The 64,611-nt window shown below is 31.5% G+C and overlaps 6 protein-coding genes across 8 annotated transcripts; 5 read left to right on the forward strand and 1 right to left on the reverse strand.

Annotated features, from left to right (window-relative positions):
* Nucleotides 1-4,654: 4,654 nt before the first annotated feature.
* On the forward strand, nucleotides 4,655-11,083 carry LOC139518814 (ninjurin-2-like). The gene is made up of 4 exons (XM_071310401.1): nucleotides 4,655-4,823; nucleotides 5,947-5,991; nucleotides 7,448-7,498; nucleotides 8,516-11,083. Exons 1-4 carry the CDS (start codon nucleotides 4,791-4,793, stop codon nucleotides 9,011-9,013), a joined length of 627 nt encoding a protein of 208 aa, XP_071166502.1. The 5' UTR covers nucleotides 4,655-4,790; the 3' UTR covers nucleotides 9,014-11,083.
* Nucleotides 11,084-13,085: 2,002 nt separating this feature from the next.
* Nucleotides 13,086-20,833, forward strand: LOC139518816 (ninjurin-2-like). Of its 2 annotated transcripts, XM_071310404.1 has the most exons (5): nucleotides 13,097-13,190; nucleotides 14,179-14,214; nucleotides 17,601-17,645; nucleotides 18,036-18,086; nucleotides 19,468-20,833. In XM_071310404.1, exons 2-5 carry the CDS (start codon nucleotides 14,212-14,214, stop codon nucleotides 19,963-19,965), a joined length of 597 nt encoding a protein of 198 aa, XP_071166505.1. In that variant the 5' UTR covers nucleotides 13,097-13,190; nucleotides 14,179-14,211; the 3' UTR covers nucleotides 19,966-20,833. The 2 variants fall into 2 exon arrangements, with proteins under 2 accessions (XP_071166506.1, XP_071166505.1); XM_071310405.1 differs by lacking the exon at nucleotides 17,601-17,645 and having other exon boundaries at nucleotides 13,086-13,190.
* Nucleotides 20,834-22,962: 2,129 nt separating this feature from the next.
* On the forward strand, nucleotides 22,963-29,000 carry LOC139518815 (ninjurin-2-like). Its single transcript, XM_071310402.1, has 5 exons — nucleotides 22,963-23,101; nucleotides 23,393-23,449; nucleotides 23,982-24,017; nucleotides 26,066-26,113; nucleotides 27,552-29,000. The coding sequence occupies exons 1-5, from the start codon at nucleotides 23,060-23,062 to the stop codon at nucleotides 28,026-28,028; spliced, it is 660 nt and encodes a 219-aa protein (XP_071166503.1). The 5' UTR covers nucleotides 22,963-23,059; the 3' UTR covers nucleotides 28,029-29,000.
* A 3,380-nt stretch (nucleotides 29,001-32,380) lies between these two features.
* LOC139518642 (uncharacterized) lies at nucleotides 32,381-33,340 on the forward strand. The gene has a single exon (XM_071310118.1). It carries the CDS (start codon nucleotides 32,381-32,383, stop codon nucleotides 33,338-33,340), a length of 960 nt encoding a protein of 319 aa, XP_071166219.1.
* Nucleotides 33,341-37,644: 4,304 nt separating this feature from the next.
* Nucleotides 37,645-49,458, reverse strand: LOC139518817 (transmembrane 6 superfamily member 1-like). 2 transcript variants are annotated; one of them, XM_071310407.1, is made up of 8 exons: nucleotides 49,173-49,458; nucleotides 46,614-46,815; nucleotides 44,007-44,089; nucleotides 43,135-43,226; nucleotides 42,351-42,467; nucleotides 41,989-42,081; nucleotides 41,002-41,127; nucleotides 37,645-39,091 (listed from the first exon to the last, which is right to left on the reverse strand). In XM_071310407.1, exons 1-8 carry the CDS (start codon nucleotides 49,369-49,371, stop codon nucleotides 38,849-38,851), a joined length of 1,155 nt encoding a protein of 384 aa, XP_071166508.1. In that variant the 5' UTR covers nucleotides 49,372-49,458; the 3' UTR covers nucleotides 37,645-38,848. The 2 variants fall into 2 exon arrangements, with proteins under 2 accessions (XP_071166508.1, XP_071166507.1); XM_071310406.1 differs by lacking the exon at nucleotides 46,614-46,815 and adding an exon at nucleotides 48,158-48,359 and having other exon boundaries at nucleotides 49,173-49,456.
* Nucleotides 49,459-49,760: 302 nt separating this feature from the next.
* On the forward strand, nucleotides 49,761-58,830 carry LOC139518818 (sugar transporter SWEET1-like). The gene is made up of 6 exons (XM_071310408.1): nucleotides 49,761-49,913; nucleotides 52,719-52,796; nucleotides 55,583-55,706; nucleotides 56,212-56,373; nucleotides 56,876-56,995; nucleotides 58,075-58,830. Exons 1-6 carry the CDS (start codon nucleotides 49,846-49,848, stop codon nucleotides 58,159-58,161), a joined length of 639 nt encoding a protein of 212 aa, XP_071166509.1. The 5' UTR covers nucleotides 49,761-49,845; the 3' UTR covers nucleotides 58,162-58,830.
* Nucleotides 58,831-64,611: the final 5,781 nt, after the last annotated feature.

Genomic DNA, 64,611 nt, shown 5'->3' on the forward strand with positions numbered 1-64,611 from the left:
AAACACAAAAATACTGAATTCCGAGGAAAATTCAAAAAGGAAAATCAAAAATCAAAAATGGATAACAACTGTCATATTCCTGACTTGGTACAGGCATTTTCTAATGTAGAAAATGGTGGATTGAACCGAGTTTTAAAGCTAGCTAAACCTCTCACTTGTATGACAGTCGCATATAATTCCATTATATTGACAACGATGTGTGAACAAAAGAAACAAAAACAATACTAGGTAAAAATGTCACAAATAGGGGTAAATAGTCTAATTCGGTATGTCACACTCATGAATAGGGAACGGGATTGTAGTTACGACATAAGGAACATATCCGATATCATCTGTGAAACTCATTCCATAACGGTCAACCAACTCGTGATGGCGTCCGTAAAATTTACAAAGTGATGATTTCAACTTCACCATTTGGAACTCTTGGTTTAAAATAAAATTCACAATTGGGAAGCTGAAATCATCTCTTTTGTCGTAAAGTTTTGTTTTCAACCGACCCTCATAGTCAATTTCTAGATATAAGTCATAATCAAATGGCAAAATCAAAGGCTCAAACACATCAAACGAATGGACAACAACTGTCAAATTCCGGACTTGGTACAGGCATTTTCTTATGGAGAAAATGGTGGATTGAACCTGGTTTTATAGCTAGCTAAACCTCTCACTTGTATGACAGTCGCATCAAATTCCATTACATTGTCAACGATGCGTGAACAAAACAAACATATTCAAAGAGTAAAAATTACAAAAATAGGGGTACAGCAGTCAACATTGTGTTATCATCTTAATCACTATAAAAACAACAAATGTAAAGAAGAAGCACAAAAAGGCATACATCAAATTTAACATCCTTATTTTGCTTATCTTATACGATTTTATTTATCTATGTAAATTCTACCCGTAAAGGATGGAAGGTTTTCAGTACTGGTGTAAAATTGCGCGTTTGAAATTCGCACAGGTAGACATAAAATAATTTTGTCGTTCAAAGTATGACGGCATACATAAATGCAGAATCACGTTAGGTAGAAAAAGTGAAATACCTTTCTAATGAATCATGAAAACCGAGTAAGTGTGTTCGAATAGTAACTTTTTACTAAAAGTACTTGACGACAGGCTTTAAAAAAATGCATATCTTAAAAAAAACTTAATTTTTTGTGCGTCATATCTAGGTTGTATAGTCTACAACCATTGAAAACTTTAAGTCTGCCCTTCCACAAAATATATTTTTTAACGTTTATGAATGTTCGAAAATACCACCTGAAAACCGAGCAGATAATAGTTTTGAGTTAACTGAATGCAAACAAGTACATTAATTAAAAGATGGACGAAAGATACCAAAAGGACAGTCAAACTCATAAATCGAAAATAAACTGACAACGCCATGGCTAAAAATGAAAAAGCAAACAGACAAACAATAGTACACATGACACAACAAAGAAAACTAAAGAATAAACAACACGAACCATGCTCATTACCTAGTAGATACAATTTGTCTTTTAAAATACACCTGACATATTATGATCGTTATGGTGCTATGTGGATAGATTTATCGGTTTTCAAGAGCTTAATTAATTAAAAAATTAACTGGCGTAATGGGGAGATATTTTGACGAAGTAGAATCCTGACTGAATAGTGGCACTTTAGTAAAAAGTTTGAAAGGCTAAATCAAATACGAAATTGAAAAGCATTAAAATAAATAAAAAATGATGGAAAATATAAAATACGAATAAGGCAATCAACTGTTGACTTCGGGATGCATAATGTTTTGACTGGTTTCTTACTCTCTAGTAGGACGGTAAGATAAACCTAAAGAATTATGTAGTTTGCCGTTTCTATTAATTTCTTCTGTGGACTGTTGTTAATATTTCCGTCGAAAATCTGGATTTAGAATATTTCTTTTGTCATCTGCTTGAAATTGGGGATAAGAATATTTATTTTAGAAAAAACCGTAGCCCAAACCTCCTTGAAATAAATGGTCGTTCCCTAACTGTGTTTGACACGTTTTTAAATATCAAATGACCTTTGAACACCATACACAAAAAAGGTCTATTACTTCAGACAAAAGAAAATTAAAAGCCTCATATTTATAGTATCATTATTTCCAATTCAGTTGATTCAAACTCAACGTATTTTTTAAGCTTTTATTCATTTGTGTAACTTAAATTCAATTGAAAATTTAATTTAAAGTACATTTTTTTCTCAAACATCACTTAACTAAACTTTAGATTTTTTATCATTTCAGTCACAAATCTAGAAGACCTGACTTGAAGTTGAAATCCAATAAAACGATTGTAGTATTTTATATACGGTATCAAATATTGTTTGAATAGGAATGAATTAATTAAATAACAACTCGCTGTACACTTTGGAAGACATGCCTAATGAAGATATGAACAACTTGGGATTTCCAAGTCTCAATTTGACTAAAAAGCCTGATAATATTATCTTGTTTTAGTGACACATTTTTTTAATTCTTGAGTTATCCCAGATATCAAATTTCGTTTTAAAGTTTTGTTTCAATGTCATTTCTAATTTAGAAATTTTATGCAAGGTTGGGTAAAATATAATACAGTAATAGCAAAAACTAACAATGTGCCTATTTGTTCTGTATATAATGTGAACGATACTTATGAAAACAATGATCTTAACCGACAATCCTAATTCAAACTTCCGACAGCTGTTAGAATTTTCCGGAAAATTTAGTTTATCAAGATCAAATATGAATGAAAACCTGAGAAAACAAGAGAGCGGGAAGTTTTTGGTAAAATACAAACATATCCATTAAATGACAAAAGATATTGAATATGAAGTTTTAGTACAAAAGTACATATCATACATTTTTTTTTATTTAAATGAGAAGACCTTCATCATGCACGCGTATCTGTTTACATTTTCAACAAATAAAATCGCTACAAAAAAAAATTTCAAAAAATAATAGAGCGATAATTAAGGAGTACATATAAGTTGTTTGATGCTATATCATTGACGACTACTATAAATAATATAAAACTGGTCTTCGAGTGAGATGGTAATGGAAGCGTGGAAATCTTAACTCTTGTAATTGGTGTGTGTTAGACAATACTAGTAGTAGATTTTTGTAATTGGTGTGTGTTAGACAGTACTAGTAGTAGATTATTGTAATTGGTGTGTTAGACAATACTAGTGTAGATTTTTGTAATTGGTGTGTGTTAGACAATACTAGTGTAGATTTTTGTAATTGGTGTGTGTTAGACAATACTAGTGTAGATTTTTGTAATTGGTGTGTGTTAGACAATACTAGTAGTAGATTTTTGTAATTGGTGTGTGTTAGACAATACTAGTAGTAGATTATTGTAATTGGTGTGTTAGACAATACTAGTGTAGATTTTTGTAATTGGTGTGTGTTAGACAATACTAGTGTAGATTTTTGTAATTGGTGTGTGTTAGACAATACTAGTAGTAGATTATTGTAATTGGTGTGTGTTAGACAATACTAGTAGTAGATTATTGTAATTGGTGTGTGTTAGACAATACTAGAAGTAGATTATTGTAATTGGTGTGTGTTAGACAATACTAGAAGTAGATTATTGTAATTGGTGTGTGTTAGACAATACTAGTAGTAGATTATCGATGTTCATATCTCAAACATTGATTATGAAGACAAATATAAAATTAACAAAATTAGAGACCAGGCATAGAACAATCAATTGAAATCGGGAAAAATATCCAAGGTCATTTAACACTCATGTCTGTCCTTGTGAAATCTCATAAAATTGTTGAGAAAAATGATCATTTAATTTATACTCAAAAGTATTGAATCCCCTGTCAACATTACTTTTTGCAAACATGCAAAGGAATTTAAACCAAGATAAGAATGAACAAGAACAGCCTACTGTCCAGTTAAAGTAAAATACCCACATTTAGTTCACGAAGGACTCATTATGTAAACAAAAACAGCTGTAAAAATCTCAAGAACTTCAGATACATGGAAGTAAATGACATCTTAGAATTAACATTTTTTCACAAAATCCAGCAAAATAAGGTAAATAAAGTCGACAGTAGTTTAAATCTTGTAAATTAATTGAAAAGACACTCAAGAAGCTATTCGAATGTAAGGTTCATGTCACGGTGATGCTCTCTTCAACTTTTTGAACGATGATGCTCAATTTGTAAATATGAACATTATAATATGTGATATGAATGCCTTTGAGGCAACTCTCTACCAAGGACCAAAGGATATGTAAGTTAGTAACTAAAGTTCAACGTAAGCAAACACATACTGCGTAGTCAGCTTTTACAGTATAAGGGAAGAATATACATCTACACAAATCATAGTAAGTTTACCGTTTTGGCATTCAAATCAGTCAGAAAGATTATAGTATTTTTAAAATTATAGTAGATTATAAATTTGTGCACTTTCGTCATCTATGCTCTTCAACTTCGTACTTTATTTTGTCATTTTTTTAACTCTTTTTTTATCGTCAATAATGAGTATATTGTAGACGAAACGCACGTTTGGCGAAAAAACAAAATATCAATCCTGGTATATCTTTGCTGAGTTTATTCAGAACAATCTTCTTCTCATTGAAAGCGAAAACGATTCAATAACAAAAACGTCATGCAATCATTTAACATAGTTTGTTTTACCATGTACTCAGGTATAAGCGCAACTACTATGGCCAGGACGCAATTGAATGAATTGTTAATTGGAAAATACGACTGAGAGGGAAGTGTATATAATTACATATATAAGAAAAAAATGTACAAAACCATTACTATTTCCGTTTAACTAACCATTGCAATCGCACGGTATGGCAACTTCAAGCAATGAAACTACTCCTTTGGTAGGCAAGTTTTAATTTTTAATCATTTTAGTTAATGAATATACCGGGGACATTATAAAGCGTACTGATATGAAAATTCGAGGCAAAATCTATAAAATTCAAGGATAATTGATTAAAATTGTAATATTGCTTAAGACTTAACGGCTTGTGGTTAAGTTTCATTATTTTATGATTGTTATCTCTTTCATCGATACTTACTGATGGTCCGTTTAAGTTACTAATATCCTTAAAATAACGGTTTGCGAGTATAATTTCCAATTAACATTTCCACAGTGTATTTTTGTGTAAATGATAACTTATGTACTCACAAAGTTCTCAAAAAGGTTGGTTTAATGATAAAAAAGGAATGTTTAAGCACAATTATTAATGTATTTTCTTGAGATAAAGGCATATGACATGTTATATTCATTATTTCAGCAAAACTGTTAAATTTAGAAAAGCGTTTTACTGTCTAAAAGCGAAATTGTTGTGTGCATGATCAAAGGAAAAACATAACAATTCGAAATAAGAAAAAAAAAAAACATTTTGGAACGCCGTTTTATTTTATATTATATTTTAATAAATGGCTATTTTGGAAAAGTTATATTGTTATATTGGTTTAATTAGAAGTCAGTATAACGATAGGATTGAGAATCGGTCGAAAACAAAGGTTACTGCCATTTGGGAATTTTATAACAATGGTACATTTTTTTGACAGTGAATTTTTGTTGTAATAAGACGAGACACGTTCTAATATTTGGTTTATGTAAAAGTTTTGACTGACACATTAGTTACTCTTTGTTGTTTTTAGCTGCTGGATCATAACTATTTAATAAACAAAACGTATTATGACCCTGTTTGGGTTGTGCGTTCGATTTTGTCAATTTAACAAATCTGCTAACCATTGTCACATAAATTGAAAGTTTAGCTAGTTGTTAAGCAAATTTACTTACCATATTCTTCGAAAATGTATGTCCAAAGTCATGAATATGACGGTTGTTTTCATCCTACAGTTGGTTGATAATATTTACTTTTGTCTGTTTATTAAGACTTTCTTTCTTTTAAATTCATATTGGAAGTCGGTATGCTTGTTCATTTGTTTTTGTATACATTTTAAAACAACCTTTTCATTTGTATCTTCTAGTCAAATGATAACAGCTCGACACATAATGACACAGAAATTGACATGGTGAGTGTTTCATGAAATACTTATTTATTAAAAAAAAATCAAATAGTAACCACTGATTATTTATCCAATTAAAAAAATGGATATTTAATAATTAAACTCATCATAGATAACAGGCTTAAAATTTTGTATTTGCGCCTGTCGCGTGTTTCGTCTACAAGAGACTCGTCAGTTTCTCGAATAATGTTTTTTTGTAAAATACGAAGTTGATGAGCATTGAGAACCAAATATTCCTAAAGGTTTTGTCAAACAGTTAGGTAATCTATTCCTGAGGTAGAAAAGCTTTAGTATTTTAAAAACAATCACAAAGTTTTGTGAACAGTTTATATTATGACCATATCAATGATAATTCATGTCAACACAGAAGTGACCGCACTCGTTCAACTAGTTTTGAAGAAAACAAAACTCCTAAAAAATATTCATTTCATCGATTCAAAAGTATTTGCAGTATTAACTTATATCTTTCAACGATTTAAAACTATCACCAAACACGTTTCGTCCAATAGATTAATTAGAAAATGTCCAATAGCCCCCATATATACAACACATTTAGATGTAGAATTAAATTTATTTTTTAGTAAACCGACCAAAACATATTCCCGATTGACACTGCAATTGCGTGTTTGAATCAGACTTTTAATTACACATATAAACTTGTATCGTAATTGACGGATAACCCCCTTAATACCAACTCATTTCACATTTTATTTCTGTCTTGATAATTGGTAAAATATGATATCACAAATACTAGAAAAGACGGAATACAACAAGATTCAAACGCAAAATTAACTCCAATGCAGAACCCGCTTACTTATCTATAATTTCCATATCGTGAATCAAATTAACTTAGTTACCTTACAAATATAATGGAAAAAGCGTGATATTTCACAACATAGCAGACTATTACAAAGAAGAGCGGGAAGAGATACTAATTGTATACAAAAAGTCAACGAAAAGGAGATAACACCAAGATGAATGTTATAAATTAAGTACACAAAAAGCGATCTCAATATACAAAAGGAAAAATAGACAACACCAAGATAAATCTCAGCACTATTCACAATACTCATCGGAGACGCTGACATTACAGCAATTAGATGGCGAAATCAAATCAGTTGAAAAGTATAACAAACAATTCAACAGAATAATACACCAAATGTTAAAGATAGCTATCCCATTACAAAACGGGAAGGGGAGAGTAATGGAAAATCAATAAGGGTCAGCATTTCTTCTTACTCTTTTTAAAATACGTCGATAAGTCCTGGCCGATGATTCGGCATCATACACAGCGTATCATAACATTTTTTTTACATTTTAAAGTCATAAAGTCAAACTAAACAGAATGCGAAAGTAAATGGCAAGTTGTTTTTTTTTTTAAATTATTTTCATTCTGTAAACAAAACAAAAAATGTCCCAAAAGTCTTATATTAGAAATATATTTTGTAACTGATAATTTCAGGACTCACCGCCTGACGGCGAAGATGTCGTTGAAGGCCGAAATACTCTCGGTGTAAGTATCGATTATTTTTGGTTGTAAGTATAAATTCTTTACTATAATGCATTTCGTTAATATTGGTCTTTTTTCTTCATTATAATGTGTTGTATGAGGGGCCTTGTGACCCAAACAATCTGTTTGAATAACGTAAATGATTATAATAACAACTCCCTTTATTTTTATATTATGAATGATATAGCCTAAACAAAAGTAATTACTAAAACTGGACTGATAAGTAAAGGTTGATACCACACATCGACAATTAAATGAAAACTAAAATCACAAAAATACTGAACTTAGAGGAAAATCAATTCGGAAAGTCCATAATCACATGGCAAAATCAAATAACAAAACGCATCAAAAACGAATTGTTATAGATAAGATGATGACCAATGTCACTACCTAGAAAATATATATTTTTTTATTTATTTATCAACAAATTGCAATTTCTGCTGTTAACAATATACATCACTAGTCCAACATTCCAGTGAAGTGTCCCTGTTTGTTAAACACTAGAATAATACCTAGAATATATACATCAAGACCATCATGCGTTCTTGGTGAAGTTGATACGGAATATTTATCAACAAGGTATTTGTTTCTTTCGATAAATTTTCAAAAGGACGAGACGTTTCATTGTTTAACATTGTATTCAATGTTTTATCAAACTAAGTACAAATGAAACAAGTAGATAACAAAATGGTTAAAATGCAAGTACATTAAAATTATATGTCATTTTTAGAAGAATAAAAAATATATAAATTGTGAGTTCAAAATAGTGATGCGAATCAACAGTTATCATCAACACAATTGATGTCAAAAAGATTCCAAGGCTCTGTGTCGAAGTCCGTACTTTGACCTATAATGGTTTACTTTTATAAATTGTGACTTGGATATAGAGTTGTCTCATTGGCACTCGTACCAGATCTCCTGATATCTATTAAAAATAGGATGTTTCGACTAAAGTTTTTGTCTAAATCTCATTAAATTGAAACTTTTCTATAGTAGTAACCATGTGCCCTTTGATTTCAGGCAGACGATACTGACAGTGGTTCTAATCCTGGTGTTACAAACAAATTCCAATCTCGACGTGAAGTTACAAAAGGGTTATACGATGTTGCTTTACTGATGGCAAATGTATCTCAGCTGAAATCAGTCTTAGACTCAAAGGATAGTAGATACTATACGGCCCTTGTTTGTCTGCTTAGTTTATCGATATCACTGCACCTGATCAGTGCCATTTTACTCTATGTTTTACTCATAATAGAGAAACAAACTAAGAACAAACAACAGCATGACAGTGAGGGGATAAACAAGAAAGAAGGCAATCCAACACAGCAATCACCTACCAGACAAACGTCAACTACTGAAAGTGGAAAAACTGCAGTATGTACAAACTGTTTTGCAGTAACACCGTGCTGTCGATGTTGGCAAATTTACAAAATTGACATAATCGCAACATTTTGTGTATTTGGAGTGACAGTTCTCAATATTTTTATTACAGCGTTTTGCAGCAGTATGAAAACGTAATTCACAATAGTACAACAGTAAAGTAGTTTGATGGAGGGTCAGAGAAAATTTAATTCCAAAGTAGTTGTTTACCGCGGAAAGAACAGGTGTCTTTTTTTTTAAATCTTTTATCATCGCTTCTTGTTTTCAATATTGTTCTTTTGAGTTGTTTTTTTACACTTAAATAGGCCCTGTATCGCTGCTAGTGGAATGTGAGGACACCAGGGAAAGCATTAAATCTGTAGATAGCTATATGGTACTGACATTATTTATAAAATATTTTCTAAAATACCACTTTGAAATATTCGGAAATTAATAAATAACTTATGTTCCAACTTCATCAGTCAAAGTTGACTGACTTGAATCTTGATATTCTTTAGGTAAATATAAGAAGATATGGTATGAGTGCAAATGAGACCACTCTCCATACAATTGATAAAAGTACACCATTTTAGAACAAAGTACGGTCTGCAACACGGAGAATTGGCTCACACAGAACAGCAAGCTATAAAGGGTCCCAAAAAATTACTAGTGTAAAACCATTCAAACTGCAAAACCAAACGTTTATCTATATACCCCCAGGAGTAGATTACCTTAGCCGTATTTGGCACAACTTTTTGGAATTTTGTGTCCTCAACGTCTTCAACTTTGTAATGGTTTGGCTTTTAACTGTTTTGATCTGAGCGTCACTGATGAGTCTAATGTAGACAAAACGCGCGTCTGGCGTATTAAAAAATAATCCTGGTACCTTTGATAACTACTATATAACATTTAAGGTACATTTTGGTTATAAAGCTTTTTGTGTTTACGTCCTTATGCAACTCTGGCTTTAATTATTTTTCAATAAGTTGGTATAAGTTGGTAACTTCCAACTTTGACGACACTGAATGCTGTTCTAGTATATTTTATATCTCCAAAAGAATAAACAAAATCGTTCGCTTGCTGTTTTCTAAATATTATACGCAATGCCTTTAATTTCCTAAAACTGTATGAAATTGAAGTTTTAAGAAGTATTAAAGTAGTTTGAAGAGTTACTTACAAATATGTGACAAGAAAGACAAACGAAGAACAGATTTATAGCTGACTATGCGGTATGGGCTTAGCTTATTGTTGAAGGCCGTACGGTGACCTTTAGTTATTAATTTTTGTCTCATTGTGGTCTCTTGTGGGGAGTTGTCTCATTTGCATTCATACCACATATTTACATTTCAACATACCACTACCTTGGAAACCAAAAACTGAACAACACCATCGCCATTAAAAGCCGATGTTTATCTCAGTCTATCAAGAAGTGTAACTGTACAATATATATGGGTGGATATTTGTTAACGATATAATCGTCTTTATTGCTGTGTAGATATAACCAATTGATATTTTGTGTTGGTCGTTAATGTTTTTTCAAGATATAAGCAATGTAGTGGCAATTGTTCAAAATTTGAAACAATACAATTCAATAAAATTAAGTTGTTTAAGTTTTGTCCTACAGATGTATAAGTCGCAGCGTGTAAGATTCTAAGAGATATCATATCAAGTGATGTTTAGATTAAAAAGTATTAATTTAAATAGCGAATCCTCCTACTTGTAGGTTCTTTGGACGAGTAACCCATACCGACATAATTTGTTAATGTGACAATAGTTGAAATCCAGTTTGTTTTGATGTGCCTCATAGAAAATTTATCATTCTAAAAACGGAAGTCCATCATTACTTTTGAAAGATTCATGGCCCTAACACATGGCGACAAACAATCTAACTGAGCAAGATAAAAGATCTGATTTATATAATTGGAATTGTAAAGGTGGTAAAATTTTACGTTACTGTTGTTTTAATGAGGCGTCGAACTGTCTCTTTCTTTGTAATATTGTTTGGTTGAAATTGGTCCTGTGGTCAAAATCTTTTTTTTTTATTTTACGATGACAACAAACAACAGACATCAGATGATAGCATAAGCTATATTGGATCATTGCGAAAAATTGGGCTAGAAATCCCAAAATGTAGATTTTTTTATCAGCAAAAATACATTTTTCGCAGAATCCAAATTCGTTCTACTTATGTTTTATATAAGCTTTAATAAAATATTTTGTCGTTCACAATATGATTTGCTGTTGTAGTATAAATATTTATTTAGCACTTCAAAGTCACAGAATACGACTTAATATGATATGAATCTATAGGAGACAGTATTTTACAGATGTTAAAATCTCGTAAATCGTTTAGCAAGAACAAATCAACGTAACCTGCATGGTCTCTAAGGGACGGCGCTCAGATAGAATAAGCCATATATGGTATAGGACACAATCAGTACGATAAAAAGTTGAATCTCAAAAATACTGAACTCCGGGGAAAATTTAAAAAGGAAAGTCCCTAATCAAATGCCAAAATCAAATGCTCAAACACATCAAACAACTGTCATATCCCTGACTTGATACATGCATTTTCTAAGAGCGAAGAAATCTATGATGGAATCTAAGGATCTAAAATCACTTGTCACAAGGACATTCGCAAGTTGACACATTTTTCTCTGTCAACTGATTCGTGATGGTGACCATAAAACGTATGTAGTGCCAATTTCGGTAGTTCTTCCTCAGAACTCAATTTTGTGTAAAGATCACAGCCCTGTTAAAAAGTTTCCTATAGTGTGAAACTGCACTAGCGTATCATATAAACTTTATCATATATCTTATTTTGAAGTCGTTCATGTGTGTATATATCAAGATAAGAGAGCCCAATATAAAACACACCTTCTACTTTCGGTAGCAACATAAACATGAAGTTCAATGGGATAAATAAAAAGTAAGCACATTTCGAAACATATAGGAAATTGAAATTAAAGAATTTTGAAAGATTTTTTTTCTATTTGTCTTTAAATAAAGAGATTGTGTGGTTATAAATCAGATGTAAAATATAAGGCTATGGTATTGTTTGTTAGCAGTTTAATCGTCTTGATTCGTTTTATGTTCGTTCAAATGATAAAGGAATATAAAACAGAACAAAAAAATATCGACTCGCTAAACATATGGAGGAAACCATTGGACGACTAGGAACTAATATAAAAAAAACAATAAGGTCTTTCCTCGCAGAGAGGAAAGACCTTAACTATGGTGTTAATCACTAATATGTATCATCCTTTCTGCAATAAATGGGTTCTCGGTGGAAATACATCTATGGCTATCACCAGTTTATACTAATTACACTTAGACATGAATAAATGAACAACCGTCTACCATTTGTACAGAGAAAACAAAAATTCTCACGATGATATTTTCTGTATCTTATGTAAACAGAATTTGAATCATAATTTATATTTTAAAACCCTCGTATTTAACAGAATATACGATTTCTGCTGCGAACTTTTTTTTATCTCAACCTACTGTTTTTTTTAAAAGGATTGGGCACAGACTGGAGCGATCATGTTCTGTATAAAGTTACCAGTATTTAAAAAAAACCTCTCTAATTGAAACAGCAAATATATATTTCAAATTTTCAAAGCATTCATATTAAGGTAAATTTGATAAATTCATAATTAAGGCAACAGTAGTATACCACTGTTCAAAAGTCATAAATCGATTGAGAGAAAACAAATCTGGGTTACAAATTAAAACCGAAGGAAAACATCAACTAGTATCAGGACCTATTGCAAACGAAATGTTCTAGAGAAATAAATATCAGTAGATCGTAGCATCACCAATTTGTGAATCAATATTTATGAAAGGTACATAATTCAAAGATACTCTCGTACTATTTACAAACATTGAAGGAAAATACAAAATCGTGTGGCTTATAGTGACAAATATTATTAATGCATCTATTGGACTAACAATTATAATTTTTGAAGAAATGCGTAAGTCAAAGCAGTAAGATACGTTAAAAGGTAAGAAATCATTGCTTTTAAGTCTGTTCTAAGAAACTGAAATAAATGCAACACAATTTATATAAAGAATTCTGAATCACTTATTTGAGTTTCGATAAAACAAATTATTATCTCACGAACTCTAAAAGCATTAAATTTTCCCAAGTACTAAGGAAATTAGTGAACATATTTGGTCAAGTAGAATTTTAATTTTAAAATAGAAAACTTGAAAAAATATTACAATAGGAAATTATTAGAGTGTATTTAAGCGAGTGAGCTCTCACATGTTCCTCACTTTATACATTTAATTGCAAGGAGTGGCTTCTTCTAAAACTGAAAGTGTTCCTTTGGTAAGAAATATGTTGATTATCAATAGTTAATATGGGCTTCATCAGACGTTAGGCAGAAGCAGTAATTTTATCGATATATTTGTTTAATCGCAAGATTACCACAGTTTTCTAGGACTATAACAAACTTTGGTCCCTTAACGGTTAGTGTCAACTAGGCAAAGGGTATAAATAAGGGTAACAGTAGTATACGACGGTTTGAAAATCATAAATTCATTGAGAGAAAACAGATCCGGTTTACAAACCGAGGGAGACACATCAACTATTAGAGGAAAACAACGAAACAACAGAAACACTGAAGACAAGGCAACACACACAGAAACGACCTATAAGATAACAACTCACATTTTTCTGACTTGGTACGGGACATTTTAAGAAACAAATGGTGGGTTGAACTTAGATTTGTGGCTAGCCAAACCTCGCGCTTGTATGGCAATGTTAAATATAAAACTGAAATGACAAATACATTCCGATATAAACTTGCTTATATGATTTGAAAATGATAACATGCTAGCTGACTATGCGGTATTGACTTTGCTCATTATTGAAGGCCGCACGGTGACCTGTAGTTGTTAATGTCTGTGTCAGTTTGGTCTCTTATGGACAGTAGTCTCATTGGCATTCATACCACATCTTCTTTTTTATATTTACATTATATATGGTTGCAAGCATCGGGTTAAGAGGGAAATATATATATATATATATGTAAACCTTGAAGGACGATGTAACCATTGAGTAGCAACAATGTTTTATTGTACTCTTTGCTTAAGGTTTATGTAAGGAGTTATGTTATCTCTTGTTAGTTATAAAACTTGAAAAAAAAACAATCAATATTCTGAAATTGTCCGAATCTTGTTTATATCTCTGTTAGAATTTTTAGTAGGGAAACAAAGCGAGAGCATCAAAAGTATATAATTTTTTTACAATTAGTTGTTTATTTACTTTTTCCTTTTAATATATCAACAATAGAAGATCCTTTTTTATTTTTCAGTCGTCACTTGATAACAGTTCTATAAAAGTTGAAATGGTAAGTTTTGTCTTTTCTTCCTATGTGACCTATAAATTTTCCTGTACCCATATTTTGACTATTTTGTTTATTATATCTGTGTTGTTCACCCATCGTTGTAAATATAACGGAATTTGATGAGACTGTCGTAAAAATGAGAGATTTAGCGCTATAAAATCAGGTTAAATACACCATTTTCTACATTTGAAAATGCCTATACCAAGTCAGGAATATGACAGTTGTTGTCAATTCCTTTGATGTGTTTTGTCATTTGATTTTGCCATGTGGTTAGGGACTTTCCGATTGAATTTTCTTCGGAGTTCAGTATTTTGGTGATTTTACTTTTTATTGACTAGACTCATTCAACCGATGTATAAATTACACTGAGTGCCCAAATTTCACCTATTTAGCAAAAATAACAGCGGAAACCAGACACGATTTCCTAGAGTCTAAATAATTTGTTTGTAGTAATCGAACATGTGTTGATTCCATCAATTCAAAATGGCGGGTCCTTCCTTAGTTACACCTGATCAACTGTGGATTTGATGGTAACTTGTAGCCAATAAAAAAAAATGTTACATAAAAATTGCATTAGAATACAAAACTTTACTCCTGTTTCTGATAATATTCACCCATTGATGTCTTTAACAGTGATGTGTACAAGTATTGTAATAAGACATGATCATTGATGTTTGATTTGATAATGTAGTCTTAATTAAATGATTGTTTTGTTTGTTGTTTTTGGTTTTGAACAAGCACTCGCAGATCTTTGCTTGGTATCTTTTTGTTGTTGGGATATACAAATACCCGGCAACGTCCACTCTATGGTTTTGTTTTTGGGATGTATAAATACCCGGCCACGTCCACTCTATGTTTTTGTTAGACGTTTTTCCATTTGTATCCATTTGATCAGTTACATTTTTTTCAAATGATTTTTATAGTTCGATTTGTATGTTGTACTGTTATACGACTGTCCCTGTTTAGGTGGTGGGTTGGGATCATGCAAACATATTAAACCCTGCAATTCAGTGGTTGCCGTTTGTTACATGTTTTATTAACTTTTTTTGGTACTTAAATTAGGCCGTTAGTTTTTCTCGTTTGAATTGCTTTACGTTTTTCATTTCGGGGCCTTGTATTGGTGACTTTGCGGTATGAGGTTTTCGCATTGTTAAAGGTCGCACGGGGACTTTAATTGTTTATTTATGTTTCATTTGGTTTCTTGTGATAAGTTGTCTCAATGGCAATCACACCACATCTTCTTTTTCATACACATTTGATATGTGTTTAATTTTTAACTAAAACATTAATTACTTCATTCGTGTATGGCTAATATCATAATTAATGCAAAATTAATCTCTTTTGTCTGTTTGAGATGAGCGTCCGATCTGGTCAATATAACGTAACTATAAACAATTGTTATATATGCTTAATAAAAATTTATGTTATTGTTACCTATTATGTCTGTTTGTTTTGTTCACACGTTGTTGTCGATGTAATGTAATTGTATGGGACTGTGATACAAGTGAGAACTTTTACTAACTATCTATAAAACCAAGTTTAACCTAACATATACTTTGGAAAATGCATGTTCCAAGACGGGAACATGACAGTAGTTTTTCACTCTTTCAGTTGGAAGATAGATATAGTTTTGACTTGTTTTTTTTATATTAATTCCCTTTTTTAAATTTATCTTGGAGTTCGGCATTTGTTTTTCGTATTGCCCGCGTCACACTGTCCCGACTTTTATATACGATGGACACCCGAATGCGAAAATTGTAAGTTCGTACGAAGTTGGTCCCGATCTCGTTAAAATACCCAAAAGTGACCGAAGCAAGTACGATGAATAACGAAGTCTATACGAAGGTGTCGAAAGCATATACGATAGCAAAAGATGGACATACGAAGGTTAACCGAAGACGATATTTAAGCTTCATATCTCAGCCGAAGCCTACAAGATGGATCACGAAGGCTACACGATGGATAACGATGATGGCGCGATGGCCATACGATGTCTAAAAGACGTCGTGTACAGCTTACGATGCATTTAAATTATATACCGAAGGCATCATGCGTTTTAAATTGTTTGATCAATATTGAATATACATTATATTGTACATTTAATTTTTGATTTAATCATAAGACGGAAGACCGTGGGTATTTCCAGTTACTGAATAATTTGGTTGATTTCTAAAAAAAATAGTTTATGTATCATGTATCATTATGTAGTGTCCATATTTGTCCCCAATATGTTACATACGAGGGGATGCCACGCTCGGCATTGCATTGTTTGAACTGTAAAATGTGTGCATTAGTCTGAATAATCACTCATAATTATGCCCATGTTTACTGATCTATCTTAAAGGTAAGGTAATGGATTCGTTGATCCCTTTTATCCAAAAAGAGCTCTTTCCAGGAGAATATCATAATAATATAGACTAAAGGAAGGATGTGGGGAAAGCAAAAAATGTGCCAAAATATGACATATAGAAAACAAAATGTTTATGGAGTAAAAATTCGTGTAACAACAACTCAGACGATACATAAAAAATCAGAATAATGAAGAAAAGTTGGTTTCCCTATATACGTGTAACTGCAGTGTTGGTATACGAGGCGCGTTTATGATTTTTATTATGTTATTTGATATGAAAAATTGACAAAAAATAATATTTTATTTGTAAAAGTAAATCCTGAGCCTGTAATACCTGCTCTTCTTGTTCCATTTGAATTAATAGAAACAACGCTGTCGCCTTTCTTGTTCTCATAGAATCATATGATATGAGGTCCATGTTTTGTGAACGTCTTTCTTAACTGTCGTATTAGACTGACCAGTGCATATCGCGCATGGCACTTTAAATGTATTTAAGCGCGAAAATTAACTTACATTTAGCTGGATTTATTGCCGTCGTAGTTCCATCTTGTCACCTTCGTACTTTTATTCGATGGCATCATGACGGGATTACGAGGTCTTCACGAAGTCGTGTTGCCATCGTAAGACCTTCGGTTAGTTTCGTGATTCATTCGTGTAGACATCGTAATGTCAAAACTGCCCGATGGAAACGATGGAAACACGAATGCAATACGTTGTTTAAAGATGCATTCCCGGTGACATTGCGATGGTGAGGATGGTGATACGAACTCAATACGAACTCTAAACATCGGACGCACCTTCGGTGATTTTTTAACATGTTAAAAAATTTAGAACCCTTCCCGAAGTTGTCCCCGAAGGCTAGAAAAAGTGGCCGATGGTTCTACGATGGTTAAAGATGGCACTACGAATAGCCCGATCTGGATACGATCAGTCCCGATTTTGAAAATTTCTATAATCGTGTTGCCATCGGCGTAAAAATCGGGACAGTGTGACGCGGGCATAAACATTATCTAACAAAATTTTCATTTGTATCTTCTAGTCAAATGATAACAGCTCTTCACATAATGACACAGAAATAGACATAGTGAGTGTTATCTGAAATACTTGTAATCATTACTCATCCTATAAAAAATTTGTATTTCCCGTAACCCTTTAATTTTTAGAATTCATGAAATATGTTACCCTTAAACTTAACAGAACACGATAGTTTTCAAATAAAATAGATGAAAATCTCAAACTAATTAATTATCTTTTCAGTACAAGATATACAGGAACTGGCAGTTGCTTTGTGTTTTAATTTTCTTAAACGCTGATTTTATTTGTCTGTCCACAAGTTTGTTTCTTACATACCTGACAAAAATCCCCAGGTAAGGGAGGGGGATACAAGTATATCTTTAAACAGAACGTAAATCAGTAAACCAACAATGTGCCCCTCAGTCTTATATTAGTAATATATTTCGTAATTGAATTTTAGGACTCACCACCAGACGGCGAAGATGTCGTGGAAGGCAGAAATACTCTCAGTGTAAGTACCGATCTTCTAGGTTGTAAGTAATCATTAAATACATTAAAGTGCGTCTTGCCTTGCATTTGCGGGTTTTTCTTCTTCATTATATTGCTGTGCTTGAGGGGCCTAGTCACCTGAACCGTCTGTTCCAATAACATAGATGGTAAACATGAAGTCTCCTTTTATTTTTATATCATGAATTATTTTTTACAATTCAAAAACAGTCTTTCCAAATATTAAAAGTGCAACAAAATTAGTCATATCAGTGCTAAAGAATAATTTGGATATCGAACATCAACTGCACTACTCTGTCATAGTGAAGACATTTCTATATGTAGAAAATGGTTGATAATACCTGGTTTTATAGCTAGCGTAACCTTGTAAGACAGTTGCATAAAATTCCATTATATTGCCAAAAAATGTGTGATCAAAACAAATAAACTAGTCCAAACATTTACTAAATTTTATCATCGGTATAAGGAAGTAATTCGTAAACATAACTTAACATGCAGACATCTTATAGGTTCAGGTATTTCACATCCAATCTTTTATGGTAATATTCTTTACAAAGCATAAAAATGTCAGTATTTAACTCAAAAGCTTACAAAACCTTTAAACAGACTTATTAAGAAGATATTTAGTTACAATACTGTTGTCAGGTCATTAAGGATTGCATATTTTGGCTTTAATATTGATTCACTTATAGGGTCTTTGCATCGGAACTAAACACATTTATTTAAAAAAAAAACAGTTGTTGACATGACACGGGTTATGTTCTTCTCATATATTTTATGATAGTATGATACTAAATCCTTTTTTTTTTACATCTTCTGACATCGTACTCGGACTTCTCTTGAACTGAATTTTAATGTGCGTATAACAATACGTTTACTTTTCTACATTGGATAGAGGTATAGGGGAGGGTTGAGATCTCATAAACATGTTTAACTACGCCGCAATTTTGCATTTGTTCTAAGTTAGGAGCCTCTGGCCTTTGTTAGTCTTGTATGATTTTTACTTTTAGTTTCTTGTGTATAATTCGGAGTTTAGTATGACGTCCATTATCACTGTACTAGTATACATATTTTTTAAGGAGCCAGCTGAAGGACGCCTACGGGTGTGGGAGTTTCTCGCTACATTAAAGACCCATTGGTGGCCTTCGGCTGTTGCCTTCTCTATGGTCGGGTTGTTGTCGCTTTGACACATTCCTCATTTCCTTTCTTAGTTTTATTTAGTTAAATTCTCAAAAATTTGGAGTACAGCAGTCAACATTGTGTAAGAATCTTATTCACAATAAAAACAAATAACTTTTCAACAGATATAAACAAAATGGCATGTATACACTATAAAGACAAAGTAGTACAGCAAAAAGTAATAATTATGTGTCCTTTGATTTCAGGATGATGATACTGACAGTAGTTCTAAGTCTGGTCCTACAAACAAATTCCAATCTCGACGTGAAGTTACAAAAGGATTATACGATGTTGCTTTACTGATGGCAAATGTATCTCAGCTGAAATCAATCTTAGACTCAAAGGATAATACATACTATACGGCCCTTGTTTGTCTGCTTAGTTTCTCGATATCACTGCACCTGATTAGTGCCATGTTACTCTACGTTTTGCTCATTATAGAGAAACAAACTAAGAACAAACAACAGCAGAACAGTGAGGGGATAAACAAGAAAGAAGGAAATCAAACGCAGCAATCAACCCCGAAACAAACACCAGCTACTGAAAGTGTAAAAACTGCAGTATGTACAAACTGTTTTGCAGTAACACCGTCCTGTCGATGTTGGCAAATTTACAAAATTGACATAATTGCAACTTTGTGTGTATTTGGAGTAACAGTTATTAATATTTTTATTACAGCGTTTTACAGCAGTGTTAAAACGTAATTCACAATATAACAAAAGAAAAGGAGGTTAATGGTAGTCCACAGAAAATACAATTCCAAAATAGTTGTTTACAGAGAAAAGAACATGTGTTTTTTCTCTCAATCTGAATGTTGTATTTCTGAAATCTTTTATCATCGCCTCCGGTTTTGTGTATTTTTCTTTTCCGTAGTTATGTTTAACTCTAGAACAGGCTCTTTATCGCTTCTAGTGAAATATGTGTACCCAGGGAAACCATTAACTCTGTGGACAGATAATAAGTACTGACATTATGTAGTACATACTTTGCTAAAGTACTTTTTTCAAATTCAGAAATTAATAAGAAACTAAGGTTCCAGCACCCTCATTTAAAGTTGACTTAAGATGAATCTGGCTCTTCTTTTAAGGTACATTTTGTTTATAAAGCTTCCTCAGTTTTATTATTATTTTTTTAATTTGGAGTTCACGAACAATGCAAATCCTAAAAAGCGTCAAGGGCGTACAAAATGTATAAAGTGTTATTTTCTTCTGCAATTCTCCTCCTACTTTTCTAATTTGTTTTTGATTATCGTCTTATAGACTACGTACTAAAACGCTTATTTTTGTGGAGTTTAGTGTTCTCAGATTTAATTTTGATTTGCAGAGGTGCACAGAAAGGGGAATCATTTAATGTACCGATGCACCTCTCATCGTGAATATTGAGCTTATCTGTTTTGTGCTTGCTAGGGTTAGTTATGTCGTTGTTTATTTTTATTTCTTCAGTCCTTAATCTTTACTAGTTTCAGAGTCGCTAATTTTCATATATTTTTATAAGTTGGTAACTTCCAACTTTGACGACACCGAATGATGTTCTATTATATCTTATAGCTCAAAAAGAATATATATAATCGTCTGCTTGCTGTTTATAAAAACTTATAAGCAATGACCCCAATTTCTTAAAACTATGTGACATAGATAAAAACGAGTGGTACGCGCGTACTATTATGAAAAACTCAACGGCTCATCGTCCCCTTTTCCCTGCGAAAAAAAATCATAAGCTATATTGGTTCATTTAATGAATAGTGCATAAAATCTGAAAATTTTAATTTAGCACAAAATACATGTTTCTCGGCACCCAAATTCGCTCTACTGATTTATTATATCTCTTTCCCATTAAATACTCCACAGCGCTGCATAAAAAAGACGAGAGATATTAGCTTAAATTAAATGCTTTGTAGTTCAATATATGATTTGCTGTTGAAGTCATATATATTTTCAGTACTTCAAAGTTTCAAAAAAAAGAATAAATATAATATAAATCTAAGAGACAGAAGTTACGTTTGTAGACCGAACGCGCGTCTGGTGGTAAATACAAAACTTCAATCCTGGTATCTGTGCTGAGTTTATTTGCAGATGCTAAATAAAATTGAGAATGGAAATGGGGAATGTGTCAAAGAGACAATAACCCGAACATTGAGCAGACAACAGCCGAAGTCCACAAATTGGTCTTCAATGTAGCGAGAAACTCTCGCACCCGTATGCGTCCTTCAGCTGACCCCTTAAAAATATATTCATACTGGCACACTGAATTAATGGACGTCATACTAAACTCCATACTAAACTCCGAATTATACACAAGAAACTAAAATTAAAAATCATACAAGACTAATAAAGGCCAGAGGCGTCTGACTTTTGACAGGCGCAAAATTGCAGCGGGGTTAAACATGTTTATGAGATCTCTCAACCCTCCCCCTATACCTCTAGCCAAGGTAGAAAAGTAAACGCATAACAATACGCACATTAAATTTAGCTCAAGAGAAGTCAGAGTCCGATGACAGAAGATGTAACAAAAAATATAAATAAAATGACAATAATACATGAATAACAACAGACTACTAGCAGTTAACTGACATGTCAGCTCCAGACTTCAATTAAACTGATTGAAAGATTATGTCACCATCATATAAATATCAGGGACAATCCTTCTTTTAGGGGTTTAGTATCATACTATCATAAAATGTATGAGAAGAACATAACCCGTGTAATGTCAACAACTGTTTTTTAAATAAATGTGTTTAGTTCCGATGCAAAGACCCTATAAGTGAATTAATATTAAAGCCGAAATATGCAATCTTTAATGAACTGACAACAGTATCGTAACTATATATGTCTTAATAAGTCTGTTTAAAGGTTTTGTAAGACAGGATCGATCATGTCTTGTATAAAGATGGCAATTCATTGTTTTTAGTGTTTCAAAAAAAAAAAATCCTCTTCAATATAAATAGCAATTGAGCGTAACTTATTGATACAATGTACCTTGTGTTTTACTATTTAATTATATCAGAATGTGTTGTTTTTTTTGTTGTTTAACCATGTCTTCGATGACTTGAACAGCTATTGAATGAACACTTCAATATATGTGTTTCTCATATAATCTTCATATACATGAACAATGAAGATATACGTAATTTTAGTACAGCAGTAAGGCAACGTTAGTATACAGCTGTTCAAAAGTCATAAATCGATTGAAAGATAACAAATCTGGGTTACAAACTTAAACCGAGGGGACACATCAACTATAAACTAGTATCAAGACCTATATCAAACAAAATGTTTTAGAGGAAGAAAATATCAGTGAATCGTAACATCACAAATTTGTGAATCCACATTTATGAAAGGTACATGATTCAAAGATACGTTGGTACTAATTACAAACATTGAAAGAAAATACAAAATCGGGAGAAGTAAAAAATATTGGGGATGCATCTATTGGACTGACAATTATAAGCTTTGAAGAAAACTATAGACAGTTGGTGTTTGTAAGTCAAAGCAGTAGAGATACGTTTAAAGGTAAGAAATAATTCGCTATTAAGTCTGTTCTATGAAACTGAAATAAATGCAACTGAAATTTGTATAAAGAAGTCAGAATCATTTGAGTTTCGAAAAAACGAATTATTAACCCACGCACTCTAAAAATATTAAATTTTCCAAGTACTAAGGAAATTAGTGAATATATTTGGGTCAAGTAGAATTTTTATTTTTATGAATGGAAAATTGGAAAATATAGTACAAAGGGAAATTATTAGAATGTATTTAAGCGAATGAGCTCTCACATATTCTTTAGTTTATACATTTAGGAATGCAAGGAATGGCTTCTTCTAAAACTGAAAGTGATCCTTTGGTAAGACATATGTTGATTATCTGTATGTTTTAATCAATAGTAAATATGGGCTTCATCATACGTTAGGTAGAAGCAATAATTTTACGTAAAACAATGGTTGTTTAAAGAAGACGAATTATTATCATATTGAAGAAAACGTAACATTCATCAATTTTTATCATTGTAAGCATTTTGTTAAACCAAGTATGAGGGCTCCGAATTTAAAAAATATAAATCATGCATTCGTTAATTTAATCATACCAAATCTTTATTTGAATATTTTTTATCAGTTGATGTAATTCTTTGTTACAGAAACATGCACATGATGGCGGTTATGACAGCGATCAAAATACTTTACGCTCCCGAAATGTAAGTTTCATACTTGATTTAATGTCGGCTAGTTATTAGCAATTTAGTCTGCAAAGTTGAAATCTTAAGAAAATCTAAAACAACATTTTTTTACATACTTATGGAGACAGGGAAATAATTTATATTTGATTGATATATTTGTTTAATCCCACAGTTTTATAGGACGATAACAATTTTGATATGCATTAACTTTGGTCCCTTATATATATATGGTTGCAAGCTTTGGATAAAGAGGGATTACATGTAAACCTTGAAGGACGATGTGAACCATGGAGTAGCAACCATGTTTTATTGTACTCCTTGCGTAAGGTGTATGTAAGGAGTTATGTTATCTCTTGTTAGTTATAGAACTTGATAAAGTACAATCAAAATTCTGAAAATGTCCGCATCTTGTTTATATCTCTATTAGATTTTTTAGTAAGGAAACAAAGCATGAGTATCAAAAGTATGTAATTTATTTTTTACAATTAGTTGTTTATTCACTTTTCTCCTTTTAATAAATCAACAATAGAAGATCTGTTTTGTTTTTCAGTCGTCATTTGATAACAGTTCTACAAAAGTTGAAATGGTGAGTTTTTATTTTTATTCTCTAAAATCATTCAATCCTATCGATGTTTAGTGAAATAAACATTTTTTATCCATTCCAAAAAATGCATACTACAGACCTGAAGCATTTTATTAGTTGATGTATGATCAATATCGATACACTTTACCGTCGTCTTCCCGATTCATCGGGAAATGTGACGAATACAAAAATCAGAAAGCAACCTAAGGCCACCAATGGATCTTCGACGTAGAGCTAAACTAGAATCAGAGGCAGAAGAAAAAGACAAATAACGCATTTGATTGATTGTGCAAAATAGAAAAAACTACATGAATACCCATAAAATCAAACTTAAGAAGTGAGGCATTTTGTTTTATTTTCGGTTCAAATTCAATATCAGTACATGGCTGATTATATAGTGTTATAATAGTTTTTAACGCGTGACAGATACGTTATTAACTCTTTTTTAGTTCACGCATGCTTACATTATGTTATACTATTGAATATTGATAGTTTTGCACTTTGAAAATGTAAAGATCTTTATTAGCTTACTTCCAATAACACGATAGCTTAAAATATGAACAAATATCATTGAATTAAAAATTGTGTATTTAAAAAAAAATTCCTACATTTTAATGATAGAACTTTAGCAAAAATCAATAAGATAGATATGAAGTTAACTACAAGATAAAGTTAATTAAAGTTGTTATATGGATGATTGACTTTGATGGTCCTAAATACATGATATATGTGTCTTCCAAATCATTTGGTATCGAGAGTTTTTATACGCCCGTCAAAATTTTGACGGGGCGTATTATGGTATACAAATGTCCGGTGTCCGTCTGTCCGTCTGTCTGTCCGGCGTAAACATGTCGCACCGTAACTTGAGAACGACTTATCTAAATTTCATGAAACTTAATATAGTTGTTTTTTATGATGGTCATATGATCTGTATACTTTTTGGTGAAAATAAGATTTAAACTTTTTGAGTTACGGCACTTTGTAACTAAAACAGGGGTGTGTTTTTTTTTCACTTGTTGCACCGTATCTCAAAAACGATTCTTGATTATTGCTTAAAACTTTACACACTTCTTAGTTATATTAATTTTAATATCTGTATACTTTTTGGTGATGATTCAAAATTTCATTTTTGAGTTATTGAGTATTTTGTAAAAAAGGGGGAGGGTTTTTTTACATGCCGCGCCGTATCTCAAAAAGGATTTATGATTATTGCTTAAAACTTTACACACTTCTTTGTTATATTAATCGTAAGATCTGTATACTTTTTGGTTATGATTCAAAATTTCATTTTTGAGTTATTGAGTATTTTGTAAAAAAGGGGGAGTTTTTTTTTACACGTGCTGTATCTCAAAAACGATTTATGATTATTGCGTAAAACTTTACACACTTCTTTGTTATATTAATCTAAAGATCTGTATACTTTTTGGTGATGACACAAATTTTATTTTTGTGTTATTGAGTATTTTGTAAAAAAAGGGGAGGGTTATTTTTACATGTCGCGCCGTATCTCAAAAACAATTTATGATTATTGCTTGAAACTGTTCACACTTCTTTGTTCTATTAATCTAAAGATCTGTATATTTTTTTGTTTGATTCAAAATTTTATTTTAGTTATATTTGTAATAAAAAAAAACAGGGTTTGGGGGGGGGGGGGGGGAAGGGGTTGGTTCACATGTCCCGCCGTGTCTCAAAAACAATAAATGGTTATTGCTTAAAACTTTCGCAGAAACTGTTTATGATTATTGCATAAAACTTCCACTCAAGACGTCGGGCGTATCATGCGCTCATGGCGCAGCTGTTTATTAGAATATGTATCCAACATATTACAGATGGTGACACTAAAAACAAATCGTTTGTTATGCATATAACTCTTTCATTGCAATATGTTAAAACTATCGTTCAAAAATGAAACTTAAGAATCATTTATCTCTATTGTATTATAAATGTATCGTGAAGTACAGTGGCATAAGGTCTCTTAGTTTGTAAGGATGATATTTTGAAACTCTGCTGCACCAGAGTGCTATGTTTTTATATACTTTATATAATTTTAGGAGCCACCTCCTGCAGGCAATGATGAAGTAGAGGGAAGAACTCTCAATGTAAGTTTCAGTCCTTAAATCGTATAATTGATTAAATGATATATGCTATTATGATGTATGCTATATCGTCTACCTATGCAACATGTCAGTCCAAAATGGAAGATTCTGATTTGTTTTTTTGCTATTTTGTTCTGAAATGTAACATACGATATTAAAATAGCCATGAATTCATATTGGTGTCATTCACCAAAGAACCAGATAATCGACTTGTCGGGTTGAATTCGTATATTTTACATGATAGAAACAAATTTTTTCTTTGTTTCACCAGCACACTGGAAGATGACTTGGTAAGTTCGGGTTAAACTTATCTACGTCGGTTCATACATTATGAAGTCGCTTATATATATGTCTGAGTCAAAGTAATTAAGGCCGGATCAACGTTTTTGAGGTCCAAAACCTATGATAATAGGCAATTGTATTATAAGCTGAGCAGAGTGTTATAGACAGTGGGACGACGTATGAGGCTAACGCCTCTTGTTGATATAAAGAGCCTCGAGGTGATACCTGGGCCTGTATAAAAATTTCCATTAATTGATATGTATAATATATCATACATGCTTTGGAATATATTTTACATATCCCAGAGGACATGTATTCCTTGTTACGCTCTACAGTACGGTTATACCTGAATATTTGTAAAGTGGCATAAGCTGTTAAATAACCTACATTTGTACTAAAACGTATATTTAAATTGCATAAGTAAAAAAACCAACAATGAACAGTGCATGGATTAGTAGTTATAATGTATTAACATTTCGTGCGTATTTCAGAGTAGACGCTATTCAATTGTCCATTATGAAATCATAAATGTTAGATCTTGTATTCCATATGGTACGATTTTAAAATAAGAAATTGAATGAAAATGTTAATGCTCATGATACGAAATGGCAAAATCATGATACGAAATTGTCATGTTTGGTACGAAATGGCAGTGGTACGAAATGGTTATGGTATGAAATGAATAGCTACATATCTTAACGGTATCTAGCCATTTCGTACCATGCATTTACGATGAGAACATAATATTTCAATCAGTTTAATAAAGGTCTGGAGCTTGCAGTAGTGCCTTGTTTTTTAATCACAATACAAGATGTTTTATTTTCAAATTAAAAAAAATGGCATACAATGGTACGAAATGAGTAACATTTTAATCTTATATATGGTACGAAATGATGTAGATTATAATCTCCCATATGACACAAATTGTTAACATTATAATATTCCACATGGTTCGAAATAGTATACATTACAATCTTCTATATAGTACGAAATAGTCACGGTCCGAAATGATTTTTATTATGGTACCACATAGGTGTAACAAAATGGTTATGGTACGAAATGACGATGATTCATCTTAACATACGTTTGAAGAAAGGCAACAGTAGTATACCGCTGTAATACTTTTCCGTAACAGTAATAGTATATTCTTTTTATTTAGGAAGATGAAACTGACAGTAGTTCTAAGTCTGGTGCTGTAAACATGTTCCAATCTCGATGTGAGATTACAAAAGGATTATACGACGTTGCCTTACTGATGGCAAATGCATCTCAACTGAGATCAGTCATAGATTCTACAGATAATAAATACAAAACGGTCCTTATTGTGCTCCTTATTGCATCTATATCGTTACACCTAATAAGTGCTGTTTTTTTATATGTTCTATTCATTAAAGAAAAACAAGCTAAGAATAAACAGCAAGCAAATGAGAACAATAACATGTTACAGCCAACCGTGAATCGAAAATCATCTAAACGCAGAAAACAATCTGCAGTATGTCCAAAATGTTTTGTAGAAATCACATGCTGTCACTGTTGGAGAATATACATAACTGACATTATAGCAACATTGTGTGTCATTGCAGTAACAGTTCTCAATGTTTTTATTACAGCGTTTGGACACAACACAAAATCATAATTCACAAATGATCATATATGCTGAATTGTTAAAGGGGCATTAGCTAAGATGTAAAAAACGAAAATAATGTAATATGTGTGTGTGATTGTTTTGTTCAAACTTTTAAATTGGTGAAGGTGAAAAAGTGAAATGATAATTCGCTTTGAGCATTCAGTTTGGCTTAATTTTGTCAAAATAAACTAAGAAACATTGATGTTGAATTGGTTATTTTCAAGTGAATAATTCGACTTCATTGTATAATCTTGTTTACTTATTCATGTGACCTTCAATTAAACCTCGCTTCCGTTTATCAAGGCTATTATTAATATATTGTCATCGTCCTCTTTTATGATAATAACAAAGGTGAAAAGGACTGTTTATATTTTGGTGATTTTCTAAGAAACAAAAATTTCAGTCTGGTTTAACTATTTGCATGTCTTAGTACCTTTTTCATAGGGTTACCTGTGATATATAGATAGGGTAAAATGGGATTTTAAAAACTAGCATTAAAACCTCAAGCTTAAAAGAACTGTCCTTTCGGCTATTGAGATGTATAAAAAGGCAGCCATGTAGTCGATACAATTGCTGTCTATTTTCCAACATAAGGAATAAATTATCTTAGCTGTATTTGGCAAAACCTTTTGGACTTTTGGAATTCGCAATGCTCTTCAACTTTGAAATTCATTTTGGCCTACATTTTGATTTTTTTTTCGAACGTCATTGGTGAGTCTTTTGTGGACGAAACGAGGGTTTAGCGTACAAAATGTTAATCCTGAAATCTATGGTGAGTTTATTTCTTCATTTTCCAGTAAACGTTGAAATTTCAAGAACTTCATCCATCCGGTCTACCAACTTAGCAGAAATTTACTATTGTGTGTATTCCTGTTCCTGTCAGTGTCTAACTATTATAGTTTTCGTGAAAATTGACAAACATTGCTAATGAAATGTCATGTGTAGTCTATTGACAGTTTCAATAATAACTTTTTTTATAAATATTGTGTTACTTGTGTTTTCTGTCTATTTACTATGATTTTAGGATTAATGAACGAAAATATTAACATATTGTAAAACATTTATATCTTTGTGGAAATAACTCCTGGTCGATGTCATGATAATTTTGAGATGAAATATGGATTTGATATTCTGACCATTTTTGTCCCAACAAAATCATTCCATCTCGATTTATCGACGACAAGGTATCTAACATTAAAACCTTTTTTTTTGGGCCAAGTCGGTTATGTTGGTTGGTTGCCTGGAACTAAGCCGGGACAAAAGAAAACTACTGAAAGTTGAAATTGGTCACTAGTTTCAGCAGAAAAAATATTTTGAATAAAGTTTCCATGACAAAAGTTTATGTATTATTTCTATTATCAAAATTATTATATTTTGTAAAAACTATAGGGTTGAAAAAAATGACTCTCAACGACTTTGTCTGTTTTATCTTAGACACACTGGTTTTTTTTACACTCTTACACGATTTCTAAATTTTTTTGAGTTATGGATATATTTGATGATGTTTTTTTCAAGCGTTAAATGCTTTGCTATGGGAAACTATAATGTTATTTGTTTTAAAAATTCAACAAGGAAGTTGCAAAGGAACAAGCAATTATGGTTCAAGTATTATAGCTTATATATATTTCCCCGGATCTCCTCTTTAATGCATATTTCCTATAACCATCAAATGGATATCCTTGTAACAAATTGTAAAGGTCGTACGTTTATTCTTTTATATAAAAGGTTAATAAGTAAAACCTCTTAATATACCTTTTGTTTAACCTCCATATTAGAAGAGTATGATGAGGTTGTAAATAACTGTCTATATTCATAAGAATAGCCCACCATTTGAATCAAAACACCTTATAATCAGTTCATAAGTTTCCATGGACGATAATCTAGAATAATTGATCTTTTGACATATTGATATTATCCCCCGTTAATACTTCAAGAGAAAACATTTAAGCCTCAAGCATATTTTACAAAGTTATTTAGTGATTAATTCAAAGACAGCTTTGTAGCATGCATAGAAAAACACAATTGCATTAGAAATAATTCAAATAGTTATCAAAGGTACCAGGATTATAATTTTGAAAAACTTAAATTTCGACATTTTTTTAATAATTTCAAAGTCACTTCCTATCACCTTTTGCCTGATGATTATAGTAAGATTTGTAGACTGAAAATTTTATAATATCATTAAAGTGGAATGAAAGTCTTATATAGGATTGTATCTATGTCTTATTCTATCACCTTGCGCTTTCACCACTTGACTTTGTGTTTCTACAGAACTTATTAAAAGTCCTACCAGCTGATTCGGAACTGTTTTGTTTGATCAAACAAATTGCAATTTGATCAGAATTTTTAATAACTGCAACAGGTCAGGATTAACACGTACACTCAACTCACAGTAATTGTTCATCGAATGAATAAAACGGAAAATCAATCAGTATGTTGGGTGTCAGTGTGGTCAATTGGAAGAATAAGTAACAAGTTCCCCCAAGTATGATGTATTAAACATTTCATTCAATACATCATTGAATCTTGTAATATCAGTGAATAAAAGCATTGCTAGTAATAAATATAAATCATTAAAAGACTGAAAATCAAATTTAAAATGCTTAGCTTAATCAAATAAATCTTAAAAAGTTTTTAAATCAAGGCAACAGTAGTATACCGCTGTTCGAAAGTCATTAATCGACTGAGAGAAAACAAATACGGGTAACAAAAAAAAACCTGAGGTAAACACATCAAATATAAGAGGAAAACAACGAAACAACAGAAGCACTGAAGTGCAATAAAAAAAACGCAACACACACAGAAGCGAACAATTTCTGTTGCAATTAGTTTGAGGTTCAAACTCAGTTTGACTGGACTATATCTGACTTTGTAAAAAAACCAACCCTATATTTTGGTTTAACTTTTATATATAAATAAATTTTAAAAAAAATATGGGTCTCCTTATATAAGGAAGAGTTCATTTTCTGCCCCATGGAAACAAATCATTATATTTGTGAACGAATACTTTTAATTGTTAAGATTTAATCATGTTATATATCCCTATTACATTTGTCATATGTTTATTTCATTATATGACACCTTTAATAGAAAATTAATAACCTATATGAATTGTTTATTAAAAAAATACAACTCTGGTACAATACTGGATCAAATTGTGCACAATACTGGTATACCAGTATTGCGAGCACAAACTACGGGAGAAAAAAAATAACATTATTTAGGTTGTCTACATAAAAAATCTTCGAACTAACAGCTAAACTTCGAGCCCCTAAATCCCTTTCAAAAGATGACATCAACATCCATCTGACTAATTCGGCTCTAATAACTTAAAAATCGGAGTATGAAAGTGTTACTTCTTTATATTAGACTCCAACATCACCACAAAATCCTTAGAAATAATATATTGTTAGCTGGTCTCGATGTTCTACTTAACGTCATTCTAAGATTATTTCTATTATATTTCTACAGACAAATAATGGTCTTCAACAATATTGTAATGAAGTTAATCAATCAGTGGTGTATACCAAATATGGATGCCTAACAATTCCGAAGACCAAATCCAAAATACTTGTATTTGCATTCATATGAGGCAGAATCGATACACTATATTTGCAAGGCCAAACAAAAACCAAGCTTGAATCTTGTCACTCAATAAGAAACATGTAAGTAACTGTTGGCACCTCATATAGCATAGTTAAAATGATGTGAAGGATGCTTCCAATACTAGCATTTCAGCCTCGCCCAGGCATCTTTTTTTATAATATTGACACAGAAGAAAATCAAACAAGGACCAATCATATCATAATACCCAGTTTTTGAAGATTGGGGGCATATCTAGGTCAGACAGATAAATGCACACAAAACACAATGAAGAGAAGAAATATCCCATCAAAGGTCAGTTTGTCTTATAATCACCAGCCCAGCAGTCAGCACAAATGTGTTGACATGAAGTATCATTGATATGGTCATAATTATAAATTAGTTTTTAACAGAGCCTTGAACTTTTCGCAATCACGTGATTAGAAAGAATATGAAGTGTTGTTACTCTCTCAACAAAAATATGGATTTCGGTTAGTTAAACAGGAGATTTTGGAGTAATATTTCGACAATTGTAAATACTTTTTGAGCTTATTGTCTGAATTTCGGAGATCTTGAACTCATATTTGAAGTTTTTGATAACAACGAAACTATTATTTTCACTGAGACCTGTCCTGTATACCCTGGGGGAAAACAGTGTATATATTGAAAACTGTTTATTAAACATTGAATGAAAGTGGACTTTGGACGATAGTAAAATCAACTGTTTTATAGTAAATTTGACCTTTTCACTTATAAGAACAACCAATCATATCAAAAGAATGTCGATGAGCGATACGTCGAGGTTGATTAAAGAGAGCCAAAGAATATTTGACGCTTCCAATGATGTAAATCTGAACCCCGGCACATTGCTTAACATGATTTTTGAAATAGTTACGGGTATCGACTCTACAATGAGACGAATGGAAACAAGTATGGAGAAGCGCCTTGATGATTTGAAACAAGATTTCTTAACGGTGTCAGCTAGGGTTAGAACATTAAAAAACCAGGCGAGCGATGTCAACAAAAAGCTGTCAGACTGCGAGACTAGCTGCCAAGGTGTGAGCAATCTTTTCGATCAGGTATCTGGACAAGTAAAAACCAACAGACGTAATATAAACAATCATGATACGAGAATTAAGAAACTCGAAGACAACACCATCGTCCGACCGGGTGCTCCACCAGTCATCAATTCAAAGGAAATTGAGGCCTTAAAGGCAGCCATTCTTGACTTGCAATGCAGGTCAATGAAAAACAATCTTATCTTTACGGGATTGCATAGAGTCCCGGGTGAAGATACGGAAGAGCTGTTGCGAGCTTTTCTATACGATGAGCTGAGGATCGACTACAATATCGAATTCGGTAATGTCCATCGATTCAGAACAAAGGGGGAAAACAGAAGAGCACCAATAGTTGCAAGATTCCTATATCACCGTGATCTGGAATATGTTTCAGCAAATGCTACCAGACTAAAATGTAGACCATATGGAATACGGGAACAATTTCCTCATGAAATTGAACAAAAGCGGAAGGAACTGTATCCGGTGTTAAAACAGGCTAAACAGCAATATAGACAAGCCTCTCTTGTGCGTGATAGGCTATACATAGACAATCAGCTCTACATTCCTGACACGGTATTAGAGGACAATAGAACGGAGCATACTGGCTCTTCATCAGCAAACCATGACACGAGCCCAAAAGGGTCTTATTCTAGTGATACCCCTCCTAGCAAAAGACAGTGACAGGGGCCGTCTCCTCGCCCACCGCACACAGATAATTCACCAAATTCTGGCAGATAGGGGAATGGTGCAAGAGGACAACCTCAAAAGAAATTGAAAAGTTATGAAACTGTGAATAAGAAATATACAATTAACAATGATAGTTTAAATATTTGTTTCTTAAATGTTTGCGGACTTAAGAAAAGGCTATTGTCTCCTGATTTCATTGACATTTTGCTTGAACATGATATCTGTATTTTTGTTGAAACGATATTAACTGATTTAGATAATTTAAACTTACCAGACGCTTATATTTATGTCACAAAAAATAGAAAAAATTTAAATAGTTGTTATTTATAGAAAGAGTTTAGAAAAAGAGTTGAATTTTTATAATACTGAGAGTCAATTTGTTTTATGGTTTCAAATTTCGAAATCAATTTTGTCACTTAATTAGATGTAATTTTTGGTTGTGTTTATGTACCACCTGAAAATTCTAAGTATTCTACTATAGAAGCTTTTGAAGAAATGGAAAATGAATTGAATATCCTAACAAACACTGAAAATTGTTATGTTGCCCTAGTTGGCGATTTTAACTCAAAAACTGGTGAGTCAGTTGTTAGTATGTTTGGTTTAGAATATGATGCTGATATATTAGATTATTTGTATGATTATGAAAATCTGACTCGAAACAAAATCACCTTACAAAGAGTGTCTCAGTGTACGTGTAGACCTAATCAGTATGGTCATAGACTGTTAGAGTTGTGCAGAAAAAATAATTTATATATTGCGAATTCAAGAGTTGGATCAGATAAAGATATTGGGGAGAAAACATGTAACGATTCAAGTGTTGTTGATTATTTAATTATTTCATCAATGCTCTTCCCTTTGATTTTTTATTTTGAAATTGCTGACTTTATACCGTTATATTCTGATTGTCATTCTTTTATAAATTTTAGACTTCAGGCCAAATTTAGTAAATCAGATTCAATTGTTATCAACAATAGAAATGATAAAACATTTGTCAGGTGGAAAAGTGAACAGAAATCTGAATACGTTGATCGAATTCACAATGATCCCGAAGGTATTTTGACCACTGTTATGAATAAACTGGACGAATTGTCCGTAAATAATGATGCAACTCAAAATGATATAAACAATATAGTTTTAGATATCAGCAAAAATTTTAAAGATGCGGCGGCAGAAACGTTTGGTAAAATAAATGAACATAAACATGTTTACAAACATGAAAATTCAAAACCTTGGTTTAATAGAAAATGCTCGATGAGTAGAATTTTTTTTCATAAAGCTCGAAAGAGATATAGTATTTTGAAAAATGCTGAAAACAGAAGTAAAATGAGACAAGCTAGTAAAGAACATAAAATAACATTAAATAAAGCTTTTGCAAACTATCAACAGAGGGCTGCTGATGAGTTGCGGAACATTTCTAAAAAGGATACAAAAGCTCTAAGGAAAATCCTCAATAATCTTAATGATAGTAAAAAAAAAGATAACAATGACGATATATCTCTAAAAGCATTGTATGATCATTTTAAAATACTAAATGAAACTGTTGAAACAGAAAATGATTTCGAACAAGATTTGGAGTTTGATACTCTATCAGACGATGTTGAGTTATTTTTAAACAGTCCAGTAATAGAAGATGAAATTAAAAAAGTTGTTTCAAATTTTAAAAATGGCAAAGCTTCAGGTAGTGATATAATTTTAAATGAGTATATGAAATACAATTGACGATTTAATGCCAATTTACATTAAGCTATTCAATTTGATTTTAGATACTGGAATTGTCCCAGACAGTTGGTCTAATAGAATCATGATTACAATATTTAAAAATAAAGGATCAAGATTTGATCACGAAATGTAGAGGAATCACTTTGAATTCATGCTTTAGTACAACTTTTTCTGCTATGTTGAATTACAGGTTAAATAATTATGCAGATTACGTAGACCTGATTTCAAAGTCCCAAGCAGGTTTTCGTAGAGGATTCTCTACTGTTGATAATATATTTGTATTGTATTCTTTAATTACTGTATATTTTTCATTTGGTAAGAAGCTATTTTGCACTTTTCTAGACTTTAAAAGCGCTTTTGACACTGTATGGAGGTCAGGATTGTGGCAAAAAATGCAAAAATCAAACATTAAAGGTAAACTATTTAATGTTATCTATAATATGTATCAAAATATAAAAACATGTGTCAAGAAAGGAAATGAATTTTCTGAATTTTTTATATCTCATACAGGAGTAAAACAAGGTGAAAATCTATCACCTTTTTTATTTTCTTTGTTTCTAAATGATTTAGAAAGTTACTTTGTGGAAAATAATATAGAAAGTCTAGATAATATTTCAAAGCTGTGCTTGGAATCATTAGAAATATATGTTAAATTGTTTATTATACTGTACGCAGATGATACTGCGCTATTGTCTGAAAGTGCAGAAGGATTACAAAAAACCCTTGTATGTTTTGAAGAATATTGTAAAAAATGGAAACTTAAGATTAACACAAGCAAAACCAAAGCAGTGATTTTTAGTAAAAGGAAAGTAAAAAGAAATCAGAATTTTATGATATATGGAGAAAAAATTGAAATAGTTGATTTCTACTGCTACCTTGGTGTACTTTTCAATTACAACGGTAGCTTTTGTACTGCACGAAAAAACTTCTTGATCAGGCACAGAAGTCTTTGTATGCTCTATACCGAAAAATAAAAAATATATGTATTCCCGTCGATTTGCAGCTAAAACTTTTTGACTCATTGGTTAGTCCTGTTTTATTATATGCTTCAGAGGTATGGGGATTTGAAAATAAAGAAAGCATTGAGAAAATACACCTTCAATTTTGCAAAAAAACATTTTGAAATTAAGAAGCAGTACACCAAATTATATGGTGTATGGGGAACTCGGAAGGTTCCCTTTGGAAACCATTGTTAAACGTAAAATGGTGTTGTTTTGGAATAACTTATTATCAGAAAATAACAAGTTATCTTCCATTATGCACAAATTAATGCTTAAATTACATTTTCAAAACCCCACAAAATTTAAATGAATTATGTACGTTAAATCCATCTTTGACGAAAATGGAATTAGTTTTATTTGGCAAAATCAACTTCCATTGGATAAACTGGGTTTAAAGAACATTATTTCACAAAAACTGAATGACCAATTCATCCAACATTGGTTTTCACAAATGAATAACTCTTCAAGAGGTGCATTTTATTCATTTTATAAAGAGGAATTTCGTTTGGAAACCTATTTGATAAAGTAGAAGCTGTGTGACAGGATTTATATGGCAAAACTCAGATGTTCAAATTTAAAAATTCCTGTAGAAACGGGAAGATGGTCCGGCATTCCAAAAAATGCACGAATTTGTCATCTCTGTGGAAATGGAATAGGAGATGAATTTCATTATCTTTTTAAATGTCAAAAACAGGAAATAAAACTGCTTAGAAATAAATATATACCACAATATTATATTGCAAATCAACGGAGTACAAATTGAAACAGCTTTTACCATTTTGTCATGTAGAACTTTACAAAAACTTCGCAATATTTAAAAAAATTCTTACACGATACTTGTGATTTTTTGAGTTGAATGTTATGGTAGTTTGTAAATTGACATTTTGCTATATTTTACCATGCATGCATGCATTATTCTGTTTAGTGTAAATGTATTGAGTATAAACATGTGTATACGTGTATATATGATGTCCTCTTGTACACCTATGTGTCTGAGGTTTATTAATAAAGTATTGTCTATTGTAATACCAAGGATTTCTACCCCCTACTTTAGATTATCTAAGCTGTAATTGGAAAACCCTTTCCCAATTTTGGGTCCTCAATGCTCTTGAACTTAGTACCTTAGTTTGCCTTCAGTACTTGTTTTATTTTAGCATCACTGATTATTCTATTGTAGACAAAACAGATGCATGGTGTGCAAATTTTTAATCTAGGTATCTATGATGAGTACACTAAACCCCTCCCCCCAATAATCTTATCAAGCTGAAATTTCTCTATTTAATCAATTGATCTCCTTTCTATTGAGTTTTTTGTGTTATAATCGTTACAATTTCTCTTCAAACTTATTGGAGAGCCATAGAAATAATTAGAAAATTAAAGATTTGGTCGATAAAATTTATGTTCGTTTTTTGAGATAAGGTATACTTTCATATACTTGGTCCAATTGACATCACATGACACATATTTTCAACAAGGATTTCTAAACCATCAGTTAACACATACTACTAACTTCTTCTTTCTGTAGTTTTAAGAATAATAAGATCTATAAACACAACAATGAATAACAACTAAAGAAAGTACATTCCTGTAGCAAACTTTAATGGTTTAGTCATAATTTATAAAAACATATTCAATTACAATGAAAACCCTCAAAAGGATAACCATATAAAAAATGTAATGAATGGATTAAAGCTTTCAAAATTTTAAATATTATGCGAATGTATGATCAACTACTGATATTTTTATGAATTAAATGGTCCTAAAATATGTATTTGGCACATATTGCTAAAAAAATGTACATAACAAACCCATTTTTTCTCCTTTTGATTGCATAGGGATATGTCTTGCATTCTATAATTGAGCAATAATCTAGACCATTAATGTATCTATAATCAAATATATTGTGATTTTAAATAGGCTAACATTTAGACAAAAAATTAAAATACGATATTTTTTATTGTATTGGTCAAAATAAGATAAAACACCTTCAAAATGTATAATTGACTTGTTGCAAGTTGAAAACATATTCATGTAACACTAAATTGACATTTAGCAGAAGATGGGTTACACATGCTCTATGTGTGTTCAGTGATCAAAACATAAAGGATGTCAACATTTCAAAAAGAAACAAGGGATCCACCATAAAACACTGACATTTATTTGACCAATTGATCACACAAATCATTCATATCCATGTAAAACAATGATTTACTTTTTTGAAATCCATGACATGAAATCAAACAGACCTGGACAAATCATAGTTACACAACTTCAAGTAATAAACTATCCATATATTTTGACACATATTTTTTTTCTTTCATTCAACATTTTCAAAAAATAATATTGCTTTTTTCCTTTCATTTCAAATTCCTTGTTGTCATATGCTAAATGAAATTTGGAAATTGTAAATGTTAACTATTTTTGTTTTGTTTTTTAAATAAAACTTAAAAAGAAAATACAAAATACAAAACATCATTTATCACCTGCATTTATTTTGAAAAGGAGAAATGTATCAGTCACTAATATTTTTTTTGACGTCACTGCTTCCTAATAAAAAAATAATGTCAACTAATTCAAAATAAAACAAATGAACTCTTACTTCATAAGTATAGACCAGTCCCATGCTAAAAATTACTACAACTAAAGAAAACAACTAACTATAATATAAAAAGAATTCAAAGTCAAAACACTTGTTATGCTAAGATAACAAAATAATCTGGAAAAAATTACACTATAAAACCTGATAAAAAAAACTACAATATATGATATAAGTCATTTGTGTTCACCGTTTTCTATTTCTAAGATTGTATGAATCCCTTGAAGAGTTATCTTCCTTGACTGGTTCATCTGTAATTTTCTCTGTTCTCTTAGGTCCTGATATACACCTGTAGGCAAACAGTTGTGGTACAATAAGTAAAGCAATGTTGATAATCCAGAAACAATACTGGGCTGCTGGTGTAGATGGAATACGATAATTGGCTGCTGTCCTGCTGTGTTGGGCTGTTGTCAGGTACACAAATTGGGCCTACAAAAAAAACAAAAGTTTTTCTTTTTAATTTTTATCATAAACTTATTATAGATACCTGGATTTAAAATTTGACAGCTGCCATTTTGTCTACATAAAGAATCATCAGTGATTATTTAATTTTAATATCAGCTAGTTTTGTCAGTATTCCTTAAAAAATATCAAAGATTTAGAACAAATAATAGTTCCAATGTTACATGTGTAAACTATACAGAATATTTCCTAAAACACAGTAAGAAATACTCACTACTGTATATAAAATTTGGTATGATTGCCAATGAGACAACTCTCCGCAAGAGACCAAATGACACAAAAATCAACAACTATAGGTCACAGTACGGCCTTCTATAATGAGCAAGGCCCATACCACATAGTCAGCTATTTATAAGCCCAGAAATGACAATGATACATTTTTATGATTATTTATATTTCTTTTTTAACGCTGTATCAATGGCATGATATGCACTTCATAATTCTTCATCATAAAAATACATCAATGTGTATCATATCAATAACTTGTCTCACTTCAAATTAAATGCAAAATGTTTCGACAATTGTTTTAAGGTGCAGGAAAATATGGAATACAAATTTCAAGTATTCAAATAAATAAAATAAACATTTTTTTCTCTCTACATAATTTATGTAAATTTTATTCATTTATTGTGACTGTATTGCACAATATCAATAAACATTCAATCATCAAAATAATGTTTAATTATTCATCAAATCTGTTGTATTGTTAATGATTACCTTTTTGTTTCATTTTTTTCTGATAAAATATGGCTTGCAGGCAGGTAAGGGCTGTTCTCAAAAATACCATGTCCCCCAGGGAAAGCAATTTTTAAAAACTTTTATGTGGGTGGTTGTATTTGAAATGCCAAACACAAAGGGAGTGTTGTTCTAATCTATTTTTATTTCTGTGGGTGGAAGGAGTTTAAAAAAAGGGCTGTCCCTTGGGGGAAATAGTATTTTCTGGAACACGCCTTAGAATGTGTTGCCTTATCGTAATATAAATACTAGACATTAAGAAATTAATGTAATGTTTTTATATAAATGTGAAAAATGCAACAGCATCTGATTTGCAAAAATAAAAACACAATGTATGATGTTAATACATGCTTGTTTTAAGTTTTATAAGTATTGAAAAATCATGTGCATTAATTTTTATGTATCATTGCAAATCCTTCCATATCTGGCCAAGTGAAAAATGTAAACTCAATAGGAAGGAGCCAACCAATTATTACAATCAAAAAAAGGAAATAAGCAATAGGATTTTAATCCATGTCCTGTTTGTCATAAAGGATGTTGAATCTATTTTGATCCAGAACTGCTTCAATTGATATTTGTAAAGTGAATATTAGCAATGAACTTTCATTCATGAAAGTGAAACTTTGATAAGAAGGTCATATTTAGTTAAAATGGAAATACCAATCATACAACAGTTTTCTTTTTCTCAGAAACAAACTTAAACATACTAAAATAATTACATTAGATGTATGTTTCATTACAATATGTTATTCTGATTGGCTAACTGCACATCATGTGTTATTCCGTAAGCAGTTGTTTCACTCAATAAAACTTCTCATTCATGATGACACGAGGTCCCACAATAAAGTGCACAGGTAAATGAAATAAAAACTTGATAAAAGGCGTGTTTTCATAATCCTATAGGTAAAAATGTAATTATAAGTATTGAATGCTTTTTTTTGTAACTTTATAGGGTTGTAAAAGCGTTGACCGTGCGCACATTTTAAGTATGAAGCGCTTCCGCGCTTCATACAAAATGTACTTCGGTCAACGCTTTTACACCCCAATAAATTTACAAAAAAGAGCATTCAATTCTTAAATATATAATTTATATAAATCCAATAGGGACCCATTGTGGACATGATAAAAATGTCTTGTCTCACCTGTGCAGCAGCCCCAGCATGAAATACAGCCAAATCTTTCATCAAACCATTAGTTGGTCCAGGATACAATAATCTATAGATGGCATACACATAATAAGGCAAGAAGTAAAACAGGTATACCAACATCTGAAATAAAATACCAAACTTCTTTTCATCACTCATAATTAATTTATGGCATTTTCAATCTTAACACTTAAATAGGTCCTCCAATATATAATTGGGTGACTTAATTCAAACCATGATATTAAAGTTAATGCTAAATGAATGCTTTCAATCATTTAGGAGAGGATTATTCTGCAATTTTACCTGAATTAAGTTTTTTATCCTCAACGGATTATAGTTCTTAGCACGCCTTATCCTTGCGTGTAAGAATATAGTCCGTTGCCGGTCAAGGTTAAATGTTATTATTAAAGTTATCGAGAATGTAAACATAGAATTATATTGAAGGAATGGACAATTTCATCCGACTTTACAGCGATTTAGGAATATAAAGCAGGTAAAATGCAGTTACTAATGAAATGTAGTATTAATAACAACTGAAAAACAAATGATGTTTCCCGAATGCCACATGTTGGCGGAATTTCATAATACAAAATAGGAAACTGTCAATTTTGCCGTGAACAATATTTTCGGCTAAACAAAACTATAAAAATATTATTAAACGTTCATAACACCTGTCATAACATTTATGGTATTATAGTTACTTACAAGGGTGAAGAATCATTTTAGTAGATCTGAAATGTGAGCTGTCAAGTTTTAAATTAAAAAGAATGTCAATTCATACTGATTGATTGATTGTTGGTATTTTAATGCCACTTTTGGACTATTTCATAGTGGTCAAGTTTTTATTTGGTGGTGGAAGCCAGAGTGCCCAGAGGAAACCACTGACCTTCGATAGGATATCTGACAATGCCAATTCATACTAAAAACATTTAAGTTTAGGTAAAGAAACTTGATTTTTAGTTCAATTTTTAACAATTGTATTACCTGCATCTTTGGAAAAGATGTATCTTCAGCTAAGAAGGGTTCAAAGTCTTTGAGGTAGTTCTTTGCCATATCATGTTTACAGTCTAAGGTTACCTGCAGATAAAACAGAAAGAATTTAAATAATTCTATTTTTTAAGTAGTTAAATATTATAGATTCATTTAATTTTATGTGTTTCTCTCAAACCCAAACAAATTGTAAGAAATTCATATCTTTTCCATATTGATATTATACATATGAGGAGATTTAAAGTAAGCAGACAGGAATATCATTTTGTTGTCACTATTATGCATCCCATTAGGCTATAAACCAAAATAATAAAAACATAATGATTTCTTTTAAATTTCTCACTACAATTACTTACAGCAGCTCTGAATGCATTAACCACAATGCAAGTGGCAAAGAAAAGAATAAACAACATTTCTACTGGTCCTTTTTTCACTCTGGTCCCTATGGATGTCAATACATTTCTCCTGCTCGCCTAAAAAATAATTGTAGTTTATTTCAACACTTTGCATATTATACATTTGTATGCCTTTTTTCAAAACTTGTGCTAAATAATAGTAGCAAACGTTTATGTGTGAAATGATGATATTCACTTCCCCTAGAAAAATGTCACAGGGTACATGTTGACAAAAACCATTTTCGAAATTAAAATGTGAACAAATCTTTATTTTCAAAATAAAATAACATTTTTCCAATGTCCAACAACAATGAACATATTTCATCTGTCCAAGGGCAATAATTCAAATATATATTTATCTGCAATTCATAAATTTTTCGTTTGGTCTTACTGGCAAATATTTTAAATATCATTGATAGGACCTTTTACTCAAAAATATTAGTCAATTACCAGTGCAACACAAGGCATTTTCATGTCCACCAGCATTAATTTATTAATTAAATGCATGCTACTTCATTCATACAACCAAACAATTGCCATGTTTTTCTTGTAAAAGTAGTTGCAAAACTCCAGTAAAAGTAGTTGAAAATATCTGCAAAACTGATTATAAAACATTGACTTAGACATAAAATTGCTAACATACACCTTTGATTAAAATTTGTTAAAATCTGACAAGAAATATAGATTTAGAATTGCTTCCATTGCCATTTTCCATAGAATGTTTTTATTTACACAGTAAACTTACCGAATGAGAACTCAATACTTTGAATAGGATGTATAATGGTATAACTACATAAGGCACATTCAGGAGAATAGACCATTTTGGACCATATTTCCCTGCAAGAATAAAAAAAAAAAATCAGTATTTAATTAAGAATCTTGTGAGATTCCAACAAGTTCTACACACAATGACACAAATGTGTTTTCAAATCAAGCATAATGAGACAATGACAAAAAATACCAGACAACTAGAGGTCAACGTTCAGTCTTCAGTTGTCTTACACAACAAAGAAACTGTTTCAATTTCACTTTATAGATGTTGATAGTAAACCTTTAGAACTTAAACTGTTAAACTGTGTTTAATCAACACTGTAGAAAAGTACCATCATAATAATTGTTTGTGAAATGTTTTGTACTAGTAGAAACAGCAATGATTTCATTCAAAGCAATTATATCATAACTGAAAGTATTAAATACAGACTTTGTACAAAGTGAACAGTTTAAACATGACACTAAATACAATGCTTGAAACCTGAACTTAATGAACATAAGACATAAATAATAACATATACAGTAACCATTCAGTGGTTGTCATTTGATGCCGAATTTCGTAGTTGTTTTTTGCTTATTGTTCGGTACATAATTAATAACACCATTTGTTTTCTGATTTGAATTGTTTTAAATTTGCAATTTTAGGACTATTTATAGCTAGCTAACTATTTACTCATTCTTTAAATTCAAAATTCCCAATTACTCTATTTAACATGTTTAAGTCCCCAACCTTTAATATTCATAAGTTAACCTTCATTTAATGTATCCCTAATATTTCAAAACATTTTTAAGAAAAACACCAGGAAAACATTATTTTCAATTTAAATCTAAATAATTTCAAAATACCTATGGCTCCTCCAGGTACCAGTACAGCTACACTGTTTATGATAGAACCACACCAGTACAAACATGCAAGTCTGTATTCTTCACTGAAATTAAAATCAATAGTAGAGTAAAATCATTCTATACATTTGGTACAAAAATAAATAGAATACCTGTAATATCAATGTCATTGCATGCAATGTAGAATTCATTTGTCATCTTTCATGTCTTTGATCATTGTTGATGAAGATGAAGACAGCAATGTAACAATATAGGTAATCTATCAAATTATAGTTGCTTCATTCTAATAGATATAAGAAGGTGTGGTATGTGACCTCAGATAAGGTGAGCGCACACCTCGTCATATTGCATGTATTATAGACATTTAAACTGTAGGGTCGCCAAAGGATCTAAATACCTTTATCAAATAATATGAATTACTAGCAGAGGACTAAACAGGTACCTTGTGTGTTGATTTAAATGTTGAATGCATAATGTGGATTCATTATTATTGGTTGGATACCAATTTTCGTGGGTTTTGTGGGAACAGGTGAACCACAAATTCAAATGTTCCAACGAATTTCAAATTTTCTAAAAGTCTTTGTATGCAGAGATTTGCAAAACCACGAAATCAAATATCCACGAAAATGCAAGTTGTCCACAATCCACGAAAATTGGTACCCACGTAAAATAAATGAATCCACAGTAAATACTTTTTTTCTTCATGGCACCTGCATGTACTTTACTCGATGACTTTATTAAAGGTACATGATTCAGTATTATTACCAACATAAGTATTGCAGTTGCCCACGCTGTTATGAAAATGATTCTATTTGATAAAATACTAAAAAACAAATCTACATTATGATCAGTAAAATATGAATGATATCATTAGTTAGGAAATGTATAAATAGTTGTGTTGCAGTGTTTTATTCAAGCAATTTTACTACCAAGACATTTCAACATGTTCAACAATAGTTTGTTAAAGGGTTTATTTTCATTCACTGTAAATTCAGGAATTATTGAAATGTTTTTATTATTGAAAAAAAGCGACAGGGTTATTCATCGTACATTGTAATCGTAATAATTTTAACTTGCATTTTGAAAATTTTTGTATGATTTAAATGGATTTTTCTCAATATTGCAAAAATTAAAATCAGTCTAAAATGACAAAATCGCAATAATAAATGCACACAAGAATTTCTAAATTTACAGTACCATGCTTGAAAGTTTTATTCCATTTTTTTTCATGCTGTAACATTAGTACACATGTAATCAGCTTTTTTTCATGCACACAGTCATAATCCCAAATCTTTTAAACAATTCCTGTGCATCTTAAAATCATTTTGAATTTCATGTTTTTCATGTTTTTCATGCATATCTATGCCTTTTCCATGTGTAACATTTTTTATCACACAACTATATTTACAACATGCAAAATGTCTGCTTATGAAGAAGTTTAATTCATCATCCACAAAACTGTATTTTTCCTATCAGAATACCAGTACAATGTATTTGGTCATAAACAAATCCTGTTCTAGTTTATCAACATGTATTCAGAATTTAAAGATCTAACATGATGAAAGAGTCCAAAACAGAAAAATAAAATGGACATAGAAGTCTCCAGTCACAACTGTTTAGGAATGAAAGGGACTTTATTGCTGAAAAACTTTTAACAAGAATTCAAAGTTTTTGCAACCAATGGACTTCCAAATACAAAATGAAATACAATGAAATAGGCAGATACCCTTCAAAATAAACTAAGGAAAGAGTTTCCAAAAGCCCAGTTTAATCTGTATTGAGGTAAAATGCGGTTCAACAGAAATATCAATTATCAGTCAGAGCTCAGACATAAACAAGTCGATTTTTGTTTTTGACTTAAAGAAGTCAAAACATGTATTTATCATAAAAATGTGTTTTCAATTTTAGACTTATCTAGGTCATAAAATGACAGACTTGTATAGGTCCATTTATGTTGATGAAAAAACTTAATTTCACTTGGTGGCCAAACTACACAACCTATGACAGCAAAAACCTGTCTGAGAGTTCACAAGGACTTGAGCTATCTATATGTAATTGTCTAATTGAACATCCTTACTAAACACAGATGTTTTTCCTCATTAAGTGTAGTTCCAGGTGGTTGCATTGTAAGGTTAATTAACATTATCTCCGATTTTTCAGACTCTCATTCATATTTTTCTTTACAAGACAAAGCATTGTCTTTCAATGTTGTCATTATTTGATTTAGATGCATGACCTCCTTATAAATATGCGTGGGTCTTGAAGTTAATCAATTTTGATCACTTATCGACTTGTAGGAGTCGATATTTGCAACTTTTTGATTCTGGTCAATTATTTCTTGCTTAACAATATTTGACTTATTAAAGTCGTATTTTGTCTTGCATTAAAGGGGGACAAATCCTAAATCTTACAAATTTAGACCTCTATGAGTCAAAAGCAGATTCAGACTTATTTATGTCTGAGCTCTGACTGATTATAACATGTATAAAGGATTCGTAGCTTTTTATGAAAAAATTTCAGAACTGAAATAATTCCTCTCATAAAACATTTGTGTAAAAGGTACATCTGGTTTTGTATGTTGTACACTTTAATATACATGTATATACTTACTTATATCTACTTCTTGACATGATAAACATGTACAATGCAAAATGTACTGAACCATCCCAATAACAAATGGAGGTCCCATGTGGGGTTTTCAGGTAAGGTTCCCCTTGCAAGAGGTAGAAATGTAGATATCTACCGAGATAGCCATCATTCTCAAGGGCAATAACTACATCAACCATGGAGGAAAACAAAAGAATGCTCCATGCTACAAAAAATATTGAGTTTGGATTTAATATGTTCAAGCTCATATATAATTCTACTCAAGACAAAGAAATTTTCTTTTTATGCACAATACATGTACATGTATGTAAAAAACTAAACATGCTGTGAGGGTACAGACCATATACAGACAAAGATCAGGCATGAAGATCACCCATGAAGATCACACATGAAGAAAAGATCATGCATGAAGATCACCCATGAAGATCACACATAAAGAAAAGATCATGCATGAAGATCACCCATCATGCCCATGAAGAGGCATTTTTCTTTTAACCAAATCTGCTCCTAGAACAACCAGAAGTAAAAATGTACATGCAATTTTCATATAAAACTGTTAACCCAATTTTCATGCATAATTTAACTTTTCAGCATGTAAACATAGAAACAACTGATGTTAATTCCAATGTAGATGCACAGATTTCAAAATGTGAAGGTTTATGCTTCTTTTGAGTTGGACATGTTGGATATACAACTTCAAAACTGGAATGCAGTTGCATAAGTCATATGTACCTATAGTTCACATTTTATCAAATTGTAATTAAAAACATTTGATAGACAACTTTTAGGCAAAGTTATTGTGTAGACGTACTTAACAATGGAAAAGAGGAGTTTATTGTAAGTGACCATGGTAACTAGAGAACCCCAATCTCAACTATAAGAAATAATTTCCAAATCAACAATAGCCAGTAGAAAAAAATATTTGATGATCTCATTCTGAAATACATGACCATGATGAGTAGTTAAAGAAGAGATACAGAACTAAATGTTACAAGCAGATACAGTCTGTGATATTGATAAGTACAACCACATCAAAGGTTAGGTAATATGAAATTCACAATACATGCAAACACAACATATACAGGATATATATGGAGTACAGTGAGGCCTCTCTTGAATGAAATTCTATTTTACATTGTTAATGTTATTGCATATTGGTCTCATATAGCATGTATAACAATAATACTATGAGCATGATGAATCAGGGAGAAGTTGGAAATTTCAAAGAACCATGCAGTTACACAGCAAAACAAAACATCTACAAGCCAACATCTGGTATCAGACACATAATTGTCAAGATCTGAATCGCCCTTTGCTTGACTCTATTGATTATAGTAATGAACTGAAAGCATGTACAATGTACCTGTCTAAATGTATTTAAATAGAGGGTAAATCTATAATCTCCTTTTCAAAGAATTCCAAGATATTGCTGAAAGAATTTATGAGAAATGAAAAAAAATAATTACTTTAAAAATTTACTCTTACTAAACTGAGTTGATGCAGACATGATAAAGTGATACTGGATGATAGGCCAAGCTTAGACTTACTCATAAATTTTCCTTGACAGAATAAATAAAACCAAAGCAAAGTGTATGGTACCATCCCAGTAGTTGATCATAGTTCCAAAAGGAGTTTTCAGATAAGGTTCTCCCTGCAGAAGGTAGAAATGCATGTATTTCCCAATGTAACCATCATTCTCTAAGGCAACAGTTGTATCCACTAAAGAAGCAAAAAGGAAAATACTCCAAACTGAAATGTATAAATAAACAAACATGAGGTGCATTGTTCTTCATGTACATGTAGTAATGATATACAACTTTTAAGCATAGCCAAAAATCCATGGAGCTTACAACATGTACAATTTCAAAATTCAAATAGTTATAAGATGTCATAATAAAAAATTCTGCGCCCTGAAAAAGTTATCAACATTTCAAATTTAAGTGACAAAACTGATTTGAAATAAAGAGCACTAGAAAAAATAGTCATGTCCGTTAAGTCTGTCGGTCTGGTAACTCCATCCATCCCATAACTCTGCCCCTTTACTCTCTTGTGCCTTTCTTCCAAAATTATTTCGTCTGCTATATTATTTTAACTTTAGACATGTTAGAGAAGAAACCCGTTTGTTTACATCAGATCAAAGGGAGACAATGCAAGTAGATACCCATGAAAAAGAAAAGTGCAAAACACTACATTTTCCAACTTTAAATTAGGTCATTATATGGTTTTCAAAAGTCATTTTCGGCTACCATTAGCGTCAAATTGGTTAAAATTTTACTGTGATGTACTTAAAAATATCCTTATCGTTATTCAACAGAGGTCTTAAATAAATATCGTTAGAGTCATTTAGGTGTTAAAATCATTCATTTTTTTTTATCATCTAAACGAAAGTGTACATTTTATTGTCATGCACCAAAAATAATTAGTTAACGTCATTTGACAAGAATTTTTTTACCATTATTTGTCATGAAGGTACCCCCAAAAATTATTTACTACCCTCAAGATGGCATAACAACATGAAACCATTAAGTGAAAAAATCTCATTTAGAGAGCAGGAATATTTACCGTTGTAAAAAGGGTCATGTTTTGGTGGACCGTCACTGAAATACAACCGAGGTACCAGGAAAACGACAAGCAGAGACACGACGCCTACTGCAAATATTGCTGCTGCATTGTCTACTCCACCAATCACTTTCATCAACAGTAGAATGGGAAATGCTAAACATGCTGAAAGGACTGACACCTGAAATCTTGTTAATACCATTGCGCTTTATATTTTATCTTCATACGAGGCGATGTTATCGTATGATATCAATTTCTGACCGCGTCCTACTTTTTTGAATATATATCTAATTACTTCTTAATTTTTAATGTGTATTTGGCTATTTATAAACGCATACTTGATTAAATGGGTATAAAGTAAACTTGTGTCAATGACGGGTATGGAATTCCTTTCCGGAATGAATTCCGTATTTTACTAAAATAACTATACTTTACATTTCTCTAGCTCTTCCTACTTTAAAGTAAAAAATTGTTGCCAGTTTAATGACTATAAAAATAAAAGTGCATATCATTCACATTTAAAAGTGGTTAGTTAGAAAAAGAAAACTTTTGAAAACTTAATAAACTTTTAAAAGTTTCTTATTAGCACATTTAAGGTAATCTTGATAAGTAAAGGTATAGTTTACTATGTAATTAAGTTATTATTATAACCAGCTGGTGTAAGTCAGATATCATAATGGACACGTTTGTTATTGTTGAGAAACTAACACAAGGTCTAACTGTAATAGCATTAGCAAGTGGCATGTAAGTTCAAGACAAAGTTTTAATATGTCATTGTGAATGTGTATACATGTATTTATATCAATGACAGTTGATTACATTTGTGTGTGGCTTTATCATTTATTGAGATGCAGTCTTTCTGAAATAAGGTCAAAAGCTACATGCTCTACTTATACCTTTGAAACATCCTCTTACTGTAGAGATTTACTTTATGTTACTAACATACTAAAAGTTTCGAGTTGTGATTTAGAAAATAATTGAGTTCTGAGTTACAAAAGTTGATTGGCAAGTAATTTGAGACTAAGCATGCTTAGGTTGCAAGTTGTAAAAGTAAAATTATGAGTTACAACAGACTAACAGTTGAGTTACTGGTTGAAAGTTATAGAAATTATGGTGCAAGTTAATTACCTAAGTCAAGGACGTATAACATATACGTCCTTGCCTAAGTCAAGTTGCAAGTTTAGAAAACGAGTTGTTCTAAAGTCAAAACATAGTCTAGTAAGGCAGCAACCATTTGATTTTCGGGGGGGGGGGGGACAAAAATTGTTTGTTTCACCCTCAGCTGCCACTATATGTAATCAGGGGCGGATTTAGGCGGGGGCGTGGCGGGCGTGCGCCCCCCCTAAAATTTGCAAAGCATGGGTTGTCCTCAGCTCAATAAAATATCTGAACAGACAACGAATATTAATGTCGTCGCATTGCATCTGTTTTAACATTCAAAGAAGTATATAAAACAGTAAGTTTAACAGAATCAACGTGATTACTAATAAACTGACCTACGGTTTATTTACAAGTTCTATAAATATATTATACTTCATCGCGGTACTGCGTTTGTGTACAATTGTGACATGGCATTCATGCTAGTTGCGGATTTTATAAACAATTTCTTTGATAATTGAAGTTCAAAAACAACCCTACCTCACTTTCCCACGAAGTAGGCGAAAGTGCCCTACCCGCGGTTGGGTTGGTTATTTCATTATGGCACGGCCAAGAAAACAGTCCTGTTTAAATTATTTCTTGATGAAAGATAGCCTAGGAATACTGGTTCAAGCGAAAGGTTCGTTTATTAATTTGTATCATTGTTTAATATCTCTGTATGATATCAATATATGTTTCTCACTTTCAACCTGTAAAGTTTGCCGAAGCATGCATAAATGGTCAAGGCCCCAACCCGTACTACCGTATTACATAGGATCCCACGAAAATAAACATATCTTCGCAATGACCTCATTCTGATTTTACTGGTTTGCGGTAGAAATGTATATAAAAAGTTTGACACGACCTCCGGAAATAGAAGAAAAGAAAAATTAAGAAAAGACAATTAAAAATCGCTGGCAAAAGTAGAAATTCTTGTTTTCAAAATCTTATATTGGTCGGTGAGCTATTATTGAGTCAATGAATAGAAGCTCGCAGATTTCTTGTTAATTATGGTGATTGCAGATTGTCAGGGGTGGATTTATGCGGGTTTAGCTTGAACTTAAATTCCTCGCTGATTTTACCACAGAATATTTATTTCTCGCCACGCTTGGCAAGATATCTACATTGCACCCTCTCTAGAAGAATATTTCAATACTTTCCATAATAATACCTCAAAAAAAAATTATCCTCGCTCCGCTTGGCAGAAATTTAAGCTTGCGCCCCCCATAACCGAAAATCCTGGATCCGCCCCTGGTAATGCTAAAATTGAAAGAAAATGTTTTTTCTGACTTGTCGCCAAAAAAATATATTGTCTTTCGCCAAAGGCGAAAAAAAAAGTTTGTCCAGAAACCCCCCCCCCCCCCCCCCCTCTTTTTTTTGGACGATCAATGCATTTGAATGGGGACATGTAATTGGAACCCCCCTTTGTCCTGGGTTAGGACCCCCCCCCCCTTTTTAAAATGGCTGGATCCGCCCCTGATCTGAGATAACAGTTAACAACAACTTGAAAAGGGCCAAAACAGGTTAACCATGTTAACATAAAAAGGTGAGAAAAAAATGTTTGTCCAGAAAAAAAATCCATAGCCCCCCCCCCCCCCCCCCAGAAAATCAAATGGTTGCTGCCTAATGTGACCAAGTTTAAGAAAGTTGAGTTTGGAGTAATAAAAGCTATCTTTAGAAAGTTTAAAACATTTTAAAATATAAATGATTGATATATTATATGAGGAGGGGCAATAGGGGGTCCGTTACCATGTTAACAACACCTAGATCTAGGCAAAAACAGTTAACAAAAATGCAAAAATGCTGATAACAGTTACCAAAGTGGGTTAAAAACAGTTAACAGCTTTAATTTATCTGAGATAACAGTTAACAACACCTTGAAAAGGGCCAAAACAGGTTAACATAAAAAGGTATTGCCCCCCCCCCCCCCCCCCCCCCCTCTCTTATATATATCACTCATGTATGTAAGCAGATTGACATGATCGATATGGTCTAATAAATTTTGAATGAGAAATTAACCCATTTTCTGGAGGAAAACTGGCCTTTTAGGACAATCAAGATTGTTAGCTGAGCAACATTGCAGTGAAGAGGTTCTAACTCCAAACAAGGGAAATAACCTGCTTCAAATTATAATTTTAGAGTAAAATTTAATGATTCTGAAAATGAGTTTCTGTAAAGGGCAATGAGAACTCCCTAATTATTATAATAATGATAATGACACCTTAGAGGTTAACCTGTATATTGAATGTATTTTATATAAAGTTCAAGCTCTAAAATACTTCAAAAATAAAAAAGGCTGTTACAGTAATATTAAATCTATCAGAGACTTCTAAAATCTCTCTTCAAATGATTATTCATTAATGTATACAACTGAACATCTTAAATATGAATATATTTTATTTCTAATTTCAGACCACCATGTATTCACATGATAAAGACTGGTATCACAAAAAATGTTCCTTTTATTTTCTTTTTTCTCGGAATGATGAAGTAAGTATACGAGTAAGGAGACATGGTATGATTGCAATTAAGTGAGACAACTATCCACTAGAAGAGTGATTGTTTGTGGAAAATAAAGGAAACGTACTGTACGTACACTTTGGCCTTCAAAATGAGCAAATCATTATATTCAATATTATTGCAGTTATTACTAGAATATAAACTTAGAATATAAGTTCAGTTTTGTTTACTGTTGCTAAAGTTAATAAACAGTTTTAAACTTCTTTTATTTCTAATTTTAGATGTTTGTGTTTAATTGTTTCTATTGGTAAAAGTTTTGTGTATTCTCGTTCTAAAATAACATTGTTTTAATTCAAAATTTTACATTCTTTCAAAATTTAAACATCTATCACCTTCAAAAATGAGCAAAATTCATATCAAGTCAAATAGCTATACAAGGTCCTGAAATGACAAATATAAATCATTTCAAACATTTGTCAAACATGTCAAGTGAGAAAACTTAAATGGCTTGATTTATGTGCATATACAAAACAATGTACAAACAAACGACAACCACTGATTGCAATACAGGCTCCTGGATTGAGACAGGCACATACAGAAATTGGGGTGTGGTTGAACATGTTTGTTCAGGTGCCAAACTCTCCCCCTTATATGGGACATAGGAACAAACTGTAGAATTAGTTGAAAAGGTTTAACCCATGAGATCCATACAAAGGATGTAAAAACCTTAAAAAAACTGAAAAACTATAAAAGTTATAAAAATCATGTACTAGTAATTTGCTCTGATAAGCAAAGGACATACATACTTATATTACATGTAAGTTCCTTGATCATGTTGTTTGACTTTTAGCCAAGAAATCTAACCATAAAGATATAGATATCCTTGTAAATCACATGGGAGTTAACTCTTTTTAAAACAAAAAAAATCTCATGTTGTTTGACTTTTAGCCAAGAAATCTAACCATAAAGATATAGATATCCTTGTAAATCACATGGGAGTTAACTCTTTTTAAAACAAAAAAAATCTCATGTTGTTCGAATCTTAGCCAAGAAACCCTAACCATAAAGATATAGATATCCTTGTAAATCACATTGGAGTTAACTCTATTTAAAACAAAAAAAAATCTCATGTTGTTTGACTCTTAGCCAAGAAACCTTAACCATAAAGATATAGATATCCTTGTAAATCACATGGGAGTTAACTCTATTTAAAACAAAAAAAATCTCATGTTGTTTGACTTTAGCCAAGAAACCCTAACCATAAAGATATAGATATCCTTGTAATTCACATGGGAGTTAACTCTATTTAAAACAAAAAAAATCTCATGTTGTTTGACTTTTAGCCAAGAAACCCTAACCATAAAGATATAGATATCCTTGTAAATCACATGGGAGTTAACTCTATTTAAAACAAAAAAAATTTCATGTTGTTCGAATCTCAGCCAAGAAACCCTAACCATAAAGATATAGATATCCTTGTAAATCACATGGGAGTTAACTCTATTTAAAACAAAAAAAATCTCATGTTGTTTGACTTTTAGCCAAGAAACCCTAACCATAAAGATATAGATATCCTTGTAAATCACATGGGAGTTAACTCTATTTAAAACAAAAAAAATTTCATGTTGTTCGATTCTTAGCCAAGAAACCCTAACCATAAAGATATAGATATCCTTGTAAATCACATGGGAGTTAACTCTATTTAAAACAAAAAAAATCTCATGTTGTTTGACTTTTAGCCAAGAAACCCTAACCATAAAGATATAGATATCCTTGTAAATCACATGGGAGTTAACTCTATTTAAAACAAAAAAAATCTCATGTTGTTCGAATCTTAGCCAAGAAACCCTAACCATAAAGATATAGATATCCTTGTAATTCACATGGGAGTTAACTCTATTTAAAACAAAAAAAATCTCATGTTGTTTGACTTTTAGCCAAGAAACCCTTACCATAAAGATATAGATATCCTTGTAAATCACATGGGAGTTAACTCTATTTAAAACAAAAAAAATCTCATGTTGTTCGAATCTTAGCCAAGAAACCCTAACCATAAAGATATAGATATCCTTGTAAATCACATGGGAGTTAACTCTATTTAAAACAAAAAAAATCTCATGTTGTTTGACTTTTAGCCAAGAAACCCTAACCATAAAGATATAGATATCCTTGTAAATCACATGGGAGTTAACTCTATTTAAAACAAAATCTGCTGATACCCATGCAAAATTGTAATTCATCATTTATTTTACATGATTAGAATACCTCAGACTCCATGGAAGAGAAGCAGTATATAATAAAAACTGTTTTATTTGAACCAGTAGGGAATTGAAATCATTACCACCTGCAATCTACCATGAGATTGAGCACACACACTATTCAATTATTAATCTCTATAGATTCATTTATTTTCATGGGTACCAATTTTCCCCACTATTGTGGAAAACAATCTGTGAACAATTTATATAACAGTCAGTATAACAGTGAGTTATATGCTATCCAATGCTACCTTACTGTACTATACACTTAACACCAACTTTAATATTGATGTTTTGTGAACAATTTATGGGTTTATATATTCAATGCTATTTACTGTACCATATACTTAACATCAACTTATTGATTTATTTTCAGTGGTGTGGTGGGAACTATTTATGGTTTAATGATATCCAATGTCACCTTATTGTACAATACACTTAACATCAACTAATTGATATATTTACAGTGGTGTGGTAGGAACAATTTATGGTTTAATGATATCCAATGCTATATTACTGTACCATACACTTAACATCAACTGATTGATTTATTTTCAGTGGTGTGGTGGGAACTATTTATGGTTTAATGATATCCAATGCTACATTATTGTACATCAACCTTTTAGCCATGATCATGAGTGCTGTAGGTGTGGTCTCGTACATTGCCATGACAAAATCAAAGGTAATTTGAAGTTAAATAAACTTCATATATTTTATACATGTACAATGGTATTATACTAGCTTGTTTACTACAGAGATTGTAATTTTGTGCAACATAAAATGTTCAAATATCCTGACTGACTACAGTTCCCATCAACCTCTAGATCTGTACTGAGCTCATGATAACTTGTATATATCTTGTTCCAACCTAAATAAAATTGACTACATACATTCTAAGAATTTACTTACAAATCAAAACACATCTGTGGAAACAATAAAGAATCAAACAAGTTATTTATTTGGCAACAATGTTTTCACTATCCTGTAATTAACTAGGACTGGAATTCAATTTGTCCTAGAAAAAAATAATCATTTTCAATGGACACATTTTTCAAGAAAGTCACAGAGTATAAAGCATGAGCATCAATTAACTTCAATTTAAAAAAAAATGGATTATATGTATAGCTTAAGATTATTGGAATATTCAGAACTTTGTGAGTTTATCTTGTGTCCAATTACTATTTCAGAGTAAACCAATGCTTCAGGTGTTATTTGGATCAATATTTTTATTACTAAACCACTGGTATTGTGTGCGTATTGTGGTGCATGAAGGACAAGTTACAGAACAGTATGGACTTATGATGTTCTTCATCAGTTTAGTACTCCTAGCATCACCTGCTTTAGAAGTGGTATGACTTAAAAGTTTGCTTTCTACCTATAGAAAAGTGTGAGCTATGATAATCTGTTTGTTAACTTTTCTCTATTTAATCTTCATCATTGTAAACTACGGTATAAAGTCAATCTCATTCTTCTAAGACCTTTTAAATATCAGCTTTTTCTTAAAAAAAATGACTAGAAATGAAAGTGTTAGTGTATTAATTTCATTTCAAGAGACATAATTCCAGTAACTTGTGTAAAAACAAATTGATCAGATCTGAAACATTGTCCAAAACAATTGCTGATATGTAAGTTTCATAAATACCAAGCAAGAATTGTACAATATTGAGTCTTACAGCGTAATATTCTACAGAATTAACATTTATAACTCCAGTAAAAATAATTGATCAGTACTTATATTAAAACTCATGTTAGACATTGATCATATTTAAACCTTTGATATAAATTGGATAAAAAATTGACTCAAGAAAGTTATTTGAAGTAAGAATTGTAAATAAACTTTTTTACCTACAGATAGAATGCATGAAAGATAAAAGTGCAGAGGGTATGTCTGTAGCAATGATTGTTGGAAACCTCAGTTGTTCTTTAGCCTGGTTGTTTTATGGAATTCTACTCAAAGATTTCTTTGTCTATGTAAGTCACAAGTTATATCAATATACTCAGTATTCATGCTGTATGACAAAGACATCTATTCACCATTTACACATTTACAGTATGGAATAGGACATGATTTCAGTTTAAGCCATCAAGTTAAAGGTTGTTAAAATGTGCCCATGCTAAAACAATCTTGAAAACCCTATTTTTCAATATTGTGGATTCATTAATTTTTATGGATTGTGTAAATATTCATGGGTCACTTGTCCCAAGAAAAAAATCCATGAAAATTGGTATCCCATGAATTATAACAAATACACAGTACATCTTAATTTAGAATAATGATCTGGTATATTGTACACAACTTTAAAGTATTTTTATTAATATTTGTACAATTACCTTAGACCTTTTATATAATAAGAAAATCATGATTTAGAAATACTTCCCTTTCAACCACAACTATATTACCATATAGAATAAGGATATACTTATAATTTCCAACGGTTTGATAGTATAGTGGGAAAGTACTGTAATAACAGTACCAGTGAATACTATATTGATACAGGTACTTCTTATGCACACGTATATATACATATCACATGATACTGATATTAAGCAGGAATATTTTCACTTGTTGGTCACTTCCAGCCAAGCATCAGACTGGACAACAGTGAAATAAATTTCATTTTCAATTGAATTGTTATTCTAATTTGTATTTAGTAGGGATTAGATATTTTACTAAAAAGTAACTTGATTTATTACTTATTCCATATAGTATATTTAATTCAGTTATACACAGTCCAAGTGTAACTCTCGAGGTGGTCTTCTGAGCATTTGGGTTTGGACACAGGTTTCCCACATTTTCCACTTTATTTAAAATGTAGTCTTTTGATAGTTTTTCTATTGAATTCTTTAATGAAAGTTTATTTTATTGTGCATTGATATTTATGCTTCATGTATATTGTGTATATCAATTATATTTATATTAATAAAATATGGGGTCCACCAGTATTGCTGGTCTATTGGCTATATAAATAGTATTGAGTATTTATTAGTATGCCTAGAAATAGTAATTAGTACAGTTGATACCATTATAGATCCTAATGTTATTATTGCAGGCACCAAACATAGTTGGAGTAGCTACAAACCTTGGAAAAGCTGTTGTAAAGGTCATTTATGGTGGAAAGAAAGATAAAACAGCTTAATGTTATTTGCTATTAACAATAACTGTTATAGAAATCATAATGGGTAATGCTTCTATAACGGAAATCAAATATAACATTTACTTGTTGAAATATATTTTAAGTTTGTTTTATATGATCAGAAACATGTTTGTCAAGTAAATAACAATGAGACCATCTGAAATAGCCAATAAATAAATTTAAGGAATCTTTTTTGCACTTACATGACTATAAAATACCATGGTATAAAATAATTATCTAACAACACTAATAACATAACTACACTATTGGTAAAATGGCAAATTCAAATTATTAATATATATAACTGACAAGGAAATGTCTTTAATTCTGAGTGATTTTATTTGGTAAAGGAGTAGGTCCGGTAAGGACCAATTTTGGCCTCAAATTTCAGGTTCATCTTACGAAAGATTTTGACCACTTTTTAAACACTTAAGTGTCTATTTCATTTGAATCAATTAATTTATGTGAAAGATTTTAACTGATTTAGTCATTATAAACGATCCGATTCAAGATCAAATATGAAAAATCTACCAAATATGCCAAAAAATGTCACTTTTTAGATGATTTTTGTCAAAAATGAAAGTGGCCACATCCGTGTTCATCCTCAACCTTTATATATTTTATGTATTATCATAAAATACAACTTACATTTCAATATTAAGGATGAACAAGAATGCGGCCACTTTCGTTTCACACGAAAACTGTCTAAAATTTAACTAAAATGCTAGAATTGTGAAGATTTCAGTAATTAATGGTGCTAGTACCCGATATATGTGCATTGTATTGTCAAAAACAGCCCATATTTATGTAGCAGAAGCATTCTACTGTCCAATAAATAACTAAAAGTTTACATTTTAACAATTTTGTAAAACTGCTATATTTTGGGGCCAAAAAGGGGTCTTACTGGACCTACTCCTTTAAAATTTAAAATCTTATTATACCTCCTGCTTTTTGTATGTCTAAGGAAAGCACACATAATTATTAGAATACAAAGCCGCTTTTTTTAAATATCTTATTGATCTTTTCAGTTAGATAATTTCATCAAAATGTTAAAGTGCCTTAACCCATGTAAAAAATGGCAGGTTTTTTCGTATGACATCCAGTTTTGTGATTTTGTTTTCTTTAATATTTAAAAGACAAAGAAACTATTTTGTATTTATTACAGGTTACAGTGAAGGAAACTATTGTTCATTTTATTTATTAACTGGTGTTGAAAAGAATATTACAACTATTTACTGTGATACTTGAAATAATGTTTTTTTTGCTTAACAAATTTATCTTTACAAAATAGTCTAGTCACAAATTGTATAGATTTACCATTTTATTCTACTTACACCATATAAATTTTATAGTTTTAACTTGGACAGAAATCAGATTTGCAGACATAAAATGAAGGCTGATTTTATAAATGTAGGTGCTATTCAGGTGCTAAAAATTTTTTTAACAATATATTTTTATAGGAAATGTTTTGTATCCTCAACATGTTATATGTAAACGAGTAATGTAACACTTGAAGGAGAAACATATAACGGTGCTTTAATTGAGATATTCTTATTCATCCTCATATACAACTATTTACCTTAATAATATACAGTTGTTACAAAATTCATTTAGAATTTGATTTGACACTTGCATTTAAATCACATATATTTTAATGATTTTAACTATTTAGAATCAGTAGATATTATAAGACAGTATCAGAGAAGTTGTTACATTTGTTATGTTATGAATAAAATTACTGCCGTTAAATTGTGTATTAAAAATAGGTTGTTATATACATGTACATGATATACAATGTAATTTTTTTTAATAAATAAATATTGAATAAAATGTGTTTTACCATTACATTCTATATTTTTAATTACTTGGTTGGGCATCGTAAGTTCGAAAGTATAAATACCATTTTATTTAATTTAAGGTTCATGTGGACCCTATGGCTAAAATGGCCGTATTTTCACCTCAAAATTTACTCTGAGTACAGGCAAACCTGTGCATCTGGAAAAGTTTTAAGGCATAGCATGCCCTAGATAAATAGAATTCAAATGCATTTTATGATTTAGAAATTTCATAACTGAACTGGATTTTGCCGTACACTTTTTTTCGTCCCTGCAGAAGATGAATAAATTAACAAACAGTTGAGTTTACCTTGATATGGTCCACTCAGGTACACAGTTTAAATACCCAATTATTGTCAGGTATCTATTGTCCATCTATTGTCCATGTCATTTAATACAGCTCACTTCAATTATTACCTGTGGGGAAGTTCTCAAACATGTTTCCCAACTTACTTTATTTTGGCACCTTCTGGAGGAATGAAAAAAAGTGCACGGCAAAATCCTGGTAAGTTTTTATTTTTCTTAAACATAAAACATGCTTGAAATTTATTTATCTAGGGCATGCTATGCCTGAAATTTTTTATAGATGCGCAGGTTTGTCTGTACTCAGAGTAAATTTTGAGGTGAAAATACAGCCATTTTAGCCATTGGGTCCACATGAACCTTAAAGAAGATAAAGGGTTTTTGTCAATGAGCCTGCAACCCAAGAACACTACAAAGCAAAGAAGACACCAACAATCTGCCAGTTAATTTTCTAATACCATCTTAAAAATTTAAATATTTTATGAATCCTGCTTTGAACTAGTGAAACAAATACTGTATTTTAGTTTAAAAATCGTGGTTATCATCATATTAGCAATCAAACCAAATCTACAATTTTCTATGAAGTAGGGCACCTGCTGTTTTATTGTTGTACCAACAGATTTGTACTTTAGACAATTTGCAATTATTTTGAGTCCAAAAATGCAATAAAAGGACCTTTAGAAATATAATCCAGAAACTAGAGGCTCTCAAGAGCCAGTGTTGCTCACCTTGGTCTATGTGCATATTAAACAATGGACACAGATAAATTCATGACAAAATTGTGTTTTGGTGATCATGATGTGTTTGTAGATCTTACTTTACTGGACATTCTTCTTGCTACAATTATCTCTATCTATAATGAACTTGGCCCAGTAATTACAGTGGAAAATATATTCTAAAAATTTACAAAAATTTATTGAAATTGTTAAAAAATGACTATAAAGGGCAATAACTCCTTAAGGAATAAACTGACAATTTTGGTCGGTCATGTTGACTTAATTGTAGATCTTACTTTGCTGAACATTATTGCTGTTTACAGTTTATCTCTATCTATTATAATATTCAAGATAATAACCAAAAACTGCAAAATTTCCTTAAAATTACTAATTCTGGGGCAGCAACCCAACAACAGGTTGTCTGTTTTGTCTGAAAATTTCAGGACAGATAGATCTTGACCTAATAGATTATTTTATCCCATGTCAAAGGAGTATGTTCAGTAAGGTCCTAAAATGGCCCCCTTTTTTAGCGTAAATTTCAAATTCGGATTTATTGACCAATATCACAATAAATTAAAACTAATATAGTGACTAGATAGGAAATAAGCTATTTTGTTGAAAACTTTACGTTTCTACGTTACATTATGACGTCACAAGTTGCACTCATATTGATTTTCACGAAAAAATCAATGAAAATAGGTAAATTTCAATAGATTATTGGACAGGAAACATAGAGCGCATACGTCGACAACAAAGATCTTTTAAAATAATGTTTGTGAAGACATTTCACATGTCTTATTTGAATATTAAGTTTGTCGACACCTGCGCTCTATGTTTCCTGGTCCTTAATTTGGTTGAAATCGTGTTCATTTTGTCAAATTTCACCAATATCCCTTTTCTTGACCTTTTTCGGATGTAAAAATCAACGTCTTAGACTTAAACTTTGAAAAACACAGTTCTGTTTAACTTTCTCACATGTATTTAATGCAACTTAAAACCTTTATTGGCTTGTAACTATGAACTTTATAATTGGGGCCAAATATGGCACTTACCGAACTTAGTCCTTTGCTATAAATACTTTGGTTTTAGAGTTATAAGCAAAAATCTACATTTTACCCCTATATTCTATTTTTAGCCATGCGTCTATCTTGGTTAGTTGGCAGGGTCACGCCACACATTTTTAAAACTAGATACCCAAATGATGATAATGGCCAAGTTTGGTTAAAATTGGCCCAGAAGTTTCAGAGGAGATTTTTTTAAAAGAATACTAAAATTTTAGAACTAGAGGCTCTAAAGAGCCTGTGTCGCTTACCTTGGTATATGTGAATATTAAACAAAGGACGCAGATAGATTCATGAAAAATTGTGTTTTGGTGATGGTGAAGTGTTTGTACATCTTACTTTACTGAACATTCTTGCTGCTTACAATTATCTTTATCTATAATGAACTTGGCCAAGTAGTTTCAGTGGAAAATGTTAGTAAAAATTTACAAATTTTATGAAAATTTTAAAAAATTGACTATAAAGGACAATAACTCCTTAGGGGGTCAATTGACCATTTCAGTCACGTTGACTTATTTGTAAATCTTACTTTTCTGAACATTATTGCTGTTTACAGATTATCTCTATCTATAATAGTATTCAAGATAATAACAAAAAACAGCAAAATTTCCTTAAAATTACCAATTCAGGGGCAGCAACCTAACAACCAGTTGTCCAATTCATCTGAAAATTTTAGAGCAGATAGATCTGGACTTGATAAACAATTTTTTCTATTGTCAGATTTGCTCTTAATGCTTTGGTTTTTGAGTTATAAACCAAAAACTGCATTTTACCCCTATGCTCTATTTTTAGCCATGGCGGCCATCTTGGTTGGACAGCCGGGTCACCGGACACATTTTTTAAACTAGATACCCCAAAGATGATTGTGGCCAAGTTTGGATTAATTTGGCCCAGTAGTTTCAGAGGAGAGGATTTTTGTAAAAGATTACTAAGATTTACGAAAAATGGTTAAAAATTGACTATAAAGGACAATAACTCCTAAAGGGGTCAACTGACCATTTTGGACCTGTTGACTTATTTGTAAATCTTACTTTGCTAAACATTTTTTCTATATACAGTTTATCTCTATCTATAATAATATTCAAGAAAATAACCAAAAATAGCAAAAATTTCCTTAAAATTACCAATTCAGGGGCAGCAACCTAACAAAGGGTTGTCCGATTCATCTGAAAATTGCAGGGCAGATAGATCTTGACCTGATTAACAATTTTACCTTGTCAGATTTGCTCTAAATGCTTTTGTTTTTGAGTTATAAGCCAAAAACTGCATTTTACCCCTATGTTCTATTTTTAGCCATGGCGGCCATCTTGGTTTGTTGTGCGGGTCACCGGACACAATTTTTAAACTAAATACCCTAATTATGATTTTGGCCATATTTGGTTAAATTTGGCCCAGTAGTTTCAGAGGAGAAGATTTTTGTAAAAGATAACTAAGATTTACGAAAAATGGTTAAAAATTGACTATAAAGGGCAATAACTCCTAAAGGGGTCAACTGACCATTTTGGACCTGTTGACTTATTTGTAAATCTTACTTTGTTTAACATTTTTTCTATTTACAGTTAATCTCTATCTATAATAATATTCAAGATAATAACCAAAAACAGCAAAAATTTTCTTAAAATTACCAATTCAGGGGCAGCAACCTAACAACGGGTTGTCCGATTCATCTGAAAATTTCAGGGCAGTTAGATTTTGACCTGATAAACAATTTTACCCCGTCAGATTTGCTCTAAATGCTTTGGTTTTTGAGTTATAAGCCAAAAACTGCATTTTACCCCCATGTTCTATTTTTAGCCATGGCGGCCATCTTGGTTGGTTGGCGGGGTCACCGAACACAATTTTTAAACTAGATACCCCAATGATGATTGTAACCAAGTTTGGTTGAAATTAGCCCAGTAGTTTCAGAGGAGATTTTTGTAAAAGTTAACGACGGACGACGACGACGACGGACGCCGGACGCCAAGTGATGAGAAAAGCTCACTTGGCCCTTCGGGCCAGGTGAGCTAAAAATGGTTTAAAATTGACTATAAAGGGCAATAACTCCTTAATGGGTTAACTGACAATTCTGGTCATGTTGACTTATTTGTAGATCTTACTTTGCTGAACATTATTGCTGTTTACAGTTTATCTCTATCTATAATAATATTCAAGAAAATAACCAAAAACAGCAAAATTTCCTTAAAAAAATTACCAATTTAGGGGCAGATAGATCTTGACCTGATTAACAATTTTACCCCCATATCAGATTTGCTCTAAATGCTTTGGTTTTTGAGTTATAAGCCAAAAACTGCATTTGACCCCTATGTTCTATTTTTAGCCATGGCGGCCATCTTGGTTGGTTTGGAGGGTCACTGGACACAATTTTTAAACTAAATACCCCAATGATGATTGTGGCCAAGTTTGGTTAAATTTGGCCCAGTAGTTTCAGAGAAGATTTTCGTAAAAGAATACTAAAATTTACGAAAAATGGTTAAAAATTGACTATAAGGGCAATAACTCTTAAAGGGGTTAACTGACCATTTCGGTCATGTTGACTTA

This window comes from Mytilus edulis, chromosome 4 (assembly GCF_963676685.1).
Source record: "Mytilus edulis chromosome 4, xbMytEdul2.2, whole genome shotgun sequence".
Lineage (NCBI taxonomy): Eukaryota > Metazoa > Mollusca > Bivalvia > Mytilida > Mytilidae > Mytilus > Mytilus edulis.

Excerpts from the sequence above, each read along its gene's own strand:
- LOC139518814 (XM_071310401.1), top strand. The coding sequence starts at position 4,791 with ATGGCAACTTCAAGCAATGAAACTACTCCTTTG. Across the intron at positions 4,824-5,946 it reads GCAATGAAACTACTCCTTTG|TCAAATGATAACAGCTCGAC; the intron begins GTAGGCAAGTTT and ends TGTATCTTCTAG. Across the intron at positions 5,992-7,447 it reads ATGACACAGAAATTGACATG|GACTCACCGCCTGACGGCGA; the intron begins GTGAGTGTTTCA and ends TGATAATTTCAG.
- LOC139518816 (XM_071310404.1), top strand. Across the intron at positions 17,646-18,035 it reads ATGACACAGAAATAGACATA|GACTCACCACCAGACGGCGA; the intron begins GTGAGTGTTATC and ends ATTGAATTTTAG. Across the intron at positions 18,087-19,467 it reads AAGGCAGAAATACTCTCAGT|GATGATGATACTGACAGTAG; the intron begins GTAAGTACCGAT and ends CTTTGATTTCAG.
- LOC139518815 (XM_071310402.1), top strand. The coding sequence starts at position 23,060 with ATGCAAGGAATGGCTTCTTCTAAAACTGAAAGTGATCCTTTG. Across the intron at positions 24,018-26,065 it reads GTTCTACAAAAGTTGAAATG|GAGCCACCTCCTGCAGGCAA; the intron begins GTGAGTTTTTAT and ends ATATAATTTTAG. Across the intron at positions 26,114-27,551 it reads TAGAGGGAAGAACTCTCAAT|GAAGATGAAACTGACAGTAG; the intron begins GTAAGTTTCAGT and ends CTTTTTATTTAG.
- LOC139518642 (XM_071310118.1), top strand. The coding sequence starts at position 32,381 with ATGTCGATGAGCGATACGTCGAGGTTGATTAAAGAGAGCCAAAGAATA.
- LOC139518817 (XM_071310407.1), bottom strand. The coding sequence starts at position 49,371 with ATGGTATTAACAAGATTTCAGGTGTCAGTCCTTTCAGCATGTTTAGCA. Across the intron at positions 44,090-46,613 it reads ATGTCAAGAAGTAGATATAA|TGAAGAATACAGACTTGCAT; the intron begins GTAAGTATATAC and ends TTTTAATTTCAG. Across the intron at positions 42,468-43,134 it reads AAGTATTGAGTTCTCATTCG|GCGAGCAGGAGAAATGTATT; the intron begins GTAAGTTTACTG and ends ATTATTTTTTAG.
- LOC139518818 (XM_071310408.1), top strand. The coding sequence starts at position 49,846 with ATGGACACGTTTGTTATTGTTGAGAAACTAACACAAGGTCTAACTGTA. Across the intron at positions 49,914-52,718 it reads ATAGCATTAGCAAGTGGCAT|ACCACCATGTATTCACATGA; the intron begins GTAAGTTCAAGA and ends TTCTAATTTCAG. Across the intron at positions 56,374-56,875 it reads CATCACCTGCTTTAGAAGTG|ATAGAATGCATGAAAGATAA; the intron begins GTATGACTTAAA and ends TTTTACCTACAG.